This window comes from Camellia sinensis, chromosome 12 (genome assembly GCF_055761805.1).
Source record: "Camellia sinensis isolate YWXY chromosome 12, ASM5576180v1, whole genome shotgun sequence".
In the NCBI taxonomy this organism is placed as follows: Eukaryota; Viridiplantae; Streptophyta; class Magnoliopsida; order Ericales; family Theaceae; genus Camellia; species Camellia sinensis.
In genome coordinates this window covers 97327184-97399272 of record NC_138972.1, presented here as the reverse complement: position 1 = coordinate 97399272, position 72089 = coordinate 97327184, and the positions used below count along the sequence as shown (strand labels likewise).

Below are 72089 nucleotides of genomic sequence, written 5' to 3'. Positions count from 1 at the left end.
GATGAATTATGGAAAAACAAGTCAAGGTGACATGGATTTGTGCAGAAACAATATTCACAATCTCAAAAGGCTGCCAATTAAGGATAACCCACCAAGTTGTGGAAATGTGAGAACATGTGAAGAAGTTGCAGGACAGAGACAGACAAATACATGCTCAATTTATTCATTTTTGTTGAAGAAGAGAGAATGGCATGAATCTCTATCAGATTGTTTTACAATCAGCACAACAGATTTATTAGGTAATTTGTCTATGTTAATAATAAATAATTATTGAAAATAAAAATGCACAAGCTTTTTGGAGATAGCTAATCTCTTTTAAAATCTTACTCAATTACGTGGCTATATCTGTTGATTTGAATTTTAGATAAACAAAAAATACTCATCGGATAACCTCATCGGATAACCTCTTTTAAAATCTCACTCGATTACAACCTTATCAAATCTATTGACTGTTAAAATCTTTTTAAAACTTTTAAAACATCTATTATTGGATAACGTCTTTTAAAATCTTACTCGATTTATCAAATCTATCAGTTGGTAAAACTTTTGTTTTTTTTAAACATCCATATTGGCTAACAACTAAATTTTTAAATTTTGAAATTTATAAAAACAACTATTAAAATACCTTTTGGCTAGCAGTTAAATTTGTAGCCCAAGAAAACTAATTAATTTTTGAGCTTTATAAAATCAAAAAGGTATTAAACTATTTGTGTATTAAACTCTTTATTGTTCATAGTTTCATGTAACTCTTTAACTATTATGAGAAACAAAATGATTAAAAATAATTGTATACTATCATAATTTTTTATAAATAATATATTATTTGATTTCATCCATAGCACAGGTCACATGCTATTTTATTAATTAAAAGGCCGCATCCAGTACACTAAGGCCCTCACTTAGAACAAGGGTCTAGGAGACGTAGTAGGTAGGTGCAACCTTAACCCCACTTTTTTCTCTTTTTTTGCGGAGAAGTTGATTCCCATGACTCAAACCCGTGGCACAAGGCTAGGGACGAACAACACTTTCCATCATGTAAAATCACAACCTCTTGGCTAATTTATTATTTGCTTTCCATGAAACTTTACCCAGGTCTATGAACCTTATATGGAGCAAGATCCATTTTATTGTTGGTTCTATTATTCATTGCTTTATTCATAAGATTAATTGGATCAAAATGATAATAAAAAATTCAAAATACTGAACTATTAAAAAACTATTACCAATTGACACTTATCCCCCCAAAAAAATTAAAAAATAATAATAATCTACCACTAATTTGTAAGTCTGTGTGAAATTTTTCTTAAAAGACCTTACTAATTGAGGAACCTAAACTTGAGATGAGATTTAGGGACTCTCGAAAAAAATATGTAGTAACACTCATAATATATGTTAAAATTCAAAATATTGAACTATTGAAATCAAGGTTTTAAAAAGCAGCCGCAACCATTACGTAACGCCGTTACGTAACGGTTGTGGTACTTACCGCCACCCGTTACGGCCGCTTTTGCGGTATGATTGAGATTTACAGGTGTGTCGGTCGTAGCGGCTGCCATAACGGTCGTAACGGTGTCGTAACGGCTTGTTACGCACCGTTACGTAACGGTTCCAAACTGTTCTTTAAAAAAAAAAAAAAACTAAAAATGGGGGAAGAGGGATAGAGAGAGAAGAGGGAAGATGAAGAGGAAGACGGAGGAGTAAGAGAGAGAGAGAAGAGGAAAGATGAAGAACATGCATTGATTTTTTAAAATGTATAATTTATTTTTTAAAACTATTTAAATTAAAATTTGCATATACTTCCACAAGTATATTAATGAAAAAAATAATTTTATATAGCTAACTCCAATAAAAAAAAAATTGCTACAAGCGCAATATGGATTTATGACATATAAAATCATTAATTATTAAAATAAAATGTAAAAAACTCAGTTTATAGTGATTTAAAAATATGAACTATATTGAATCATACTAAAAATTTACAAAAATTGATCAATATTTATTTATAACCCAATAAATATGATTATGGAAAAAAAATATGCGCGGGTATATTTTTTTTCAAATTGTGTAAAAAATAAAAAAATTCACGGTTTCGGTTACCGCAACCGTTACGCTATAACCATTACACCCCGCAACCGCAACCGCAACCGTAACCGCAACCGCAACCGCAACCGCGCCACCGCCACCGTTACGGCGACCGCAACCGCAACCGCATTTTAGAACCTTGATTGAAATACTATCACCAATTGACACTTATCCCCCCAAAAAAATTAAAAAATAATAATAATCTACTACTAATTTGTAAGTTTGTGTGAAGTTTTTCTTAAAAGACCTTACTAATTGAGGAACCTAAACTTGTGATGAGATTTAGGGACTCCCGAATATATTGGGGAAAAAAATATGTAGTAACACTAATAATATATGTTAGATTTCAGCAAGAACCTATCACGTTTTGTGTGTTCACTACAAATTACCAATTGAAAGAGAGTTAAGATTCAACTTACCAAGCCGTTGCACAAGATAGCGCCCAAGAAACCCAGTAGCTCCAAAAACTGCAGAAATGATGCCACTGCCAAACAGACACTTTCAAATTACATAAGAACGCAATTTCAATTCGTAAGAATCACAATTTAGAACTTTGTAATAGTAGAAACTCAAAAGTCAGCTCATCTATTTAGCAGATACTCTTGAAGTTGTTGATCCAAGAGAATCAAAGGACGATGCAACTTGGGTGGAAGACCTTTAATTCAATGAAGACAAGGGTGTCAAGATACTGATGCGGTTGAAGCCTGGACGACGAGGAAGGTGTTTACAATGATCTCTTTCATTGCGGAGGTATCAAGGTCAGTGGGTCAGTGAGAAGATGAAAAAAGCTTTGCTAAGGACATGTGGGCTGCATTTCCTTGGTAGTCTAAGAAGAAAACAGTTGGCAGAATGCCAATCCCTTATTCATGGTGGTAGTGGTGGTGGTGGGGGGGAATGTCGATACCTGAGTCAGAATTTAGTGATGGTTGGACTGCCTATTCAGGTGCAAAGCAGGCTGGAAACAACTCTGCAAATTCTGACATGGTCCCAAATGGGGATTCCGACATTGAAGTCTTTCCTTCTTGTGAAGAGACGATGGCCTTTATGAATTGTTGTTTGGTGGGTCATTGGGGGTTTCAATTCACAAATACCAAAAGCTAGTTCATTCAAGTTTAATAGGCGGGAGAAGTCTTGAGGAGAGAAAACTGATGGTGGATCCAGACATGTAGTGATAGGGATGACTCAAGGGGAATTGAAGAATCAGAGGTTCTATCACTAGATAGATGTCCTCCTTTGGCATTATGAGCTCAAACGAGATGGAATCAAGTAAGGAAGAAGCTCTTTTATTGGATAACAAAGGTAAAGAATAATCATATCAGGTAAATAGAAAGACGAAAATTTTTCAACTCTTTTTTGGGATGTCTATGATTGTGAAGGGTTTGAGGACAAAGCATTTTAGTTTTTGGAAGCTATTGAGCAAAGGCGGAGGGAACAAAGAAAGTATGTAGTTCGGAAAAAGGGGGGAGGGGGCGCATCTATTGGGAAAGAAAGGGTTTTCATTAAATTAATATGCTCTATGAACTATGATGGAATGAAGGGAGGGTGTTAGGGAGCAGTAGCAATTCAATAACAAGGGGAGAAGAGATATAAGTGGGAAGCTTAAAATTGTCCATTGGAATGTAAAAGCATCAAATGACCCAAACTAGAGGAAGGTAGTGAAGTCAATGTTGCATAAATGGAGGGTGGATTTGGCATGCATGTAGGAATCCAAGATGAAATATGTCTCTTGTACATTTTGAATTGTGTTTTTTAGGTCCCAAGGGTCTCTGGGAGGTGTGCTAGTTCTATGGGACAAAAGGGTTCTAATGGGGCATAATGTGTTTCCAACGGGGCATAATGTGTTGATTGAGACCCATTTGAGGGACGTGGAGTTTCACACATATTTCCACGACTATGAGTGAGTTCTTGGATTTCATAGATGTTCCTAAGTTGATGGATGTACCTTTAGATGGGGCAAGATAAATGTTCAATAATAATAGAGAGATACATACCCTTTCAAGGATTAACCTTTTTCTTTTTCTTTTTTTATCTCTTTGGATTAGGAAGAGTACTTCTCCCCCAGTTCTTCAACGTCTTTATCAACGTCCAATCTTGGACCATATTCCCATTATTTTTGGGCTGTGGAAGCTTTTAATTTAGGTAGCAGGCGTAAGATGTTACCAAAATTGAGTTGCATGTGTCGACGAGTAGAGTAATACATAGATCACCTTCTTATCAATTGTAATGTAGTGTGAGAGTTACAGAGCTCATTATTTTCTATTTTTGTGTTCATTGGGTCATGTTGGCTTCAGTTATTTCGTTGTATGAATCTTGGGTTACGAGCTGTAGGAATGAGAACAGTGAGGAAGGCTTCGATGATAGCTCCCATCTGTGTGTGATGTGGTGGTATATATCGAGGGAGAGGAAGCAACAGACAGTTGGGGATGTTGTATAGTCTGTACATAGATTAAAATCAACTTTGATGTATACTTTTCATTTTTTGCTTTCAGGTCATTTTTTATAGGTCAGCTTAGTTTTAGAGATGGGATTTAGGTTTGTCTTGTTCAGCCTATGTACTGAGGTGGTACCCCTTTTGGCAGTTTCGTGAATAATACTTGTATATATTTAGAACTTTAAAAGTAGCTGGTACTTGAGTTATATACCTAATAACAACTAAATTAGAATACATACAAAATCAGTACGATAAAACCGACTTAAGAGATGTAATTAAAAATAACTCCATTACAAGAGAAAAAATTATCAAATTAAATTAGGGAAAAAGATTTGAGACCCACAATGGTACATGGCAAGTTGTTATATGTTGACATTTGATTTGTCATAAACTCGAAAAATGCAAGACCCAACTCCTTTATCATTAAATTTGAGACAAATGTGGGCTAAATTTCATAACCCAGTTCTTACTAGAGCCACATTAAAATCGAAACAAACCATCAGATTGAATCTAAAAAGGATAAGTCAAGACGGGTTAAAGAAGAGAGTAACCTGACAGAGGATCTTCCACCGGTGCCCTTGCGAACAAGATGTCCCACACCTTTGGTGGTAAGGGTAGATGCGTACCGCGGATGATCAGCACCATAGTCTGCAACCAAGATCACTAATTCATATTTAAAAAAAAAAAAAAAAAAGAGAAGAAAAACAAAAAATTGAAACATGGAAATGAGGAAAAAAATTATATATATGCGTGTTGTGTGCATTTATGTATATGTATGTAAGTGGAAATGTAGAAGGGAGGATGGATTACAATGATGAGAGAGAGGGTAGATGGATTTGAGATAAGAAATCGCAGGTGAGGGCTTCAAAGATTGGTGCCCTAATTGCCTCGTAATGGCCTGCATCCTTCTCAGTCAGAGTAGAGAGAGAGACAGAGAGTTGGGTTTAGATGCGTAGATGGCCAGCGTTATAACTTGCGCCTTACGTGTATGCCTTGGGAGAAATGGTAGAGACCCTCCACACAATTCAACTCACAATGGGGCAGTTTGGTGCAAGCTAATTTATCATAGATTTTTAGAGCCATGTGGGTTGATTTTCAACTTTTTAGTTCTCTTTAGTTTGGGGGTTAAAATAGTCTCATTGATAATGAATTTTTTAATATTTTTTTTTGACTTTTATAAAAAAAAATATTTAAAAATTATAATTTAGATATGACAATTTTTAGTCTGAGATTAAAAAGATTATTTTGTCTGTTTTGTAATTAAAACAACTCTAACCTCACCCAAACTCACGTACCAAATGAGCACTTAAAATTTTAAGATTAATTGATTCGAGTTCTATATTTTTGGAGTTAAAAAAATAATTGAAATATCATTTATCTTTACTTATTTGTTTGTTTGTTTATTATCCACTTATTTGTCTATTTATTCTTTTTTTTTTTATTTATCTATCTATCTATCTATTTGTTCATATGTTATTTATATGCTCAGGTGTCATTCCATAATTTGTTCACTTGATATATCTATCTATTTGTATTATCACCACCACCTTGCCATGGTTGGCCATCACTTGTAGCCACTGATGACTTTTTCAATGGATGGACGACGGTGGTTCAAATTGGAAAAAAATATTCAAAGAAATAATTTATTTTTTTTACCAAATAATTTCATTAAGCATGTCATTGTCACTAAAAAATATTAGACATTTGACCAAATAACATGCCTTTTGAGTGTAGACTTTCCACTAATTATTTAGGCCTAGTTTGGTATGTGTAAAAAAATATAAAAAGTCAAAAAGTTATTTAAAAAGTTAAAAAACTATTACTATTTATCCAAAAAAATATTTTAAAATTAATTTTACACACAAAATTACAAGTCAATCTGACTGGTTCAGATCTGTGGCTTGCGTTTTTTAAGAAAAATTACACAGTTGGGATGCAATTTTAACACACTACTGCTCGGCCTGTGGGGGCCCATCACAGGTCCCGTTTTGATAATATGAACCGTTCAATGTGTAAAACTCGTCGAGTACTATATGTCTGTAAAAAATCGTATTGATCGGATATCGCTAACTATATGATCAAATTAATTTTGTATAAAAAAATAGATGGTGTTATAGTTAACGGTTGAAACAAACTAATCTGATCAGATAGCTATCAATATCCGATCAATGTGATTTTTTACAGACATATAGTCCTTGACGAGTTCTACACATTGACGGTTCAGATTATCAAAACGGGACTCGTGATGGCCCCTACGGGCCGAACAGCACCGTCTAGTGCAATGCCCGAAAAGTAGCCAATCATTTCTTAGCATCAATTCAGCTGCACAGATAGTACGGTCGTACAACTCACACTCCTAATCTTCTCCTACACACTAATTATACAATTTTTTAATATACATTTTTTCATAAAAAAGTCAAAAAGTTAACTCAAATAACCATAATTTTTTCCTCAACTTTTTAGTCCAAAAAGTCAAAAAGTACATTTATTTAAGACACCCCAAACAACCCTTATTTTTTAAATGGGTCTAGCTAATAACAATCCTTCATGTTGTCAATAAAAACCACATAATGTCAACATATTTATAATCTCAACATACATTTTATATATTTCAAAATATCAAAATAGTTTTACATAATTTTTTATCTTTACACATTTCTATGCATTTTGAACGGAAAATACTGGGTTGGTAGCCACATGACATAAAATGGGAAAATTATACTTTGCCCTTTTAAGTTTCACAATTTTCTCACTTCAGCATTAAATGTTTGTAATTTTTCTCATTTTATTGTAGATAAATACCGTTCAATTTTAAATGGAAAAATATCATTTTGATAAACATATTGCATAAAAATAATCATATTAAAATTTGATTGAGTTTCTAAGACTTTTTTTTTTTAATTGATTTTTGGAAAATTAATAACAAGTTTGATAAAAATAAATATCAAATAATATTTTTGAATTTTAAAAAAATAATGTCCCCCAAAAAGAGAGAAACTTATCAAAATATTTACTACTTTTTATTTATTTATTTTCATTTTTTTTACTAAACTAATTTTTAAAAAACAAATTATAAAAACTCAACTAAACATAGGGGTGGTCAGCTGTATATATAAACAATCAAGGACACAGCCAAATCCTTTTATAGGGGGCAAAAGCAACGCACTTTGACATGTCCAAAAGGTTTAGATTAGAACAAGTTTAAACGACTTAAATAATTATTAAAATTAATAAGTCATTACTAAAAATGATAATGCAGTAACTCTAATGGTGGACCGGTCGGACTGATTTACGCTTCCAACGGGTTTGCTGACCTTTATGCCTCTGACATATGCCTGCAAAAAGGTCCAATGGGGAGACAGTCCTCCGATGGACTCTCCGACGACCAAGTTAGGTGGGGGTATATTAATTTGAGAGAGAGAGGCAAAGGGAATGAAAACCTTTAACATATCTCAAGGGCTTCCTTATATCCTTTACTCATCATTTCCTTATCCATTACAAGCTGTCTTGTTGTCCGAAAGTCTATGGCTTAGTTAACACCGTTCATGATAATTCTGCATACTCTGGCATGAGGGGTCTTGTCGCATTTAATGCTGCAGTGGCCTCATTAAATGACTGATGTGTGGGTGCAATGACTTTGTAGGATCTTTATCTGTTTATGTGGCTACGTCCCTACTTTACAAGTGTTTGCATGTCATTGGTTCTGGGCCAGCATTGGCCTCTTAAAGTTGATGAGCTTTAACCGCGATTGCTTGAAGGCTTAGGACAAGGGTGGGTTAAGTTTACTTGGGCTGTGAGTCGTGGGCTAGGCCCTTTTGGGCGCCCATCGGTATCAAAAAATAAACTAATAAATAATGAGAATATTTTAAATATGTTATAAGAACTTGAACTTTAATGATTCAACATTAAAAAAATGCAAATTGTAAATAATATCAAATAATTCATTAAATACATAAATGTATATTATATTGTGTATCTAATTTGTCTCATACTAATGAGAAAAATAATTAAGGGGAGTGAAAATTATAATACATATCTTGAAAGCAACCCTGGTACAAAGCTCGAATATATGGGCTCGAAATTAGGGGGAAGAAGAAGGAGGAGGAGAAGAAGGAGAAGAAGAACTGGGCTGGAAGGGCCAACAAAATAGGGCGGAGGTGGAGGCGGAGGCAGCGGCGAGCGGAGGCAGAGGTAGAGGTAGAGGCGGAGGTGGGGCTGCGATGCCGACGAGCAACGAGCGACGAGCTGCGACGATCGGCCGACAAGCTGCTGCCACGATGACAACTCTGTTTCTCTCTCTCGTCTTTGCTCTTCTCCTGTGTTCAACGAAGAAGAAGAAAAGAAAAGAAAGAAAGAAAAGGAAGGGAAAAAATTTTAAAAAAAAATAAATTGAAACCCAAAACGACCGAGCCCCTAATTTTGGGCCCTCAAACATTATTCATCTTGAAAGGTGTATATTGTATGTCATTTTGTAACTACATAATGATTCGTAATAAAACCATAATGGTTCGTAACTTTTTTTACTAGAATAATTCATACATTTTAATATTTATAATATAATCACGATGATTCATAATTATATCTTTTTTTTATGGTGCATCTTTCGTAATATAATCACAATAGTTTGTCAGCTCGAGGGGCAAAAGCGGAAAAAATTAATTATTTTTATAAAAAAATAAAATTAAAAGTGTTATGTGTATTTAAATATAATATATAAATAAAAATATAAAAAAATTTTGAAGGGGGGGAAGTGCAATCAAACAATATCAACTATATCTATTTTATACATATATTCATACGGAAAAGTTTAAATTTTGGTAGAAATGAGCAGGGACTAGGACCGGGACTCCCGACCCCCTCCCTCTGCCCCTGTAAATGATGGTTGTGATATAGGATAGGGACGATCAAGGAAGGTGACAGAAGGAGCAATGGAGATAGAAATGTGGTGGAAGTTGAGGTAAAGAGGAGACTGAAAGAGCAATGGGAGTTTTGTGATGAATTTGAACATAGAAATAGACGTGGGTTAGAATTTATACTTCTAAAGAAAGAGAGATTATAATGAATTTCGTTTACCTGTCATTATTAGAGAAGATTAAAGTGTGTGTTCATACGCTCGTATGTATGTATTGTTGTCCACTTATATTATTTTTTATTTTTTTAATCGTACGTATATATATATATATATAGATGGGCTTAAGATTTGTTTAGAAATTGATTGGATTAACATTCGTTTAGAAATTGATTATTTTTATTAATTTCTTTAATTCTTATTGAAAAAATGTGTAGAAAAATAAAATAAGTAATATGACAACTTGTAATAATTTTTTTTGCTAAAAACTCACCTTTTCAAACAAGGCTGAAGTTAAAATAATGAATTTACTAACCGCTACTCATCATGTGACACGTCACAAAATTTGGGTTTTATGTCAAAAGAAAAATGTTAGAAATCCTAAAAAATTTATTAAAACTTTTATCGAATGTTTTATATGATATGTGAATTCCATATCCAAATGAACATTTGATAAAAATTTTGATAAATTTTTTAGATTTCTAACATTACTCATGTAAAAAATGTCGTCTTCTCCTCATGTTCTGTTTCTTCCGTGGTCGGTATCATATTTATACAAACTATTATCAAAAGAACATAGATAAGTTTTGAAAATATACGATGATAGTAGATTCTAGAAGGATTGAATAGTAAGAGAGAAATTTTATGATGGGAACCCAAATAGATTTGATAATAAATTAATTGAACAAGCAATGTGTATGTTAAGACTATTAGAGAAAGAGGCTCTCATCAATGGTGGCTTGGCTACTGCCGGTGACAACCAACGTGATGGGGTAGAACCCAACATGGACATGTATATACAAAAAATTTCTCTCATTTTTATATTGTTAAATATAGTAACTATATATTCTATTTATCATACTTACCACATATCTATAAGGTTACTATTAATTATTATTCCTGGAGTATGGATGTAACGATCCCAGTTTTGCCACTTCGCTGAGTATGTCAAGGACCGAGCTGCCCGATCAGCTCGCGGGAGTCCAGGGGGTAGCGCCTCTTGGCGGGTCCAAGGGCAGCGCCCTGTCGGGGATCGAACTGCCCGGTCAGCTCGCGGGGGTCCAGAGGGCAACGCCTCTTGGCGGGTCCTAGGGCAGCGCCCTAGTGGGGTTGAGGGGGCAGCGCCCTCGAAGCAAAAATGCAAAATGCATTAGGAAAGACACTTACCATTGATTAAGTCTGCTTACAACAATAGTTACCAAGCTAGTATTGGGATGGCACCATTTGAGGCCTTGTATGGCCGACCTTGTAGATCACCAGTTTGTTGGGCTAAAGTGGGTGATGCACTGTTATTGGGTTCGAAAATTGTTAGAGAGATAACCGAGAAAGTTATTCTCATTCAGAAGAGGTTAGCTACGGCCCAAAGCCGATAAAAGAGTTATGCCGATAAGAGAAGACGACCTTTATCTTTTGAAATTGGTGACCATGTGTTTCTAAAAATCTCACCAAGGCGGGGTTTGATGAGATTTGGTAAGAATGACAAATTATCTCCAAGGTTTATTGGGCTTTTTGAGATCTTAGAGCGAATTGGGGAAGTGGCATACCGGTTAGCTTTATCGCCACAACTTTCGGGAGTTCATAATGTGTTTCATGTAGCTATGCTTAGGAAGTATGAACCCAACCCTTCTCATGTACTTGATTGGGTTAACTTGGAGATAAATGAGGATGCCGCTTACGAAGAACAACCGGTTCAAATATTAAATACCTGGGAGCAAGTGCTACGGGGCAAAACTATACCGTTGGTAAAGGTGTTATGGAGACACCATCGGGTTAAAGAAGCGACGTGGGAACGGGAGGCAGAAGTCCACTCCAAATATCCAAATTTATTTGAAAATGCTTAAGTTACTTTTCTTTGTAATATTCCTTAGTGTTGAGGGAAACGTGTTTAAAGTTGTTAACCACATATTAATATGTGCGTTGTTGTTTTAAGCATGAGGTTGTTTAGAGTTGGCCATTACTTTTTGAAAAATTTCATGTTTATGCATATTTGGAAGGTTACTGTTAATGAGATAACCATGGTGAAAATGGTGGAATTTGGTTGAAAGTTAGTATTGTGATTTGAAAATGAAATAGCGTGGTTTTGATCGCTAAAAACCCTTTGTTTGGGTAGTTTGATTTGAAATTTTGGGGACGAAATTCTTTAAGGGGAGAAGGTTGTAGCGATCCCAGTTTTGTCACTTCACTGAGTATGTCGGAGATCCAGCTACCCGATTAGCTCATGGAGGTCCAGGGGGCAACGCCTTGGTGGGGATTGAGCTACCCGGTCAGCTCGCGGGGGTCCAAGGGACAACGTCCTGGCGGGGTTGAGGGGCAGCGTCCCCGAAGCAAAAATGCAAAATGCATTAGAAGTTGCTTGTCCGCTCGAGCGGCTGTTTATGCGTTCGAGCGGAGAATGTTTGGTTTCAGAAGTTTGACCTGTCTGCAAAAGTACTGGGAAAGTATATTTGACGCTCGAGCGGGGCTTTCCACGCTCGAGCAGACCATGTTATATCAATTCATGAATCTGATATTTCAGATCACTTTTGTATATCACTCTCTCTCTAAAAACCATTTCCTCTCCTTTCTCTTTACATTTCCCTACGCCAAATTGGATCAAAACCTTGATTTCTCAAGATCTATTAAAGTTCTGCCATAAGTTCTTTATCAAAGTTGGTTAACTTCTTGAGGGCTTCGTTGTGTGCGGTGAAGATTGAGTTTCGACATCATTGATTTTGGGGGTTTCATCTCATTTCTTCTTCAAAACTTGAGGTAGGGATTTTTTTAGAGTTATATATATGTTTTTGCAAGATTTATATGATTTTCGAAATCATCTTTCGATAGCTTTAAAAATTGATTGTTGATTCAAAAAGTTGAGCAATTTTGAAAATGGGTTTGTCTCTTGTTCTTTTAAAATGATCTTATGGGTTTTGATCTTCGTTGATTGAAAAAAATATGATTTTGGAAAATTTTCTTTCAAAAAATTTGAGTTGTATAGTTTTGGTGAGAAAACCTAGAATTTGGAGATTTTTTTTAGAGATTGAAAATTCATGAACGATATTGTTATATTTATTTTATGTGTCAAAGTAAATGGCTATTTGGAAAATTTCTTATTTATATTTATATAAATGATGAATTTTAGGAAATATGAGAATTATTGTTCATTTTGGAAATTATTGTTCAAAACGTTGAAATGGTCTTGAAATGACTAATTGTTGAGGATATTTGAGAAGAGGGAATTGTGTTATTCCTTGGATGATGAATTAGAATAACAGTATTTTATATTCATCTTGTTATTGGCATATCAATTCATTTGATTACATTGAACTTTGAAAGTTGATTCGAAATCTTGCATTGAGAAAAGAATGTTGAGAAACAAGTTTTCATGGAATGGTTTTGGGATAAATACATTGGTAAGTCTTGATAGGTGGTATAGATGATATTGAATAAGTTGGCCTGAGAGTCCAGGGTGAAAGACTGAAAACCTGCGCGGATAGGTGTCAAGCCTTTCGGTTAATACCGGTAAAAATGGCAAATTGGTAGTACTTGTATATTCTACTTGCAGACACCGACCTAGGAATTATCAGAGTCGTATTTACTGCTCTTGAAATGAATTATTAAGTTTTGAAAAATTGAAATTACATGATATCATTGAGCATGATGGTTTTCAAAAGATGAAAATATAATTTATCTTCAAAAAGGGCATAGCATGACATGTGCATTTCATCTCTTGAGACTTGTATAAAATGTATATACTTTGTTAAGAATTTCCTATTAGGCTTTATGCTCACCCTACGGGATTTTTGTGCAGGAAAAGATGTGGTGATCCCATCTAACTAGGGGCGTGGAAGTATGTATGTTGGGAGTACAATGCTCTCATTTTGCTGTGACTTTGTGTGCAAGCCAAGGGCTGTGTTTGTGTGGGTTTGAATAACCGTTTTGTGTAACCAGGCTCCAGCCTTGGAAACTTGTAAACCCTTGGGGTTATTTATTTGTTTATTTACTTGTTGTTGGATTAATGTATTATTACATAAAGAACTATTGTATCATGTAATGTAAGTTTGGAGATTTATATTCGGTTTTCCTTGAAAGGTCCATGATTGTTGTCTTATCATTTGGGCTAGAAATTTGGGCGTTACAATGGACATGTGATGCTCCATAAGGTTTTGATTAGTAGAGAGAGATAGGAGCCCATGATTTATGTTGGGGATGAGAGAACAACATGGGGCTAAGTAATTGGTGATTGGTTTGGAGTATGGTCACGTGGTGTTTCGGGATTATTGACTAATTTCCCATATCTATATTACTATATTATGCATTACCATATTGTGTTATTACCATATTGTGCATTACCATATTAGTTTCTCATTCTCTTATACAAAGGAGTCTTGTATTCATTCATTGAAATATACAGAGTTATATTCTCTCTCTCTCTCTCTCTCACACACACACACTCTCATACAGTTTCTCTCTATTCTTATAACATGGTATCGAGTTATGTTAAGTACCTAGTAATTTCATTTTATCGGCGAGCAACAGTCTTGCCTTGGTTGCCCGCCGGACCTCAACTTATTCCACTGTCATATTTTTCTGTCAATATCGCTTCATGGTGAACATGGTTATACACCATGCAAACTCCCTAAGCTACCTCACGCGGCGCTCTCTAAGCCGCCCCATTGGCACACTACCTAAGTCGCACCCCTGTGATGCACAACCCAAGTTGCCCCATGTGGTGCATTATCTAAGTTGTCCATTGGCGCACCACCCAAGCCGCCTCCTTTGGCGCCCAATCCAAGCCACCCTCTCTGGTGCACAAGTTGCTCATTGGCGCACCACCAAGCCGTCCCTTAGCGTACCATCCAAGGCACCCCTGCTGCACTCAATCATCTGTTGCCATCATCGTTCAGCACCACATCATAAGTCATGTGTGTGCCACACTTGCTGGTTCAACATCCAGTCTCTACAATGGTCAAACACTGTTTCAACATTGATTCTAGCTAGTTCTTACAATGGTCCGACATGACCCCTATGCTCTTATGCTCCCATCTAGACTTTACAATCTATTTGTCTCGATCCATCCATGTTTTATTTTATTTTTAGGTTTATTTCATATTTTAGTTTCTCTCTCCAAACTTAAATTGGTATCCCAACTTGAATTTGAGAGGAGGTGTTAAATATAGTAACTATATATTTTGTTTATCATACTTCCTCTACATTTATATTATCACATTATGCATTACAATATTGTGCATTACCATATTAGCTTATCATTCTCCTATATAAAGAAGTCTTATATTCACTCATGTTCATTTATTGAAATATACAGAGTTATATTTTTTTTTCTCTCTCCCTTCTCATAACATATATTTTAATAAAGCTTGATGGAATAGGAAATGATTTCACAATATTACTGTGACCTCTTACATGGTTAGAATAATTTATTAGGTGGGAAGTATTAAATTTGCCAAAGTGTATTTGGTTCAAATTCAAAGACCAAAGAGTTGAGACTACATCTATCCAAAAAAAATAAAGTTGGGAATATACAAAGATTTGTGATGATTAGGCAATGGTTGTTTTGTATCTATAAATAGAAGCTACTGGCAATGTTGGATAGCACTTGAAAATTAACAACTCTAGCACACTTTCGCATAAATCATCTTGCTCTCCAGAAATTTGTTTTTAATTTGAGTTTTTTATGTAAATTTAAACTTGTAGCAAAATGAATAGGTAATATATTACATGAATGTCTAAGAAAAAAAAAAAAACAGCGTGGCGCGCATGTATACCATCACTAGTGATCAATAAATAATCCAATTAAGGTGTGTTTGTTTGGACGGACTGGATAAAAGGGATTGTAATCCATTGGATTGTTAGTCCTGGAATACATTGTCCCCGAACTATTTTGTTAGATTGGATTTGTATCCTATATTTGTTTAGTCATGGGATTAGATGTATGAATTGGATTATTCTTAGTGAATCCAATGTTTGGTTAAATGGACCGGATAAGGATAAATGTTCAAATGACTATTTTACCCTTGTAATTTATAATTTTTATTTAATATATAATTTTAAATTTGTAATTTGTAATTTATAATTTATAATATGTAATTTAACAACACTAAAAAAATTTAATTTATTATTTTCAATTAAATTAAATTTATAATTTATAATTTATATTTAATATATAATTTTAAATTAACAATAACAAAAAATAATTTTATTTAATATATAAATTAAATTTTCAACAACACTAAAAAAATTTAATTTATAAGGCCATAATTTATAATTTATTATTTTTAAATAAATTTAATTTATAATTTATATTTTTCATTTAATATATAATTTTAGGAAAAATTACCCATAAATCCTATCCTGAAAAAAGTTAAACCATTTAGTCTTTTAAGTTTTTTTGTATACCGTTTAGTCCTAATGTGTTGCCAGATTTTTGAGGGTGTGATTTGATTCCATTTATTTTTACATTAATACCCTTTTGAGGGCGTGATTTCTCTCTCTCCCAACCGAAAACAATCAAAATCTACCTCCATAAAGGATCAAGATCGGGCACATATCGCGAAACAGTAAAGGGCAAAAAAACCAGAGATGAAGAAACAGAGAGTAACAGTGAAGAGAGAAAAATGGGAAAGAATTGTGGGTAAGAGAGAGAAACAAAAATGGTGGAGTCTCACCACCAAGATTTTTCAATTGGAGAGAGACCCTTTTGACGAGACTGCTCGAGAAGATAAAGCAACGACGACAACTACACAAAAATGGACACCCAAAAACATATATATATATATATATATATATGGGTCAGATCTGTCCCGTCGGTATCCCCGGACTCCGCCGATCTTGCCTCCTATGGCTGATTGCTCTCCTCATCCCTCTTCCTCAAACCCTCCGCCACCCCGATCTTGCCCACTCCACCGCAACTGCGATCCGATCTCAAACGCGCCACCGTCGACTCCCTCACGTCCCGCCGCGACCTCCTTCAAAGCCCTCTGCGCTGTCGAGTCCCGGTTCCAAATCTCCAGCGACGAGGACCCCGTCAAAGCCGTGACTTTCACTTGGCACATGATGTTCAATGTTGGTGATGTTGGAGGCTCTCAGTTGATGTCGGTGTAGAGGCTCTCAGTTGATGTCGATGATGTTCAATGTTTGAAATCTGATGTTCATCTGCGACTCGATCTGATGTTTGAAACATATGAACACCAACCCAAAATTATTGAATCTGATGTTTACCATTTTCGGTTGGTGTTACATTAGATTAATGAATCTGATGTTTAAATGAATCTATTTTTTGGTGTTTATGTTTAAATGAATCCGGTGTGTAATTTTTCACGATGTTTGTTCATGATGTTCTGACGTTGATGTTCAATGTTGATTATGTTGATGATGTTGTAATGTTTGATGTTGTTGATGTGTTTGATGATGTTTGATGTTGGTTGATGTTTTAATGTTTGATGCTGTTGATGTTTTTGATTATGTTTTGTTGATGTTTGTTTGGAGGGAAAACAAATATATACAGAGTTTTGGGCATTTCAGTCAATATCATGTTGGGGTTTTCCTCATTTACCCTTACTAAAAAGCGTAAAATATAGTGTAACACTGGTTATTTTGTCATTAACATTAGTTTGGGACTAATTGGATCATAAGATAAAACATAGGACCAAATGGATTATAAGATAAAGATTTGGGATTTATTGGTGCATCGCCCATAATTTTAAATTAACAACACTAAAAAAATAATTTTATTTAATATGTAAATTTAATTTTTTAACAACACTAAAAAAATTTAATTTATAACGCCATAATTTTTAATTTATTATTTTTAATTAAATTTAATTTATAATTTATAATTTAAATTTTTTATTTAATATATAATTTTAAATTAGCAACACTAAAAAAATAATTTATAAATATTCAAAAAACTATTTTATCCTTTTCTAATTGTTTGCTAAGTAATGGCATGGGGGTAAAATAGACATTTCACATATTAATCCCATGGGATACCAATCCCACGGAAATAATCCCACCCCTCCATGGGATAGGATAGTCCCACAAATATGGGACTAATAGTCTGGGGGGACTATTAGTCCGGAGCAAAACTTTTGAAACAAACAATGGCCTATTAGTCTGATGAGACTAATAGTCCAATCCTACACCCTAATCCTTCAAAACAAACACACCTAGTGAAAGGGCTGAATGTGAAACGGGTTGGATCCAAGCCTTGGGCTGGCCCAATCCACTAAAGCCCAAATCCAAGTGGATTAGATGAACATATGGGCAAGCCAATTAAACCAAACTCCATTACTAACAGTTCACCCAAGTCCTCAAGCACTTGGTCCCAACTCGCAGTGGAAAGGCCAGTCCAACTGCGATACTAGGCTAGGGCCAAGCTGCAGGATCCATTCTATGGGCCTAACTGATGGGTTGAACCCATCATCAGAACCAAAGTGGGCCGAATGCGTACACAAATATCTGAACGGGCAAGCTCATCCCAATAGAAGCCTCGCAAAGGGCCGACCTGAGGCACAAAGGTGTCGAGCTGAGGGAGCCTCTTAGAGATGAGCATATGCATGTGCAGGTTGCCACCTCAGCTGGTCCCCAACACCTAGAATCACGAAAGTAGTTAAATTAGAGAAATGTGGTTTGTTATCAGCATGACTACAATGAGTATAAGCACCTCTAGACAACTACCAGATGGTCCCCCACCTGGGGCCATGCTAAAAGAAAACTTGGCAACACCAGAGCGTCATGAAACCATCTTGGGAAACAAGCAAGGAACTCTATATAAACTACATCAACTTCATATTGAAGGTAACTGATCCAAGCTGAATCCCACTTACTTACAAACTCAACTCTCTACATTTCTTCTCCGATCACTGATTCCCACATCGGAGGGGTTATCCGGCCAACCCTGACCGGGCAGCTCTTATGGTGCTTCTTGCTGCAGGGACCTCATTCCATGGATAGTCCAACCGAGTGCGGAGCCCCGATCCACTTTCATCTAGTGCGGTATCCGATACGCACAATTGGTGCGGTGAGCATGGATCACTTTGTTTCTGAGCTCTGCATTCAATTCCAGCGATGGGGATTGAGGACGTCCCGCCTTCGACACATGCTCCACAGACGGAGAAGACAAAGGACAAAGGCTTGGCACTCCCAACAATCCTAGAAGAACAAACTGGAAACAATAACCGGACCCCCGAATTCGTCGAGCATCGATTACCCTTCGCTAGAGGTTCTTCTCATCACTTTCTTCTGGAAAAAGGATTACAGAGATCGAATCATAGACTCCATGGGGATGGAGATACAGGAGCTAAAAGTGCAATTTAAAAGGGTGCTGGGTGATCCAACGGAAAAGAAGACTGAAGCAGAGCTCTCTCGCTTGCGACGGAGGAGCTTATCTAGAGAGCCACCAGTGAAGAAGTTCCCCAGAAAGGAGTCTGGGCAACAAAGCCAGCCAATCCCGGTACAAAGTGAAGCGGCGAGCGGCCACACCCGTGGGTTACGCCGGAGAAGGGCTAAGAGGCAAAAGACGGTTAGCCAACAGACCGAGTACCCTCCTCAAGACCTTCGTACTTAGCTGATTGGCAACAAGCAGAATGAACAATGTCGGGATCATCTAGACCGTACCATTCACCAGAGAGAGCACCGAGCGCTGGATAGGCTTGTCTCCTCCCCATTCTCTCTAGAAATTGAGGCCATGAGACCCCCAAAGAAATTCACCCCGCCAAAGTTCACGTCGTACGATGGGAAGTTAGACCCACTGACGCATATTAGCCATTATAGACAGATGATGTCTCTATGGAGCCAAAATAAGGCACTGATGTGCAAAGTCTTCCTGTCCAGCTTGGGAGAAACCGGACTTCGATGGTTCGATCAACTCTCCGCTGGATCAATTTATGATTGCTAGCAGCTCTCCGAAGAGTTCTTAGCCAGGTTTGTCTCCAACACTAAGATCCCGAAAGAGCCGGATACACTGTTCGGTCTCCAAAAGGAGCAGGAAGAAACGTTGCGCAGTTATGCTAGGAGGTATTGGGAAGAATACAATGACTTAGAGGAAAACGTTTACAGTAAGCAGATGGTTGTTATGTCCTTCAAACATGGTCTGCGCCCGGAAAGTAAGTTGAGACAGTCACTTACCAAGCGCCCGGCCACAGCATTGAAAGATTTACGTGCCAGGATTGAGCAGTACGCTCGCCTCGAGAATGACCAGATCCTCATCGAGGCGGCATCAGTAGAGCAAGTAGCACGGCAGAAGAAGAGAACGGATCGAGGGGAACACCGAGGGCTCACGGTGAATGAGGTGGATAAGTCCAAGTCCCACGAAGCAGTCGTGACGTTATTCAAAGAACCCATCTATCGTATCCTGGAAAAGATCAAAAGGGAGCCCTTCTTTATTTGGTCGCCGAAAATGTTGAGAGATCCCGTTCGGCGTAATCAGAAGCTCAGATGCACCTATCACTAAGACAGGGGGCATATGACTCAGAATTACAGAGCACTAAAGCAACACTTGGAAGACCTAGTAGGAGATGGGCACCTCCGAGACTACATTGATCAGGATAAAGCAGTGGTCGAACCAGGGAACCCACCACCAGAACCGAACATTGAGCACCCACCTCGGTTGGTAATAAATATCATCCATGGAACAACGACCCAGGAACACAAAGAGGCGCTAAAAGAAGAAATTGCTAAGGCTGTGCAAATTCAGCAGGTCATGTCGGTAGAGCCCGCATCGAAAAAGGTACGCACAGTATGCACTGTTGCATTTACTAGAAGGATTTAGAAGGCATACAACACCCACATACTGATGCACTGATTATAACTGTGGGAATTGGGAAACAGTTTGATGTAAAACGAGTCTTGGTAGATCAAGGTAGCGTAATAGATATATTGTATTATGACCTGTTCAGAAAGCTCTGTCTCTCCGAGCCGCACCTCACCCCAACGGCAGCTCCATTAGTTGGTTTCAATTCACAACCAGAATGGCCACTAGTCAAAATAGTGTTGCCGGTAGTGGCAGGAACGAAGACCCTCCAGATAGAGTTTTTAGTCATTAACACACCTTCTCCTTACAACGCCATACTCGGCCGTCCATGGATTCACTAAATGGAGGTGGTCCCTTCAACCTACCACCAGCTCATCTGTTTCCCAACGGAACACAGAGTAGAGCAGATCTCAGGGGATCAAGTTGCATCTAAACATTGTTTTATGGCGGCAATGAAGGCTAAACAACTTTGTAACAGGGTATAGACAATGGAGGTGGCCGAACAGCCAGTCTTGGAAGATGTGGAGGGAGCCCCAGAGGAAAAGATAGTAGAAGATTTGAAGAAAGTCCTAGTAAAAAAGGGTGATCCAGAAAAGTACTTCCTTATCGGTACCTTACTAAGCGCTGATGAGAAACTTCAGCTGCTGGAATTGCTGAGGGAAAATATGGAGCTATTCACATGATCAGCATATGATACTCCAGGATTAAACCCAGAATTTGCTTGCCACAAGCTCAACATCAATCACATCGCTCGGCCTGTCATATAGAAAAGTCAGAGATCCTCAGTTGAGCACACTGAAGAGGTAATTGCCGAAGTCAAAAAGCTCCTAGCATCAGGAGCGATCAGAGAAGTTTAGTACCCACAATGGTTGTCTAACACAGTTGTAATAAAAAAGAAGAATGGAAAATGGAGAGTCTGTGTTGACTTCACCTACTTGAACAAAGCCTGTCCCAAGGATAGTTTTCCTCTACCTCGCATCGATCAACTAGTGGATTCAACAGCAAGGCATGAGCATATGAGTTTTCTAGACGCTTATAGCGGTTATCACCAGATACCACTGTTCGGCCCAAATCAAGAGAAGACAACGTTTATCATTCCAAGGGGCAGTTATTGTTACATGGTAATGTCGTTCGGCCTCAAGAACACCGGGGCAACCTACTAGCGAATAATCACTCGAATGTTCAAGGACCAACTTGGAAAAACCATGGAAGCCTATATAGATTATATGGTAGTAAAAAGCAAGCTCGCCACAGACCACCCTGCAGACTTAAGAGAAGTTTTTGGCATCCTGAAAAACCATCAGCTTCGTCTCAATGCCTCGAAATGTGCTTTCGGGGTAGGAACAGGGAAATTCTTGGGGTACATGGTCACTCACAGAGGAATCGAGGCAAATCTAGATCAAATCAAAGCAACATAAGAGCTTGAAGTACCAACAAAGGCTAAAAAACTACAGAAACTGGCCGAAATGGCGGCCACCCTGAATCGGTTCATCAGCAAATCTTCAGATCGAATGAAGCCCTTCTTCCAGCTACTGAGGAAAATGGCAACGTTTGAATAGAGTCTTGAGTGTACTGAAGCATTGCAAAGTCTCAAAAGATACCTCAGTACACCACATCTTCTTACCACTCCAGAACCAGGGGAAGAGTTATACCTATATCTAGCAATTTCAGATCACGCCGTAAACGCGGTATTGATTCGAGAAGTTAACAAGGAACAGAGGCCGGTATACTATGTTAGTAAGACTTTACTAGATGCCGAGACACGGTATCTACCCTTGGAAAAGTTAGCTTATGCATTGCTTATCGCCTCAAGAAAGTTGCAACATTACTTCCAGGGACATACCATCAATGTCCTCACCGAATTCCCCCTCAGATCTGTATTCAGCCGAGTTGATTTCTCTGGCCGAACAGCAAAATAGGCGGTAGAACTTGGTGAGTTTGACATTCGATATCAACCCAGGACAGCAATCAAGGCCCAGATCTTGGCAGATTTCATCGCAGAATTCGCTCTTACCCAGAATACCGAGCCCGAGAACTCCAGTTCGGCACAAACACCACGCACCACCGAGCTGGGAGAGCAATGTGCTTCGGAAGCTTGGAAACTTTTTATTGGAGACATTTGTAGCTCTATGTTGATAGATCATCGAATAACCGAGGCTCGGGAGCAGGAGTAGTACTCATGTCACCGGAATGATTTATTTGGGAGCAAACCCTTAGGCTTGACTGGAAGGCTTCTAATAATGAGACGGAATGCGAGGCACTACTGACCGGTTTACGCAGTGCAGAACACTTTAGTGTTGAGCAACTTCTTGTTTTTAGTGATTCTCAATTGGTGGTAAACCAGCTGTCTGGAGTCTATGAAGCACGGGATGAGAGAATGGATATGTATGCAGGTAAGGCCAAGGATTTACTCAAGAAATTTCGATCCATACGGGTAGAACGAATCAGTCGAGACAAAAACAGCCATGCTGATGCTCTGGCCTGCCTTGGCTCCTTAGTAGATACCAAAGATGGTAGAATAATTTGGGTTGAGTTCGTGCCAGAACCAAACATTGCATCTTCAGTCCTTTGCAGCAACTTAGAGCCAAGCTGGATGGATCCAATACTTGATTTTCTGAAGTCTGGCACCCTTCCCGAAGATAAAAAGGAAGCCAACAAAATCTGATATAGGTCAGCTCGGTTCTGGGTCTCACCATCCGGCAAGCTGTACAGACGTTCTTATCTTGGACCTTATGTCACGACCCAAACCCCCCTATAGGTTTAGCACCGTAACCGGCCAGTAATTCGAGATTACCGAAGGCCTACTTAACAGTAAAACAGTAATACAGAGTATAGGGGCTGGCGGAAGCCAAAACAGTAATTAAAAGATGTCCAATAAGCTGCGACAGTCTGTATGCAAAAAGACTTTTCATAACATATTCACATTCAGAACAAAAACAGTATATACACATATCATATACAATCATTCAGGTTAAGGACCAAGTCCCTACCATAACAGTACAATAACAGTCTATACAGTCGATACAAGACAGAGACAGAAAAGGAGGATCTAAAACACCCCGAAGCAGCCTTAGTTTAGTAGCACTTGGAACCTCAAGGTGAGGCACGATGGTTGGCTTGACAAAACAAGAGCTAATCCGACGCTCCTAACTCCGGTCCGGTGCCTGAACACCTACATATGTATATAAACAGTAAGCTAAAGCCCAGTTAATAACATATGCGTAAAGAGATTAATAATGAATGTCCTTTCAGTATTGAAAACAGTCATTTATCAGTATAACAGTCATTCAGTCTGTGGCTCATAATTCATGCCATAATAGTCATTCAGAAACTATAATAGTCATATGTGGTACATCCAATAGCAAAACAGTATAGTAGGTCTTAATAGACCGAGCAGTCAATGATGGTCATCATATCAGTAAACAATAGTGGTTCCATACATAGGAACTGATAGAGATCTCTGTAACAGTAGCAGTAACAGTTCAGTAACAGTAAATTGCTATGGATGCCACGAATACAGTTCACAAATAGGACAAGCATTCATTCAGTAAACAGTGTCATTTCATAAAGCAGTACAGTCATTTGGTCAGAAAATAATCTCAATTGAACATATCTTTACAATATTGTTACTCACAGAGCACTGGGCTATAAGCAGCTAAAGCGTCCTCGGATGCCAACCTTATAGTTACAGAATGAACATATACTAAGCTACACAGTTGGGAAAATAATAACTTAATCCCTAAATTGCCTCGGTGTGGTTCTATATCAATATCCTCATTAAGATGCCTTAAACTAGTCCTAGGAATACCAGGGATGGAATAAGGATGCAAAGATGCACTTTAAAACATTTTTCAGAATTTTCAGAAAACTGGGGTCTCACTCGAGCGTGGGTTTCTACGCTCGAGCGGACATGTAGACAAAGGATCCCCGCTCGAGCGTCACTTTCCACGCTCGAGTGGACTGCAAAACATGACAAAAGTACTGGATGCACGAAATTTATGCTCGATGGGCGCTCGATACCCGCTCGAGCGTGAGACACAAGTCCTCGCTCAAGCGTGCATTCCCCCGCTCGAGCGGACTGTAAACGCATACAAAGTACTGGAGACACGCATTTCCCGCTCGAGCGTCACGTTACCTGCTCGAGCGGACTGCATGAACACAGGTTGTATGCTTGAGCATGAGTCCAAATTGTGGAAATCCCAGATTTGAACCTCAAGCTAAAAACTCAACTCTAATGCATCAAAACTCAACCTCTTGGGCCCATTTTCTGGAAAAACACTTTAAACCCATAATATGACATGTTTCAAAGATCAATTTGAGAAATCAAAGCCCAAAGGTAGTTCAATTAAACACAATTTCCAAATAAACATCAAGAACAAGACTCAAATGTAACATGCAAGTACTCAACCAAATTCAAAGCTTCAATGCAAGCTCAATTGAGTCTAAACTTCCAAAAACATGATGAATTCATGGATTATAACAATAATATGGACATGCATGCAATAATTTCCATGAAAACAACTCTAAATTTCAAGATATGCACATGCATGCATGATCTAGCTCTCAATTCAACAATTTAAGCCATAACTTGGCTCTAAACTTCAACAATCCTCTAAACCATGCAAGAACCAACCCAAAATATGAACAATGAGGTAAATTCCCTACCTTAAGTCTCCAATTTCAAGTGTGGGAGTCTAATTTTGCAATCTCCTCTTCAAGTCTTCTAAATTCAAGCAAGGTTTCTAGTTGAACCCAATTTCTCCAACACTCTAACTCTCTCACGTTTTGGTCTCAAATGGCGGAGGAAAAGTGGTAAAGCTAACATAAAGAAATCAAATAATGGCTCATGGAATAGTCCACTAAGTGGCATTTTGGTGAATAAGTCTAACTTATGTGATTTAACACTATTTAATCCAATTTAATCATACCGAATCAATTTTTAATTAAATATACCATAAAATCACATAAATTCTAATTAGCACAAAACACTAATCAATTTCAGATTCGGCCGCCGATAAGGCCTTCAATTTGCAGTTTAAAACATAAAACACGAACATATAATTTAACAGTCAAACGGATAGACATGCATTTAAACTAACACACTCAATCAATTAACTCAGAATTTCAATCAATTCAATTACTTATCATGATCAATCTCAGCTTAGCAGTAATTAGTGGTGTTATCAGTAAACAGTAGTGAGGGTTGTCACACCTTATCTTTTATGTGTGCATCCAAATTTCGTCGAGAATGTTCTCTACGAAATTCATGATGGAATTTGTGGATGCCACGTTAGAGGAAGGTCGTTGGCACGCCGAGCCTTCACTCATGGGTATTGGTGGCCACGAATGCAACAAGATACACAACAGTATGTTCAGAAGTGCGATAAATGCCAGAGGTTTGCTCCACTAATTCATCAGCCAGCCAAAACTCTCACTCCACTCACTAGCCCATGGCCCTTTGCCCAATGGGGTCTGGATATTGTCGGACCATTGGCACGAGGCACTGGGAACAGGCGATTCTTCATTGCTGCAACTGACTATTTCACTAAGTGGGTTGAAGTCGAAGCCCTGACAAGTATCAAAGAAGCAGGCACAAAATGGTTTGTCATGAGGAATGTTGTGGTCCGTTTCGGTATCCCGCGGGTACTGATTGCAGATAATGGAACACAGTTCGATGGAAAGATCTTCAGAAAGTTCTGTGCCGATCTCAAAATCGAGTATCGGAACTCTTCTCCAGGCTACCCACAAAGTAACGGACAGGCAAAAGCATCGAACAAAACCATCATCAACGGAGTAAAGAAACGACTTGAACATGCAAAAGGCAAATGGGTTGAAGAGTTACCCCACGTGCTATGGGCTTACCGAACCACAGCACGACGCTCAACGGGGGAAACACCTTACTCCCTAACTTATGGAATGGAGGCTGTTATACCACTCGAAGTAGGTCTCCTAACCCTTCGGTCCGAACTGTTTGAAAACACAAGTAATGAGGAAGCTATTGCACAAGCAATGGATATGGCAGAGGGTCGAAGAGAAGCAGCACTGATCAGACTTGTAGCGTATCAGTAGCAGCTCATCAAAAGTTTCAATCAAAAAGTCTTCCCAAGGCAATTCATACCTAGAGAACTGGTTTTGAGAAAAGTTATGGATCACAAAAGGGTGCCTGGCGAAGGCAAACTTGGGCCTAACTGGGAGGGTCCGTACAAAGTCACAGTTGTTGCTGGAAATGGAGCTTACTACCTAAAGGATCTCAAAGGCTATACCTCGGCCTTAGAATGTAGCAAATCTCAAGAAATACTATCAATAGAATTATCCCCTAACTTCTCTATCAGAATGTAAAGGCATTTATCTTTTGACCAATACAAATGCTTTCCCACTTCTCTCAAATTCATCAAATTTTTGTAATTAGCTTTGATGTTTATCAAACGGAATTAGCTTTGGTACTCACCAAATAGAAACAACTTTGATGTTTATCAAACGGAATTAGCTTTGATGTTTATCAAACGAACTTAGCTTTGGTTTCAACCTAAACGGACTTAGTTTCAGAACGACTGAACGAAATTTAAATTTAGTTAGCACTCAAAAATGCCAAATGGTATTGCTCTGTGGAATTATGTTTGGCAACTAAATTGGACTTTAGCCAAGTGGAATTGCTTGGTGAAAACCACACTAATATATCTTAAGTAAACATCTCTAAATCCACAGAATTTCTTAAGTATCGTCACGTCAACGCTTCAGTACTGATACGAACAAACAGAGTTGGAACAAACTTGGCTAAGCTTTGTTAGGACCAAACTTCCAGCATTAGTCTTACTCAACTCCAGGCGGGGGCAAACAATTGTTTTTTCAAACCAACCTGGACTTGAGTAAGACATCCCTTTATATCTTTATCTCATTCAAGCGCACTTATGTTACCAAAGTTGCAACAGACTTAAGTAATTCTACCTAAAAGCACAATCTTCAGTACTAATCGTACTTAGCTCTAGGTGGGGGCAAACAATTGTTTTTTTTAGAACCAACCTGGACCTAAGTAAGACCCTATTCCTTTCATTACAAAACCAAGCATAGCCATGCATCATATTCGTTAACCAAACCGAGCATCCGTTCGGCCCTGAGGTCCTAACAGTGCTCGACCGGGGGCAAGCAATACAAAATCAGACGGAGCATCTATTCCAAGCAACACAGAACCAGACCGAGCATCTGTTCGGCCCCAAGGTCCCAACAGTGCTCGGCCGGGGGCAAACAGTGCAGAAGACATTCAGATGTAAAAGCCAGAAAGCATTAGATTGCAAAATAGGAAAATTTCATCATCCAACAAAGGCACTGATGGCCCCATAGCCAGCAACAAAGAAAAGAATAAAAATTGTCTTGGCAAGCATAATGAGAAAACTCGTCAAGGGGACCGAGCCACAGTAAATCAGAAACATGAAAACAAAAGAAAGTCCAAAAAACAAAAACTTCAAATCTTTCCAAAGAAAACTTCAGCTTTCATCAACAGAGGGAACCTCAGGATTAGTGTCTACGATCTTGTCCAGGTCGTCTTGGGGAGGAAAAGTAGAGGCAGCTTCAACTTCCTGAGAAGTAAAAGCTTCCTTAACCACATCTCCCGCGGCTTCAGTCTCTAGGGTTCCACCCCCTTCAACATTCACCGTTTCAATGGCAACATCACTCTCCTGAGTCTTGTTTACAGAGTCAATTTCTAGGGAAACCTCAGCCGGAAGAACTGCAGGGACAGAGATAGAGATGACCTTCGAATCCAAGGACTTTGAGGGAACTGGGACATCCTGAAACAGGGGAGAACCTTCAGGAACTAAAGCAGCAGCTAAAGCACTCGTCCAACCCTTCAGAAAGAGCTTGTCTCGTAGCACCAGCACCTCCTCTTTATAGGCAGCCCCAGCCTCATCCCAACCTTGTTGTCAATACTTGGCCTCTAACGCAGAACGCTCAGCAGCCATCATCGCGATAACGGCCTCCAACTTTGCCACTTTTCCTTCAAGCTGGGCCTGCGCTCCAATGGCAACCTCCTTTGACTTTTCAGCCGAAGCAACAACCTTGTTTAGACGGAATGCCTCTCTCTCGGTAGTTCTGCGTCCTTCTTTCTCGGCCTCCAGGCTTACTGTCAGTCTCTCAGCATTCATAGCGGCCTCAAGTACGGCCTTCTCCAATTCTTCTGCTCGAGTAATTGACAAATGCATCCTCTGAATACACTACAATGGATTCCACAGTATTAAAGAGAAAGAAAACAGTAGTATAACACCACAAGCAAGCAAAACAAGAATGCACTTACAACAGCCATCATCTGAAGGGTCCCCTTCAGAACAGGAATATCACGGGGCCCATTATGATTAGCCATGTCCACCGGTATCAGCAGGGTCTTGGTCAAGTCAAAAGCAAAATCTTTAGAAACAATAACCGAATCAGAAGTAGAAATGGGCCTGCCTAGGTGCAGCATTGGCGGTTCCCACTTCTCAAATGCCTCATCCTCAATAGGATCCTCAGAAACTTCTTCAACTACTACCTTGCTAGTCTTTCTCCTCCTCTTTTTCGCTCTCGCAGTAACCGAAGTAGAGGGCTCGACAGTAGTAGCATGAGTTCCAGAAGCTCCCACCTCCAATTTCACATCCATGAGGCTCTTTGCCTCGACCTTCACCAAAGGAGTCTCTAAAGCATCAGAGGAGCCAAAAGCCTCAGCCTCCAAGTCTACTAGCACTCTTCTCTTCGACAAAGACCCACCTCCTGCGAAATCGGGGACAGGAGAGGGCGTCCTTTCAGATGGTGCACCCTGGCTTCGGCGATGATTTGTAATCAGAGGAGTGATCAATGTGTCAGTCTCCGTATCAGAATCTAGAAGGGATACAACAAGCCTCACCTTCTTCGGAATGGTAGAGCAGTAAGTCACTTGGTAATCCAACAGCTCAGGCGCGGATCTCTTCTTGTACTTCAGAATGGCTTTGATGGCCTCAGTGTTTTCCCGGTTCGGCCTGCGCTGGAAACGGGAAGCCTCTACAAAAAAGAAAAGCAACATTAGAGCAACATTCAAAACAAGGCAAGAAATACAAATGGCACTAGAAGGAAAGACTCGAACCTGGGTAGCTATCCTTCTGGGGTATCCCTTCGGACTGGAACTCGGTTCCAGCAGGGAACTCCTAGTTGCCACCAACTTGCAGAAAATCATCATTATGCTTGTCTGAGTCAGGCAAGCCAGTCACCAGATGACAATCGATTGAACGAACACGCAGGTAGTACGTGCTATGATCCTTGTTGTGCGAAAGAGTATAGCAGCCTAAGATGTCCTAGATATCAAGATTCAAGCCCAATCGCTTGTTGAGAACGGACACGCCATATACGACACGGAACAGGTTTACGGACACTTGCATCGGAGTTAGTTGAACTTGGTGCAGAAATCGGCACACCAAAGGGTCGAGGGGAAATCGAACCCCTCCCTCGACGATGGCCGCAATCGGAAGGGCGATGGTATTCCTAGTGCCCATACGCTTCGCATCAACCTTTACCAGCGTAAGGGCCACATTATCGCGGATATTATAGTTAGGGTGAAACGTGGCCATGGCCTCGGGAGTATTAACTAATGAGCGGAACTTCCCATTAAACAAACCTAATGGAACAGGGGTAGAACTCAGATAATAAGGTGCTGAAGATAGTGGTGCAAGGGCCAAACGAGACGATTAAAACGGAAAAAGATAAGAGAAGAAGAATCACAGAAGAACTTATAGAGATCAGAGCAGCGGTGGCGTACAGGCAGCGCTGAAGCAAGAACAGCAGCGGAACGTCTAAATAGAGCACCAACGAGACTGGCTCAGAGGAACGAAAAGGGTTTTTTGAATCTTTCTAGAAGAATAAAAAGCAGGTAAAGGGATTTGGATTGACAGCCCAAAGCATTTATTGCACCAGCCGGCATGAAGGTACACGAACCACGACCAACAGCATAGAATCGGCGCACTATATATGTGCACTTATCCCACGCCGCCACGTGTCACCACGAAAGGATGCATGCAGGGTTTATGTGTCAGGATTGAACCGTCACCAAAGCCGAACTGGGGCAGAATCGAAGCAACACGATGCTTGGGATATAGAACAATAGCTCCCCCTAAGGGGAACCTTAGTGCGAGCTAGGGGGCAAATGAAGGGACTAAATGTGAAACGGGTTGGATCCAAGCCTTGGGCCGACCCAATCCACTAAAGCCCAAATCCAAGTGGATTAGATGAATATATGGGCAATCCAATTAAACCAAACTCCATTACTAATAGTCCACCCAAGTCCTCAAGCACTTGGGCCCAACTCACAGTGGAAAGGCCAGTTCAACTGCGATACTGGGCTAGGGTTGAGCTGCAAGATCCATTCTATGGGCCGAACTGATGGGTTGAACCCATCATCAAAACCAAAGTGGGTCGAATGCGTACACAAATATCTGAACGGGCAAGCCCATCCCAATAGAAGCCACGCAAAGGGCCAAGCAGACGGAGCCTCTCAGAGAAACGTGGAAATTATGAGCATATGCATGTGCAAGTTACCACCTTAGCTGGTCTCCAACACCTAGAATCACGAAAGCAGTTAAACCAGAGGAATGTGATTTGTTATCAGCATGACTACAATGAGTATAAGCACTTCTAGACAACTACCAGATGGTCCTCCACTTGGGGCCATGCTAAAAGGAAACTTGGCAACACCAGAGCTCCATGAAACCATCTGGGGAAACAAGCAAAGAACTCTATATAAACTACATCAACTTCATATTGAAGGTAACTGATCCAAGCTGAACCCCACTTACTTACAAACTCAACTCTTTACACTTCTTCTCCGATCACTGATTCCCACATCGGAGGGGTTATCCGGCCAACCCCGGCCGGACAGCTTTTACGGTGCTTCTGTAACAACCCTCACCATTGTTTACCGATAAACTACCGATTACTGCTAAACTGAGACTGATTATGAAAAGTAATTGAACTGATTGAAATACTGAACTGACTGACTGAAATCTGAAACTGATTGATTGACTGTATCTGTTTTAATGCATTATCTATCTGTTTGATTGTTTGATTATCTGTTCATGTTTTATGTTTAAATTGCGAATTGAAGGTCTTGTCGGCAGCCGAATCCAAAATTGATCGATGTTTTACGATCATTAGAATTTATGTGATTTTATGGTGTAATTATCTGAAAACTGATTAGGTATGATTAAATTAGATTAATTAAGGTTGAATAGCATTGTTAGGCTTATTTACAATAGTGCCATTGTTAGTGGGCCATGTAGGCTAAACATATTTGAGCCTTTATACACTCAAACAAACATTTCATCAGCTCATTTCCTCACCACCACCGAACTAGAGAGAGAAAGTGAGAGAGTTGAATTGTCCTTGTTGATTTGCTTAGAAACTTGAAGGAATTGAAGTGTAGATTGCAAATTGAGCTTGTGTATCTTGCATTGAAGACCTAAGGTAGATCATTGACCTTCTTCATTGTGTATTTGAGTTTATTCTTGCATGATTAATGGGTCTTTAGTGATCTAAGGCTTGAATTGGCTCAATAGTGTTGAATTAGAGCTCAATTGTTGCATGTATGCTTATATCCTAGCATTTTGAGGTTCACTACATGGAATTTGGTACATGCATGTTCATATTGTTGGTATAGTCCATGATTTCATCATGTTTTGGAAAGAATTGGCTCAATTGAGCTAGCTTTTGAAGCTTTGAAGTTGTTGAATTCATGCATGTTACACATTCAGCATGTTCTTGAAATGTTGGTTGAAATTGGATTTAATTCCCTCACCTTTGGGCCTTGATTTTACAAATTGAGCTTTGAATCATGTTAAACTATGAGTTTTGAAGTGTTTTCTAGGAAATGGGCCCAAAGGAATTGAATTTGATACGTTTGAAGTTGAATTTGAGCTTGAGGTTCAAATCTGAGAATTCCATATTTTGAACTCACGCTCGAGTGGGGTGACTGGCGCTCGAGCGTGAAATTCGTGCTCCCAGTATTTTGCACTGCTTTGGTGTCCGCTCGAGCGGGGTAATTGACGCTCGAGTGTGACCTTGTGTCTTACGCTTGAGCGGATGTCGAGCACCCAATCGAGCGTGATTTTCACCTATCCAGCACTTTTGACTGTTTTGCAGTACGCTCGAGCGTTTAAGTCTACGCTCGAGCGGAAACCTTTGTCTGCATTTCCGCTCGAGCGCTCGAGCTGGAACCCTGTTTTCTGAAAATTCTGAAAATGCTTTTAAAGTGCATCTTTGCATCCTCATTTCATCCTAGGCATTTTTAGACCTAGTTTAAGGCATCTTAATGAGGATATAGATGTAGAACCACACCGAGTCAAGATAGGGATTAAATTATTATCTTTCCCAACTGTGTAGCTTAGTGTGTGTTCAATCTGTAAACTGTGTAGGGTTGGCGACTGGGGACGCACTCTAGCCTAACTGTAGCCCAGAACTCTATGAGTAACAACTGTGTAAAGATATGTTCAAAAATGATTATCTTCTGAACAATTGAACTGTACTGTTTCTGAATTGATATTGTTAATAGAATGAATGTATGTCCTCTATTCTGAACTGTATTGTGGCATCCTTAGCAACTACTGTTATTGACTGTTACTGTTACAGAGATCTCTGTTCGGTTCCTTTGTTGGAACCATTACTGTTTACTGATTGATGGCCATCATTGATTGTTCGGTCTTTCAAGACCTACTGTTTACTGTACTGTTATGCTAATGAATGTACCACATATGACTGTATTGACTGAACGACTGAAATACTGATTTAATGAATTGTTTTCATTGTTGTAAAGACATTCATTCTAAACCTCTTTACGCATTGTGTTATTCACTGGGCTTTAGCTCACTGCTCATATATATATGTAGGTGTACATGCACCAGACCGCGGCTAGTAACGTCGGGGTAAGCTCCAGTTTTGTCAAGCCAACCACTGTGCCTCATTGCGAGGTTCCGAGCCTGTCAAGCTATGGCTTAGGGGTGCTTTAATTTCCCCCGTCTGTCTTTGTAACTGTTTTATTAACTGTATAGACTGTATAGACTGTTACTGTACTGTTTAATAGGGATTAGGTCCCTGATCTGAATGATTATAAATGTTGTACATACTGTTCTGCACTGTGTGTATATATATATGTATGCATGAAAAGTCTTTTTGGCATACAGACTGTCATAGCTCATTGGACATTGTTTATTTACTGTATTGGCTTCCGCCAGGCCCCTATACTCTGTTCTACTGTATTACTGTTAAGCAGGCCTTCGGTAATCTCGGATTACTGGCTGTTTACGGTGCTAAACCCATAGGGGCGGGTTTGGGTCGTGACAGAGTGGTATCAGAGCAATACTTACCACGAGTTATACCGCACACACATGTCCAAATGAGTTAGAGGATGTCCTAGAAAAGCGATTAGGGCATTGCATGAACTTGTTAAAGTATGTGTGACTATGACATGACTGAATATATGCTAATGGGATAAACTGTTTAAGTATGCAACTGCTTATGTTTATAATTGCTATAACTGCTTATAGTGAAATGGATAATACAAGAACTGCAAATGAATCCTCATCCTCATCCTCTGAGGCAAGAATGACAAGACTGGAGAGAATGATGGAACTCATAACTGAGAGATTAGGGCAATAACAGAACCAATAGCCTCCACCTCCTCCAATATAGCCAGAGCCACCTGTTAATGATGACATAATTGCACTGACACATAAGTTCAGCAAGATGAAACCGCCATCCTTTTAGGGAGGCCTGGAACCGTTAAAAGCTAAAGCATGGGTCCTTGAGACAGAAAAGTTTTTTGAAGTGTTTCCGTGCTCTGAAGCACATAAAGTACTGTTAGCTACCTTTACCTTGCAAGAAGAGGCCAGAAGGTGGTGGATGCTTATCCGCGATGACAACACTGTAATGACTTGGGCTCAATTCAAAGGAGCCTTCTTTGAAAAGTACTTCCCTCAGTGTGTCAGGGATAGAAAAGTAACTGAATTTGAACAGCTGAAACAGGGCACAATGTCCGTTGCTGAATATGAAACAAAATTCACCGAGCTTGCTAGATATGCACCACACATGGTGGACACTGATTATAAGAAGGCCAGAAAGTTTGAAGGTGGCCTTAATGTTGCAATACTGGACAGAATTAATGTTTTGAAGCTACCGAATTATGTAAATGTTCTTGATCGAGCCTTGATGGCTGAATCGAACATCGAGGCACTAAAAACTGAAACACCGGCGTCTGAATGGTGTGGTAAAAGACAGGATTTTAAATTCAAGAAAGGCAAGCATAACTCATTGAACAAGAAACAGAATGCGGGGACAACAACTAGCCCAGCCAAGGGAGTGGTTTCATACCACCCTGTTCTGAGTGTGGCAGGAAGCATAAAGGGTCTGTTACAAAATATCTGGAGCCTGTTACAGGTGTGGCAAGGTGGGCCACATGGTTAAAGACTGCCCCTCTGCTCCACAAGCCAATAGTGAAGCTGCACCAAGCGTGGCAGCATCAACTGTTGCACCAAAACCGAACCCCAAAGCTACTGGAAAAGAGCCCATAAGACAGGGCCGAGTGTTCGCCCTAGTACCGGGAGATGTGTAGAATACCGAGATCGTTGTGCCAGGTATTCTCTCTATTTGTACTCAGAATGCTTATGTACTGATTGATTCGGGGTCTACGCATTCATATGTGTCGCATGCTTTTTCGCGAAAACTGAATAGACCATTAGAACCCATGAATTATCTGTTAGCTGTATCATCACCCGTTGGGGGATCCATGACTTGTGCATATATGTACCCTGCTTGTGAAATTATTGTTGGAGATGCACATCTGTATATTGATTTACTGCCACTGAACATTAACCATTTTGATGTAATATTGGGCATGGACTGGTTACAAAAATATCATGCTACTATTGACTGTGTAACTAAACAAGTGATTTTCCGTCCACCTGGTTTACCCGAATTTGTGTTTAATGGGATTGGAGTAGTACCTCCCCCGTATCTGATTTCATCCATGAAAGCTTGTAAATTGATTAAGAAGGGGTGTAAAGGGTATCTGTGTTCTGTATTGACTGTATCTACTGATGATAATGCTAATGTGAACAGTATTCCCATAGTCAGAGAATTCCCAGATGTTTTTCCAGATAATCTGCCAGGGGATTTGATTGACAGGGAGATTGAATTCACCATTGATGTGATTCCGGGTACCCAGCTAGTATCTAAAGCTCCTTACTGAATGGCTCCGACTGAATTGAAAGAATTGAAAGTGCAACTGCAGGAACTATTAGACAAGGAGTTCATCAGGCCCAGTACTTCACCGTGGGGCGCACCTGTTTTGTTTGTGAAAAAGAAAGACGGCTCACTGAGACTGTGTATTGATTACCGTGAACTGAACAAGGTAACTGTGAAAAATAAATACCCATTGCCACGTATTGATGACTTATTTGATCAGTTACAGGGTGCTCAAGTGTTCTCTAAGATCGACCTCAGATCAGGATACCATCAATTGAAAGTTAAACCAAAAGACATTGACAAAACTGCTTTTCGAACGAGATATGGACAATACAAATTTTTAGTTATGCCTTTCGGAGTTACCAATGCACCTGCTGCATTTATGGACCTCATGAACATAATCTTTAAACCGTACCTTGATGACTTTATTGTTGTATTCATTGATGACATACTGATTTACTCCAAAAGTATAGAAGAACATGAATATCATCTGAGACTTGCCTTACAGACCCTAAGAGAATAGAAACTTTATGCTAAACTGTCTAAATGTGAATTTTGGCTTGATCATGTTATGTTTTTGGGGCATGTCGTTAGCAAAGATGGAATTTCAGTTGATCCACAGAAAGTTGAAGCGGTAGTAAACTGGCCTAGACCAACAAATGTGACAGAAGTCCGAAGCTTTTTGGGTTTGGCTGGATATTACAGAAGATTTGTCAAAGATTTCTCCAAAATTGCCTTACCGTTGACTCAGTTAACTCAGAAGGGGATATCATTTGACTGGACTGACCAAAGGGAATCAACATTCCAAGAGTTGAAAACTCGACTTGTAACTGCACCGATTCTTACCCTACCTTCAGGTACGGATGGTTTTACTATATTTAGTGATGCTTCTCATAAGGGTTTGGGATGTGTTTTAATGTAGAATGGGAGAGTTATTGCTTATGCTTCCCGACAACTGAGACCGCACGAAAAGAATTACCCAACCTATGACTTGGAACTTGCCACAGTGGTATTTGCATTGAAAATCTGGCGTCACTATCTGTATGGGGCGACATGTGAGGTGTATACAGATCACAAGAGTCTGAAATACTTCTTCACACAGAAAGAACTAAACATGAGACAGCGGAGATGGCTAGAACTGATTAAAGACTATGACCTACAGATTTTGTACCATCCGGGAAAAGCCAACACCGTTGTCGATGCACTGAGCCGGAAATCGATTGGAAATTTAGCCTGTTTGCTCACCGGGCAGAAAGAATTGCTTTGTGACCTTGAAAAATCTGAAATTAAAATTGTTTTGCGAGAACAAGGTGGAACAATAGCTGCTATTTCTGCTCAATCGGCATTGATTGAAGAAATTAAAGAGAAACAACAATCAGATGACTTCTTGAAGAAGATCATTGAAAAAAGAGAAACTAAACCAAGACCAGGTTTCAAATTTGAAAATAATGTATTGAAATTTCAAGAAAGATTGTGTGTACCGAATGATACTGAACTGAAAAGAAGAGTTCTGCAAGAAGGCCACAATTCAAAACTGTCTATCCATCCAGGGAACACGAAAATATACCAAGATTTGAAATTGAATTTCTGGTGGCCGAGAATGAAGAAAGAAATTGCTAATTTTGTATTGAAATGTCTTTATTGCCAACAAGTTAAACCCGAACACCAATGACCCGCAGGCTTATTGCAGCCCTTACCCATACCGGAGTGGAAATAGGAACATATCACCATGGATTTTATTATGGGATTGCCTCGCTCCAGTAAAGGTATGGACTCAATTTAGGTTATTGTTGATAGACTGACTAAATCTGCTCACTTCTTACCTGTTAAGACAATTTATAATGCGGACAAATTGGCTATACTCTATATTGATGAAATTGTTAGACTGCATGGAGTGCCTGTGTCCATTGTTTCTGACAGGGATTCGAAGTTTACATCGAGATTTTGGCAAAGCTTACAGATTGCATTGGGTACTGAATTGAGACTGAGTAGTGCTTACCACCCTCAGACAGATGGCCAGTCAGAAAGGACTATCCAGACTCTAGAGGATTTACTGAGAATGTGTGCCCTTGATTTTCAGGAAAACTGGGAAAGCCATTTGCCTTAGCCGAATTCGCCTACAACAACAGTTATCATTCAAGTATTGGTATGGCGCCTTTCGAGGCATTGTATGGCAGAAAATGTAGGTCTCCGATTTACTAGACAGAAGTTGGAGATGGACCTTTGCTTGGGCCCGAGATTGTATATGAAACGACTGAGAAAGTGAAACTGATACAACAGAAACTGAAAACCGCACAGAGCAGGCAGAAAAGTTATGCTGATGTCAGAAGACGAGACAAAGAATATGAAGTAGGTAATCACGTGTTTGTGAAAGTGACACCGATGAAAGGCCAGACTCGTTTTGGAGTCAAAGGCAAGTTAGCGCCAAGATATGTCGGACCGTATGAGATTATTGAGAAAATCAATCCGGTGGCGTATCAAGTTGCGCTTCCTCTTGAAATGGAGAGGATATGCACAACGTCTTCCACATTTCTATGTTGAGGGATTACCTCCGAGATCCTTTCCATGTGATAGAGCCTACTCGTGTAGTGCTGAGTGATGACTACACTTACGAGGAACGACTTATTTAAATTGTAAACAGACGGATCAAGAAGTTGAGAAACAAAGAGATCCCGTTAGTGAAAGTCGACTAGCAAAACCATGGTGGCGTGTGTGCCACTTGGGAAAGGGAAGATGACATGGCTAAAAGATATCCTGAACTGTTTCCACTGAATCCTGTTTTCTTCTAAAACGAAGGTAACTCGAGTTTAGAGGACTAAACTCTTTTTAAGGAGGGGAGACTGTAACAACCCTCACCACTGTTTACCGATAAACTACCGATTACTGCTAAACTGAGACTGATTATGAAAAGTAATTGAACTGATTGAAATACTGAACTGACTGACTGAAATCTGAAACTGATTGATTGACTGTATCTGTTTAAATGCATTATCTATCTGTTTGACTGTTTCATTATCTGTTCATGTTTTATGTTTAAATTGTGAATTGAAGGCCTTGTCGGCGGCCGAATCCGAAATTGATCGATGTTTTACAATCATTAGAATTTATGTGATTTTATGGTGTAATTATCTGAAAACTGATTAGGTATGATTAAATTAGATTAATTAAGGTTGAATAGCATTGTTAGGCTTATTTACAATAGTGCCATTGTTAGTGGGCCATGTAGGCTAAACATATTTGAGCCTTTATACACTCAAACAAACATTTCATTAGCTCATTTCCTCACCACCACCGAACTAGAGAGAGAGAAAGTGAGAGAGTTGAATTGTCCTTGTTGATTTGCTTAGAAACTTGAAGGAATTGAAGTGTAGATTGCAAATTGAGCTTGTGTATCTTGCATTGAAGACCTAAGGTAGATCATTGACCTTCTTCATTGTGTATTTGAGTTTATTCTTGCATGATTAATGGGTCTTTAGTGATCTAAGGCTTGAATTGGCTCAATAGTGTTGAACTAGAGCTTAATTGTTGCATGCATGCTTATATCCTAGCATCTTGAGGTTCACTACATGGAATTTGGTACATGCATGTTCATATTGTTGGTATAGTCCATGATTTCATCATGTTTTGGAAAGAATTGGCTCAATTGAGCTAGCTTTTGAAGCTTTGAAGTTGTTGAATTCATGCATGTTACACATTCAACATGTTCTTGAAATGTTAGTTGAAATTGGGTTTAATTCCCTCACCTTTGGGCCTTGATTTTACAAATTGAGCTTTGAATCATGTTAAACTATGAGTTTTGAAGTGTTTGCCAGGAAATGGGCCCAAAGGAATCGAATTTGATATGTTTGAAGTTGAATTTGAGCTTGAGGTTCAAATTTGGGAATTCCAGATTTTGAACTCACGCTTGAGCGGGGTGACTGGCGCTCGAGCGTGAAATTCGTGCTCCTAGTATTTTGCACTGCTTTGGTGTCCGCTCGAGCGGGGTAATTGACGCTTGAGCGTGACCTTGTGTCTTACGCTCGAGCGGATGTCGAGCACCCAATCGAGCGTGATTTTCACCTATCCAGCATTTTTGACTGTTTTGCAGTACACTCGAGCGTTTAAGTCTACGCTCGAGCGGAAACCTTTGTCTGCATTTCCGCTCGAGCGGACTAATCGACGCTCGAGCTGGAACCCTGTTTTCTGAAAATTCTGAAAATGCTTTTAAAGTGCATCTTTGCATCCTCATTTCATCCTAAGCATTCTTAGGCCTAGTTTAAGGCATCTTAATGAGGATATAGATTTAGAACCACACCGAGTCAAGATAGGGATTAAATTATTATCTTTCCTAACTGTGTAGCTTAGTGTGTATTCAATCTGTAAACTATGTAGGGTTGGCGACTGGGGATGCGCTCTAGCCTAACTGTAGCCCAGAACTCTGTGAGTAACAACTGTGTAAAGATATGTTCAAAAATGATTATCTTCTAAACAATTGAACTGTACTGTTTTTGAATTGATACTGTTAATAGAATGAATGTATGTCCTCTATTCTGAACTGTATTGTGGCATCCTTAGCAACTACTGTTACTGACTGTTACTGTTACAGAGATCTCTGTTCGGTTCCCTTGTTGGAACCACTACTGTTTACTGATTGATGGCCATCATTGACTGTTCGATCTTTCAAGACCTACTGTTTACTGTACTGTTATGCTAATGGATGTACCACATATGACTGTACTAACTGAACAACTGAAATACTGATTTAATGAACTATTTTCATTACTGTAAGGACATTCATTCTAAACCTCTTTACGCATTGTGTTATTCACTGGGCTTTAGCTCACTGCTCATATATATATTTAGGTGTACAGGCACCAGACCGCAGCTAGTAGCGTCGGGGTAAGCTCCAGTTTTGTCAAGCCAACCACTGTGCCTCACTGCGAGATTCCGAGCCTGTCAAGCTATGGCTTAGGGGTGCTTTAATTTCCCCCGTCTGTCTCTGTAACTGTTTTGTTAACTGTATAGACTGTATAGACTGTTACTGTACTGTTTAATAGGGATTAGGTCCCTGATCTGAATGATTATAAATGTTGTACATGCTGTTCTGCACTGTGTGTATATATATATGTATGCATGAAAAGTCTTTTTGGCATACAGACTGTCACAACTCATTGGACATTGTTTATTTACTGTATTGGCTTCCGCTAGGCCCCTGTACTCTGTTCTACTGTATTACTGTTAAGCAGTCCTTCGGTAATCTCGGATTACTGGCCGGTTACGGTGCTAAACCCATAGGGACGGGTTTGGGTCGTGACAGCTTCTTGCTGCAGGGACCTCATTCCCTGGATAGTCCAACTGAGTGCGGAACCCCGATCCACTTTCATCTAGTGCGATATCCGATACGCACACCCAGTTTGTACAAATTTAAGAAAGAAGATACGTACCAATATAAATAAAAACTACTTGAGAAAGAAAAGATGTATACTTAAACCCGATATACACACTCACTTAGACTTATTCCTCATTAAAACACCATCTAACTTAATTATTGACGTGTCTTCCAACTGATAATTGCCGATCAAATGGCACTAACAGTTTGTTTTTTTTTGCATATCCAAAATCGCGTAGCTCGCTCATCTCTCTAAAAATCTCTCCATCTATCTATCTGGGTGTTTGAAAAGTGAGTTTTTTTAAGATTTTTTAATTGTAGGATATTATTGGAGAATTTTTTTTTTGTGTTTGGGAAGATAGTTGAGTTTTTTTGTGGTTGGATGTGATGTTTGTGAGGGAAAAAGTGAAATAATTATGGGTTTGATGTGATATTTTATTTGGATTTTTTTTTTTAATTTTGTAATCAATTTGTCTTTTAGTAAAAAAACAAAAAAAAATCCAAAAAATTTGTTCCCAAACAACGCCATATAATTTTTTTTCCAACCAACACATACTCTTATAAATAATAGATAATCATTTTAAATTTATTAACAAATACCCTTAATACACTTATCAATAAAATCTTTTATATATATATATATATATATATAATAAATAAGAGGGAAAAAAACATATCAAGGAGCTGCTCATACGCCCACTTTTGGGAAATTTTATTTCCACGCACTTAATTATTTCAGTATACACCTTCTCTCAGTATACACATTTATTAATTTGATTATTAATTAATTTTTTTAATCCACACATTAAAAGTTATAATTATACATTTCACTTATAATCATTGTACACACACCATTCAATTCTCTTTTCCACATACTTGTTGAGTGACCCTGCTTCCAAATTTATAGATCCATGTGAAGACCATTCAAGACCATACTGTAAAGTGAAGACAAAGTCTTCCATTGAAGACCTTATTGAACCTCCATTAAAAACACCATTGAAAATCTTCCAAAATATTATTGAAGATGAAACATCTTCCTATTTTGTTATTACATGTACCATTTCCAGATCTATGTGCACTCTATTGTCATAAAACCCTTGTTTTTTTGTTTTGTTATTTTTTATTTTATGTTTTTCGCTTTGGGGATTTTGGCACTGGTTTTTCGAAATTATACATTTAATTTGAAATTTAACTTCCGAATAAAAATGATTAGTTCGACAAATTTGTTCTCAAAAAAAAAAAATTTAAAAAAAAAACTTTTGATAGTTGATGTCCGAATATAATGAAATAATTCTGCACTGGTTGTCCGACTAAAAACTACAGAAGGTATAAAATAAAATAAAAAATTATGCACAAAAAAACTAACCTTTTCATCACTAATAGAGTATAAATCTAGAGATTAAAGCAATATGAGAGTTATTATGAGAATATTACTTTGAAAACAATAGAAGAGTATAGAGTGTGTAAACAATGGAAAAACTAGGGTTTTTTTTTTTTTTTTTTACTCAAAAGGTGTACATTAAGATTTTTTTGTTTTTAAAAAATGTGTACAGAGAATATTTTCATATAATATTATAGGTGCTAGTGGATATCCATTATAATCATTTTATTTAGGGTATAATTGCCATTTAAATAATATTTCATTAAATGTGTACACTGAGATAATTAAATGTGTAGAAATAAAATTTTCCTCCACCTTTTATCTTACAACCTCCACATATTCTATTTATTTTTTATTACAAATTTACCCTAACATGAACTACCAATTTTATCGCCGTCCATAAATCTCCAAACCCTAATCGTACCCCACCCACCACCACCACCACCACCACTAGCATCATCACTACCACTTGTGGCCACCTCTGCTCCACCAACCGTTGGCAACACCAACCCCCTCTTTCGATGCCCCCTCAACAGGAAAATATACCTTCGACTACTAAAAAATTAATCACCAAAGCCTCATTTTTAGTTGTCAAAAGTCAATGGTAACTAAAAATTTTAGTCGGCTTGTTAGTCGCAGATCAATTGTCTACCAAAGTATTTGGCCTCTCTACCAATGGTGATGAGTTTATATTTTGCTTATAATTTTCTTCTTGTTCTTCATTTTTTTTTTTTTTTAAAAGTTTGAGTTTAAGCTTGAGCTCAGCTCGTTTATGTAATCGAATTGACTTGAGCTAAGCTCAAACTACTCAAATACTTGACGAGTGAGGCTCAAATTTAATTTTTATGTTCAACTTGAGCTTGGTTCAAGTTCGAATAATTTTGAGGGAGATTTATGTATAGGTCCTAATAGGTGAACTTATAGACTAATAGGTCATATGATAATTAATGATATTTTTCATCAAACGCTATTAAAAAACGTTATAAATTATTAATTTTCAGCGACAATTTAAAATTTTCGTCACAAAAATGTCACTAATTATAAGTTTTGGTAACAGTTTAAAAAAATTATTATAAAAGACACTAATTTTTAACTTTTAGCGACAATTTGAAAACTTCGTTACAAAAAAACATTACTAATTGTAAGTTTTAGTGACAATTTATAAAAATCGTGACAAAAAGAAGTCACTAATTGTCAATTTTTAGTTACATGCAAAAAATCATCACAAAAAATTATTTTTAACGACGATTTTATTAAGACTTATTTTCAATAAGACTAATAGAAATTAAATCCAACTATTAAGACATTGATAGTTTATCCTAATTTTTGAGCCAACCAAACGCAAACACTCAAAATTCGACTCGATTCGTCTACAGCTCCTACCACATGATTCTAGTAGGAAATTTTGTATAAAAATTCTACACAAATAGAATTATCAAAATGGAAAATATTTTTTATTAGATTGTGAAAATAAATGGGGAATAAACGACAATGAAAGTTATTTATTTATTTTTGAAATAATGGAGAATTGGGAAGAGTATCAATTCCACTAGTGGAAACAAATGAAATAAACATCAACTGTCTAAAAGGCTCTACAAGAAGCTAACAACATTATAACTTGCTTCAATGCAAAAAAACCTACTTTATTGTCAAATACAAATTGCTGCCCCCCCCCCCTTATGCTTTGAGTGATTATTTTCCCTCTCCTCTGCTGGCCCATCTTTATGTTTGTTACAGAGTGTATTGCCAGCACAATCGTGCTTAAAAGGGGGAAATTAGAAAATTATCTTATAATCACTTGATCTTGAAAACTAGTTTGCCCTAAATTTTTTTTTATAATTTTTTTATCTGACAGCATGCCGCATACCTCTTTTTGTCTTTTTCCATGAGCCGAATGAAGCAGCAGGAGCCGGTTCATTTTCTGCTCCACTCTTCTTGCTTGTGTGTAAGCTTTTTAAGGTTTTGGGGGCATGCCATCTAATTCAAAATCGGGTATGCTAGTTGATCTAGATGAGTACTCTGACACCAACTTAAGAAACATGGAAGACTTGCCATCTAATAACCGTGCTGGACTATCAAACTCTGTCACTCGACCTGCAAAACCAAGTTTCATGAGCTTTCTGTTGGTGTGTGCAGCAGAAACACAACATAGACTAAAATGTCACTGGGAATTAAATGATAAAAAACTGAGAAATTGTTCTAAAACAAATTCCAAAATATGAGACTCAAGTTTTGATGTTCTATAAGAAAGATAACCAGTTAAAACTTGGTATCAATGGATTCCAAATCTAATAAATTCTGGATATTTCAAATGGATAAATTCATAGAAGGGAAAAGCGAAAAGAAAAATGAAAACAGAACTGTAATGGAATATGACCAATAAGTGACTTTGATACTCAGACACTTCAAAGAGAGATGAACATAAAGATAAAGATCGACTGTACAAGCAACCTTGGAGTTGTAGAAACATTATGTTAATAAATTTGATGGGACAAGTCACAAGAGGATCAAGAAGCAACAGCCTTCATTCAGCTTCCAGCAATTACCGTGAGCCAAAGAGAGAGAATCATTTTTACATAATACTTGCCGTACCATCATACTCAAATTGAGAAATGAGAAGCAAAACTCTCTAATATTTTTACAGTGTAAAATATCAAACCTAAGACTTTGACTTCGAAGACCAACAACTCTCTCAAACCCTTATTTACATTCTAAAGGTTAACTATTAATCAACATACATATTCACGTGCATATCATGAGGATCAAGATTAGATATATATACTCTAGTATACCATAATCTCCTTGAGTTTCCATCATTTCAAGAACATCAAAAAATTTTGATGAATCTTGGAAAATTTGATTCGATGCAAACACATTGTGCTTAGTTGGTGTTACTAGTGAAAAAGAAGATGCAGAGTCAGGGAATTACTTATTCATCGTAAGATATCTAAAGAGTTGTGGGTGCTGATATTGTTCCTACAGATCTACATGGACGGCTTTCTCTTATAGAGCCTTTTACTAATTTAATTTATCTTGTCAAAAGTTTAAAAGAAAAAGAAATGACAAATTTTTGGATACTCCTGAAAATTAATAACATTACCAAATGCATATTATACTAAAATTCTTAGGAAAAAGTTCTATAGATTGCAGCAACACCTATGTCCACTAAATGGAAGAAGAAATGGGTAGTATTAGTGTACGCACCATCACTGAGGACCAGAACCAGATCGCTGTCAATAACAGTTGGGATACGATGAGCAATAGTGCACACAGTGCAGTCCCTAAACTCTGTTCGGATGATCTTCTGGATAAGATTATCTGTAGCTGAATCAACTGAAGCAGTGGCTTCATCAAGAACCAAAATTCTTGTCTGTTTTAGTAAAGCCCGGCCAAGGGAAACAAGTTGCCGCTGCCCAACACTCCAATTATCTCCATTCTCTAGAACTATGAATTTCAGACAAATACAATTTATTGACTAGTCTTAGACAAATGCCAAAAGGAAAGCTTCCAGATGTAATATTAATAATAGAGCTTAAATTTAATGCTCAAATATTTAGTGCAAATACCTGGTGTATCTAGCTTTTTCTCTTTCTGGCGAACAATATCCCCTAGCTGAGACTTCTCAAGTGCCTGTTGCAAATCAAAATACAATCATTAAGAAGGTAAGTCTTTCTGGTAATCATAACACGCCCATACATTAAACTGGGAAAAAAGTTTGGGAATTAACACTGGAAAGCAAAACTTTAACAACAAATTTTTGGCAAGAATTTATAGAAGGAACTAAGGAATTCTTATTACAAAAAATGGAATTACTTGTGATTTCAGAACAATTTAAAATAGCTGTGGCTATCCACAATATCTGGGATATTTCTACTAACAGTCTATTTTAGGGACTTCACTTGGTCGAACTGTTATAGTTTAAGATTTTCTTTTTCAAAACTGAGAAAAATGAAGACAAAAAACGTAAGCCAGTTGAGTTTGACCTGCCAAATTTCTTGATCTGAGTGCTCATGGAGGGGATCAAGGTTGCCCCTAATGGTCCCTTCAAATAAGTTTGGATCTTGGGGTATAATACTTAGACGGCTACGGAGGTCATGAAGACCAATTGTTGAAATATCAATATTATCTATAATAATTCTGCCGTCTACGGGCTCAATCAATCTGAACAACGCCTGGATCAATGTAGATTTACCACTTCCAGTACGCCCAACAATTCCAATCTTCTTCCCACCAGGAAATGTGCAGGTTATGCCATGAAGCACCATAGGAAGATTCTCATTGTAACGAACCTTTAAAAAACACGATATTCATCAGATTAGTTTTTTTCTTTACAGTAGATAGTCATCATAATAATTTGTTTAAAAAAGAAAAAAAAAAAGGGTAAATTATTTGAGAGCTGGACGTTATTTATTTTCTTATATTTGTTACTGAAGAAATAAATCTAGTAACCAGAATCCAAACTATTTTTCTAGGAAAGGTGAGCTTCTAGGGAGAGAACTCAAGAGAGACTTTTTAAACTGTAGACACAAGAATGTTGAGATGAAGCCATGCACCAAAAAACCCTACCATGGCAACCTTAAAAAGAAAAACTTGCACACACTTTATTATAGAAAGTTTGTTGATAATGTCTTTATCTATCTAATAACAAAAAATGTTAAAATTAGAAGTCATATCAGGCTTTGTCTCAATTGTAATTCTTTTAAAATTTTAAAAAATAATTACTTAATTCTTTTAAAATTTTAAAAAATAATTACTTTAAAATTTAGATGAGTGTATATATAACAGCAAACATAATTTTCTCGGTGTGATATGTATCCGAATTGCCAAATTACTGTATTTATCCATGTTTGTTGTGTAAGCTATAGACGACTTCTAGCAGATCCCTGATTTTTTTTGCCAATTTTGAGACTAAGACCAGAGAAGGTGCAAGAACTACAAAACACAAATATAGCACCCACCCAAAGTACAAGATTCCCATGACCCTATACCAACAATGTGGCCCAAAAGTTTTACCAGCAGCTGTCTGCATATATTAAAAATATGCAACTATTGCTCAAGCCCAAGCCTGTCTGGTTTAGCTTTTGAAAACTGTTCTTGAGTTTTTTGTGTTTTGTGTTGTGGTTTTTTTTTTTTTTTTCGGTCTCTTGCATACTATCCAGTCTTTCCCCATTCTTTGAACACTTCCATTAGTTAACGTCAATCCACTAAATCAAATGACTGCATGTTTCTTCATTTTAAACAGGGAACTTTCAAGCACTTTACTCAAGTAATTCAAGCCCATTCATTTTATAACAATAACTTGCTGAATCTTCATTGAATTATTCTTGTATTAGGTCCACATCCTATATCCTACAGCCCTTTCAGCTTCAACATCCTTCATAATTTTATTTATTTATAAGTTTAAATTAAATTAGAGTTTTACTAGAGCAGTATCCTATTTTTGGTAACTTAATTAGGGTTTCCTATGTTGGCTATTTATATGGCTTTATGTAATAGTTTTAGGTTAGCTTTGATATAATAAATATTGAGTTAAAGCTGTGGCTGTTTTTGTGTCAGGGTTGTGATACTTATTCTTTCTCTATTCTTATTCTTCTTGATGTTTTTTTCTTTTCTTTTGGATGAATTCTCCATATAGTCTGGTTTTGAGATCAATCGAATAGTTGAACGGATTTCCTAATAGCCGTTCGGCATCAATCGGTGGTAAAAATTTAATGTGGTCACAGAATGATAGAAGCCTTATGCACAGGAAGCCATCAGAGCAGGGGAGCACACAGCTGACATGGCATGATCCTCTAGTAGAAGAAACGATATCCCTTTCCAATAAGAACCAACAAATCAAGCTCTTAAAAAGCGGCTACAACCGTTACGTAACGGTTGTGGTGGTTACTACCACCCGTTACGGCCATTACAGCGGTGTGACGGAAATTCACATATGTAACGGCTGTTTCGGTGTTACATAACGGCCGTAGCGGTATCGTAATAGCTGTAATAGTCCGTTAGACACTGTTACACCCTTTTATAATATTTTGACTTCTTTACCCCCCAAAAAAATAAAAAATTACAAAAAAGAACAAATACTCAAGTTATTCAAGCCCAACGAAAATCTTATATGAATTTTTTTTCTTTATAATTTTTTTTTTTAATTTATGGCACAATTTCTATTTTATAATCATTTCATTTAATAATTGTGAATATTTTTTATTCAGTTAGCTCAGGTATTGGTAAAAAATAATTTGTAGACATTTAAGATCAATTATTCTTAAAATCATGAACTATTAAAATAAAATGTAAAAAGCTCCTTTTATAGTGATTTGAAAATATAAAATATATTAGATCATACTTAAAAATTAATCAAAATTTATTTTAAATCCCAATAAATGTGATTCTGAAGAAAAAAAAATATGCGTATCGGCAAGTTTTCTTCAAATGCGAAAAAATAAAATAAAAAAATCACGGTTCCGGTTAATGCAACTGTTATGCTACGGCCTTTACACCCCGCTACCGCTACCGCGTCACCGCAACCCTTACAGAGACCGCAACCGCTTTTCAAAACCTTGCAACAGACCATTCCAATTAATGCACAGCTCATTCATGAAAATTCTACACGGACTTCAAGATGCAGGCGGTCAATATTTCTATTACTTAAAATGAACTAATGATTTCAGGATTAGCGTAGATGATAGTGTTATGCCTATGTACAGACCATTTCAATTAATGCAGACCATTCTTGGAATTTCTATACAGAGTTCAAGATGCAGTAAGTTAATAGTTATATTACTTGATATGAACTCATGGTTTCAGGATTAGAATAGATGATAATATCATACTTCACCTAGCAGTAAAGTGAACCTCGTTGCAGAATAAAAGTGTAATCCAACAAACAAATAGAAACAATAAATAAATAAAAAATGTGTCAAGCAAGCATCCACAAAAAATTAACATCAGGTAAGTTCCTGTTCTAACACTTGACACTTTGTTCTAGAAGCTGAATGAAGACATAAGGAAAAGGTGGAAGTGAACTGCATACCTTTAAATCAATCAATTCAATCTTTCCATTCTCTGGCCACGACAATGGTGGACGAGAATCCTCAATAATTGATGGAGCTTCACTAGGGATTTTGCAGTATTGATGAATCCTTTCTATAGAAATAATTTTGTTTTCAAGCTTGCAAAAGCTAAGTATCCACCGTGATAGTCGTGCATTCAAGTTAAGTCCATATGTCACAGCCAGGCCTGCCATGCCTTTATAGCAGAAACACCTTTGATCAGAAACATCACAGAACTGAGATTTTGTAACAATTCACAAGTCTTGGTTTTACATATATATATCTATATATATATTTTTTTTCTTTTTAAGTACAGTTCAAACTTCATACACAACTTGATTTTCAATATCATTTAAGCCTGGTCTCAAAATGAGTTCTGGAGCTTATGTCTACAGTGGGTCCCAATCCTGCTGACTTAAGATTCTCAAACTCGTTGGAAAGAACAAGCTTGTGGTTTATTTGTGGGTCGCATAAAACCATCTCACAATCCACAGGGAAAAATAAACCATGTAAATCTTTTTTCTTCTTCTTCTTCTTTTAAGTATTATTTTGTTTCTAATGCCTAGAAGCAGGGTCAATTTAAATGGTGAGCACGCAATACCAATTCGCCTGACAATGACACAAGACATGCTTAATCTTGTAAACCACACAACACAAAGATCATGTGAAATTCCTTGTCAAAATAAGTAGCAATGTTCTGTAGTGGAATAATTTGTTTACTTACTTGGATCTATATGTCCCTGAGGGAAGCTGACAAGTAAAACCATGCAGAAAGCAAATACAAAGGTCGCGAGTAACTCCATGCGTAAGCATAGCCACTCAATGGCTGCAAGACTGTAGAAGAATGGGCGACCAAAACAATCAAGAAGATAGGTGTTCCTCTTCATGAACCGCTTTTCTTGCCCAAATCCTCTAATTGTGGTTGCTCCAGCAATCGACTCCCCAAAAAGATGGATGATTGGAGATTTCTGGATGCTAACAATGCGGACCAGTTCCCTTGATGAAGCCATGTAGTATTTCTGCAATCAGGTACTATAATTCAATAAGGTAAAATATTCACTGTACACCTCTTAGCAGTTAAATTTAAATTTTTGAACCCTCAAAATTAGCATTAGAAGTCAAAGCGGTCAAGTAAAATAATTAGAACAAGTACAAGATCACACTTGCTCCTCTGTAACAATCAACTGAAATGAAACCTGCACACTATTAATGGTTCAAGACAGGTGGACATGAATAATGTGGGTTTTAGTGTTTTGCATGTTGTAACCTTTGCTCCAAAGTGGTTTTTAGAAGGGCAGGAACAGAGGACAATTGTCAATAAAATTTTAGTAGAATTAGCTCCGAAATTGAGAGAGGATCTCATGGTTTTGGAAAAACCTTCGTGACATATATACTAATTTATTAGGGTGAGGCAATAAAATATTGACAATGGAGGTGTTAAAATGAATTGTGGTCATTATTATGAAGAGTTCAAGCAGAAAAAGAGGTCAAATTAGGGTTGAGGTAACATGGTTTTGAAAACCAAGGCACTAACATCCATTATTTATGGTAAACATTTTGAAGATTTCAATTAGGAAATGCGGTTAAAACATGGTATGGTATTTATTATGAAGATTTCATAAAGATAATTCTTACAAAAAAATAACCGGTATGTAGATAAATGAGGCATTTCTTGAAACAAATTGCTATGGTTTATATAATACAATTCTCTATTTCTCTTTACATTATATTTCTACATGGTATCAGAGCAGGTTTAGAACCTAGTATTTTCGCTTCCCCGGCGGGCGGCAACCTCACCTTAGCCGCCCGCCGGACCTCAACCTAGTCCACTTCTGCTGCTACTGTCATGGATATGGCTGTGGCATTGAGCCTTTTTGCCTGGTTCTCCCTCAGCACCCATATCTCCTTCTGGAAATGCTATTTCGCACCCGTCTGTTGCTTGGCCACAGCCAAACATCCCTACTTTACATCTTCCTGGAAGCAATCTCCAGCCAAGTCGTCTGAAATCATCTTTTATTGCCAGGGACATTCCCACCGAGGAGCTCAATATGCTGCTAGATTTTGAAGTTCAGCAACAGCAGCTCCTAAATGACATGTCGTGCTTCTCGCCGACACATCTCAGAAAGTTTCCACAGAGGTCTCATCTCCTCGATTTTCCGATCAGATAGCACCTCCAGCAGTTTTCTCTCCATCACATAAAGCTGTGGTTCGAAATCAGTTCCAACAACAACAACAACAACAACAACAACCCTGCAAAGCAAAACCTCCAAAAGCAATCCAACCTGTGGATCCATTAGCTACTCTGCATCGTTTTTTCCTTTTCCTGGAATAAGCACAGCAATTTCTTGAGTAGTAATCATGGACCTGGTCAGCTCCCTACAATGTCGCAGCAGAACACAGTCTCAGGTTGGCGACCAGCTCCTCTTGGAAAACTCAAGATCAATTCAATTGTGATGCCTCTTTTTGCAACCAGCACTCCTCTGCTTCCATAGCAGCAGTTATGAGGGACTCACCTGGGCACTTGGTTGATGGAATAGCAAGGGCAATTGATGCTTCTTCGGTAGTATCAGCAGAAGCCCAGGCAGTTCGTATAGCTTGTGTTGTGGCACTCTTACAGTCTTTCATATGTTGAGATTGAGAGTGATAGTCAGATGGCTATTAATCTTTGCGTTTCTGAGACCGTTCCTCCTTGGGAAAGTAGTGCAGTGCTTTTGGATATTCGTGAATTTGTAGTGCAGCATGCTCCTCTTTCAAATTGTCTTTGTGCACACCTATCTCACCTCCTCGTTTTCTGAAGGGAGGTGGACCTGTCATTTTCTTTATGGCATTTGTTTATTGTTCAATGGCTTAAAGGTGTTCAAGATGCTCGCAGCTGTTGTACTGATGTTGGCGGTGGACCTCGCAGGTTCCAAACACAACTTTCTCAGATAAACACATTGTTTTTAATCACTTTACAGGACACTCACCTTTAATCTTTTTTTAATACCCCACTCACAGATCTTGATCTTGCTTTCACCAACACCAATCCCACTCAACTTTCTTTTCTTTTAATATATATATATGTTTATTATAATATATTACCTCAAGCTTTCACCATGTCCACTTTTGCACAATCAATCTTCACCTTTTGCACCTCACCCACGTTGCTCCACTTTCTTTCTTTTATTTTATTTTATTTATTTATTTATTTTTTCATTAAAAAAAAAAAAAAAAAAAGAGGAAGAAGACGAACTGCACACCAAACTCATTTTATTCATATCGGGGCTCACCCCGATCCCCATTTTACACCACACAAAAAAAAAAAAAAAAAAAAAAAACCAAACCAACACAAATCGGAATAGTGGGATTTTTCTTCTCTACTCTGCCGCCGGTCTCTTCTTCTTGCCTCCGTCCTGGGTGGCCCTTGACGGTGTTGTCTCCGTGTTTCCCACGCCGCCGAGCACGTTCACTCCACCCTGCTCCTCCACTGCAGCATATGGCGGCCCTCCAAATCGGAACATAACGGTGGCCTTCCGCTTCAGCTCCTTATTTTCCGCCTTTAGCACACTAATCTCTGCTCGCGCATCCTTATACATGCGTTGGAGCAGAGCCAGCTGGGAGTTTAACTGTTGCACCTCATTTGTCCTGCTCTGCAGCCGGTGCGACAAATTTGTGACCGCAGTCATGGTTTCCACGCATGACTTCAGAGTATACTGATTGGCCTCAATATCAGTTTGCACCGCCATTTTTTGCTCCACCGACCGCATCGGAAAGTTCAACGGAGCAAAACCAGAGGTGTTTGGTTGAGGTTCACTGGCCACCACACCAGTTATTTCTCTTGTGGACTCATTCAGTTCTGGAAAGAGCGTAAGCAGCCCACGGGAAGAGGAGGCCATGTTCTGGTTAGCTGGACGGGAAGAAGAGGCCATGTTATGGGTTGCTGAGTTTTTCAGAGAAGGATTGGTTACAGAGTGTTTCCAGATTTGCAGCTCTTAGAAACAATCTCTCAGAAAACGAATATCTCTCTCAGAAAATGAAGAGTTTTTTTCAGAAGTTTTTTCACAAAGTTTTTTTTGTCTTCGCTTCTGCCTCAAGCATAGCCTCCGCCTCAGTTTATAAAGACCCTGACGAAGAGGCAGACACGCGCATCATGCGCCGCTCGGCGCTCGAAGACAAAATGGGCGCGCCTTTTGATGGCACGCCTTTTGATGGCACGTCTTTTTATGGATTGGGCACGCCTTTTGATGGCATGCCTTTTTGAAAGATTGGGCACACCTTTTGAGAGTGCGACTTTTTAAGGGTCCGACAAGACTCTGTAAACTGTCCCGACATTGATTCCGGTTAGCTCCTTTATGGGTCCGACAAGACTCTGTAAACTGTTCCAACATTAATTCCGGTTAGCTCCTTCATGGGTCCGACAAGACTCTGTAAACTGTCCCGACATTGATTCCGGTTAGCTCCTTTATGGGTCCGACAAGACTCTGTAAACTGTCCCGACATTGATTCCGGTTAGTTTCTATAAGGGTCCAGCAAGACTCCGTAAACTGTCACAACAACTGTCACAGCATTGTCTGCTACAACGGTCCGACATGACCCCATAAACTGTCTTCTACATCGGTCTGACACCGCCATCCAGTGTCCTCTACACCGTTATGACACCACCATACAGTGTCCTCTACAACGTTATGACACCCCCATACAGTGTCCTCTACAACGTTATGACACCACCATCCAGTGTCTTCACCAATGGTCTGACACGACCATACAGTGTCACCTATCCTCTTTTATTTTTATGTATTTTCTTGTTTTGTTACTCTCTCCAAACTCAAGTTGGTTAGTTCCTATCCCCCTTGAGTTTGCGGGGGGCTGTTAAAATCCACCCACTCTCCACCTACTTCACCCACTTAAACCTACTCCACTAAACCTAACCCACTACACCACTACCACCTCACCTACTCCACTAAACCTAACCCACTACACCACTACCACCTCCACTTCACCTACTCCTTACCTACTACACACTCACCCTCTTCTATATATAGGAATCATGAATCATTGTAATAGATATCAATATATAATCAATCAATAATACAATTCTCTATTTCTCTTTACATTATATTTCTACAGTTTAACTTCTCAGATGACCATAAAGCAGCATCAAATGTAGCGGTCCTTTTTATCAATACATAAACTTCAGTTTATAGAAATCACGACTTTTCAATCAATAGAACATACATTTTGTGCTGAAAGTTTCTTTAATACAATTTCAAGGCAAAAGATTATTAATCACCTGCATCCACAAGCAAGCAATGGCCATTGGGATAACAAGGAGCAAGATTTGCCAGGTAACTTTTGTCATTACACCAACTATACCAAGCAGCTGGATTGTTGTTGCAGCAAACCCACCAAGTCTAAAAGCAATATCAAGATCGACAACACTTTGATCAATTGACACCTGGCAAGTTAAAAAAAAAACACAATTTATTACATTAAATTACATGAAAATAATGTAAAGGAGGTAAGAGAGAGAGAGAAAAGCACACAAAAATTTTTTTTTAAAAAAAATTTGTTGATATAAAGTGCCAGCAGTGGTTGAAGTAGATACATCTTTCAGCGAGAACATATAACTTACACGATTCAAGATCCTTCCAGCTGGAGTGGAGTCAAAGAAGGACATCGGTGCTTGAAACACACTTACAAGCATTTTTAAAAACAATTTTTGTGCAGCTGCAAGACCAAATGTAGCTACAAGTAGAGCCCGCACAAATATAAACCATGAGCTCCCAAAAGCAAGAGCCATATAAACAACAAGAAGGACCATACTACTTGTCCTAGGTTGGTCCCCCTGTGTTTGTGGATTTGCCCAAGCCATCCACCAATTACTAGCTATTTGAAGCACCTGAAATAGTGTTTGTGCAAGAATGATGAGCGGGATCAATAAGCCTTTATATGCTGCGGTCATATATGATAAGTACACTTTCGTGCTGACTTTTCCTCTCTCCCTCTCCTCCTCCTGAACAAGCTGCTTTTTCCTTGAATGTTTTGTTTTCTTTTTCTCTTTAATTGCTTTCTGGTCTGGAATTGATACACCCTCTTGTACTTCCTTCGCCAAACTGTTAATACGATTTCCAATTGTAACACATTTTTTACTCAATAGAACAGACCCATCACAAGGATTGCTTTCAAGTGAATCTTCAAGTGAGTGATTGGGAATATCCATAGAGTCAATTGCTTCATGGTGAGCTGACACCAAAGTTTCAAAATCAGTTCCTGCCTGTAAAAGTTCATCATATTTGCCAGCCTGAATAATGCAGCCGTCCTTAAGAACCTGCAAAATGGAAAAATGAATGTTGAGATGAGAGAGGAATCAATTTAAAACTACATCTCTAACACTCTTCAAGGTACAAAACCCAAAAATTGAGTGCTTTATGTTGAGTTCCATAAGTGGCTACATTGAGGTAAGAGTCTAGATTTGGAAGAAAATAAAATTGTTCAAATTATAGTAAAGTATACCACTAATTAAGCCAAGTTCAGAGGATTGCACATAAAGCTAAACAGGAAACCATGTTGACCATTCTTTGTATCGGGGCATGTTAGAATTTACCACTCACCTACTACCTCCACTATCTTTCTCCACACCTACCACCTCCACTATACCACTCACCTACTACCTCCACTATTTTTCTCCACACCTACCACCTCCACTATCACACACTCCACTACCATCTTCTCCTCTATATATAGGAATTGTAATATACAGAAATTATCAATCTTGTAATATATCAATCAATAATACATCTATTTTTACATGGTATCAGAGCAATAGGTTAAAGATCTTGGTGTTCTTCGCCTTCCGGCGGGCGGCAACCTTGCCTTGACCGCCCGCCGGATCTCAACCAATTCAAACCTTCCTCTCCCTCTCGGCACCTCACTGTTGCCATCACTCGATACATACACACAAACACATGCATGGGGGATACAGAGCATTTACCACACACACAGAGGCAGCAGCTGTTCAAAGCTGTCTCTGATCTCTCTCTCTCTCGCTCTCTCTCAACGCTACCCTACCAGCAGAGCCTTCTCCTCCTAGTCTGAATTCATAAACTACCGACCCATTTCAACTTCATCAAAATTCCAGTCTCTGACAATGTCTCTTCTAACAGCACGGCTCCGGACTAGCCGTGGGCCCCCTGCAACTCCATTATTAGGAATACCTGGTTGTGGGGTCACCTTAGCCGATGCAATAGAAGAGTTGTTTGCTGTCAGGTGTGGAAGAGAGACCTTCCTGGTGTGGAAGAGAGACCTTCCTGGTAAGGCAGTTTGTGATTGCAGAACATCTTCCCTCATTGTCTGAACTTGAAACAGAGTAACTCCTATATGAGTGTGAAGGACTTTCTACGCTGTGGCACATCAGACATGCCAGACTCATATTTAGAGTCTTTAATCAGTCTCAAGCCCTTCCGCTTCGATGCCGTCTCAGAACTCGTTGTCTAGCAATCTGAGCCCTGGGAGCTCTCCGGTCATTCAAGGCTGAAGAGTCGAGACCTAGAGTGGTACTTCTTTAGCCCCGTAGACAGAAAGTATGGGAATGGATCTCGGTTGAATCGTGCCCCTGGCAAAGGGTATTGGAAGGCAACTGGAAAGGATCCACCGGGCAACACACACACCACCCACCCAACTTCATCTCTCTCTCTCCACTCAAGACACCCACTCTTTTGTCAACTTTCCAGACCACTCACGGTTTATCTCTCTCTAAAGACCCACACCACTCACTTTCTTTATTTGTTCTTTTATTTCCTTTACACCAAGATACCCATGTGCCTTGTCCCCTCTCTCCTCCGTTTTTGATTCCCAATTTATTATTTTTATTTATTTTTTTTTATTTCTTTAAAAAAAAAAAAAAAAAAAAAAAAAAAACAAACAGACGAAGAAGACGAACTGCAAACTCATTTTATTCATATCGGGCCTCACCCCGATCATCATTTTACACAAAAAAAAAAAAAAAAAAAAAAAAAAAAAATACAAACAAAACATCCACACCCACAGTGGAATTTTTCTTTTCCCTTCTCTATTCTACTGCAGGTCTCTTCTTCTTACTTTTATCTTGGGTGTCCCGTGCCAGTCCGGTCTCCGTGTTTCCTTGTCCACTGAGCACGTTCACTCCCCCATACTCCTCCACTGCAGCATATGGAGGACCTCCAAATCGGAACATCACGGTGGCCTTCCGCTTCAGCTCCTTGTTTTCTGCCCTTAGCACGCTTATCTCTACTCGCGCATCCTTATACATGCGTTGGAGCAGAGCCAGCTGGGAGTTTAAATGCTGCACCTCATTTGTCCTACTCTGCAGCCGGTTCGACAAGTTTGTGACCGCCGTCATGCTTTCCACACATGCCTTCAGAGTATACTGATTGGCCTCCACATCCGACTGCACTGCCATTCTTTGCTCCACCGACCGCATCGGAAAGTTCAATGGAGCAAACTCCGGGGCGCTTGGTTGAGTTTCCAGTGCCACCGCACCAGTTCTCTCTCTCGTTGACTCGTTGAGGTCGGGAAAGAGGGTGAGCAGTCCACGGGAAGATGAGGACGAAGCCATTTTTCTGGGCAACAGAGTGTTACAGAATATCTCTCGCAACAGAGTGTTACAGACTCTCTCTCTCAGCACAACGAAGAGTTTTCAGACTCTCTCTCTCAGCACAACGAAGTTTTACGAAGTTTTTTTCAGAGGTTTTTCGCAGCTTTTCTCTGCCTCAGCCTCAGCATCAACCTTGGTTAAATAGCCAAGGCAGCCACGCGCATCGCGCGCCTCTTGCCACCAGCCGACAAACGGGCACGCAAGCCAAGGCGCCCACGTGCCTCGCCATCATGTCCGGCACACCTTTTGATGAATTGGGCACGCCTTTTGATGGCACGCCTTTTTATGGATTGGGCACGCCTTTTGATGCACGCCTTTTGAAAAATTGGGCGCACCTTTTGAGGATGCGATTTTTTTTAAGGGGTCCGACAAGACTCTGTAAACTGTCCCGACATTGATTCCGGTTAGCTCCTTTATGGGTCCGACAAGACTCTGTAAACTGTCCCGACATTGATTCCGGTTAGCTCCTTTATGGGTCCGACAAGACTCTGTAAACTGTCCCGACATTGATTCCGGTTAGTTTCTACAAGGGTCCAGCAAGACTCCGTAAACTGTCACAACATTGTCTTCTACAACGGTCCGACATGACCCCATAAACTGTCTTCTACAACGGTCCGACACGACCCCATAAACTGTCTTCTACAAACGGTCCGACATGACCCCATAAACTGTCTTCTACAACGGTCCGACATGACCCCATAACTGTCTTCTACATCGGTCTGACACCACCATACAGTGTCCTCTACAACGTTATGACACCCCATACAGTGTCTTCACCAACGGTCTGACACGACCATACAGTGTCTCCTATCTTTTTTTATTTTTATGTATTTTCTTGTTTTGCTCCTCTCTCCAAACTCAAGTTGGTTAGTTTCTATCCTCCTTGAGTTTGCGGGGGGCTGTTAGAATTTACCACTCACCTACTACCTCCACTATCTTTCTCCACACCTACCACCTCCACTATACCACTCACCTACTACCTCCACTATTTTTCTCCACACCTACCACCTCCACTATCACACACTCCACTACCATCTTCTCCTCTATATATAGGAATTGTAATATACAGAAATTATCAATCTTGTAATATATCAATCAATAATACATCTATTTTTACAGGGCACCTATCTCAAGCATAACAATTTTGATAGACTATCTTATTTAGACAAGATAAAAGAACAACAATAAAAAATGAATGTTAAAAGGCTTAAATGAAGGTCGAAACTTAATGTAGTTTCCATAACTAGCAACATGTATCTTTGTGCTGTTACATTTCCTTTACATTTTGGTTTGTTTTGTTTTTAGTTCAGAAATTAATAATGCCTCCCTGAGCAATTCTAGAAAGAAGTCTGCTGATTTTTTTTCTCTTTGCTATTATAGAACTTGCTAAAATTTGACTAAAATCAAATTTTCCCTTATATAACAATGCCCTTTTATATTACATAAAATCAAGATCTCCATAACAGAAAAAATTAAAACATCGAGTTCAAGAATCTCCAGCCTTGTGTGCGTGTGTTTATGCGTGCGCGCACGCATGGAAATTCCATATTTTGTAATGTAAGCCTGATTTTAAAACCGATATCACTATATACCTTTTTGGAACTGATTGCCTTCCCATTTGAAAATTAATAGCAGATAATTAAACTAAGGCCCCGTGAGCGATTAATAAAACAAACTCAGAATGGAGCAAAGATCAATAAAAGAAATTTAGATATGCAGCTTCAATTTAATGAACTTAAACAACCTACGCAAACACGAAATCCTTGAAAATGAAATTTAAAAGAAGCAACCCTACTAATTCAGAGTTCAGACACATCACAAAAAGCACATATCAGTGTAAATCTTCTACGACATACCGTATAAAGACGTATAATGAAAAGTTAATTCCATACCAGTATCATATCAGCAGCAGGCAAAAATTCAACTTGATGGGTTACAAAAACCACAGTCTTAGAGGCTAGCGCTGTCAATATGTATTCCTGCAGTTCCATTTTATATGTTTAGTCAAACTCCATTGATTTCAACTGCAAAGTGGATGATACAATAAGTAATACTAACCTTAAATAATTCTGAGCCAGTGTGTGCATCAACAGCACTGAAGGGATCATCAAGTAAATAAATGTCTGCATTTTGATAAAGTGCCCTAGCAAGCTGCACACGTTGCTTCTGGCCACCACTCAGATTTATGCCTCTATCACCAATGATGGTCTGATCTCCATGTGGGAAAAGCTCAAGATCTTTTTTCAGTGAACAAGCATGGATCACATTCTTGTACTTTGCGTTATCCATTGGGCTACCAAAAAGTATATTTTCTTCTATATTTCCCGATTGTATCCAAGCTGATTGAGAGACATAAGCAGCAGAACCACATACCCTAACCTAAACAGACATACATATATAAATTATATTCCCAAATTAAGAGGACCCAATAAAGCCAACAAAAAATGGAACTAGAGACAGAAAAATTAATACTACTACGAGACTTACTTCGCCGGAGATTTTTGGAATCTCACCAAGGATGCAAGAAAGAAAGCTTGATTTCCCAGAACCAACCATGCCACAGACAGCCACGCGCATCCCCTTCTCCACCTTCATTTGGATGCCCGCTAACGTTGGCTTTGGAGAAGAAGGATCCCAGCAGAACTTGCCATCCGTAATTTCAATTGCCACATTCGTGAAGCCTCGAGGTATAAGGATGGTTGCATCCTCCTGCAACTCTTCCTCCAGCAGGAATCCAGAAATTCGATCAAGAGACACTTTTGTCTGAGCCATCATAGACACGAGATCAGGGAAATTCCTGAGCGGTTCTTGGAGGATCCTGAAAGTGGCCAGAGCAGAAAGAACCCCACCTGCTGTAAGCTGACCCCCCAACAATATGCAAGTACCAAAAGTCACAGCCGAAACAAATATAGGGGAGCTCCAAAAAATGAATGTAATAAAAGCCTGAGAGTAAAGAGCTTTCCGAAGATACTTAAATTCCACGTTCCTCATCTCCTCCAGCTTCACTCGGTACCTATCCTCCCAAGCTTGAAGCTTGAGAATTCTCATGTTCCTAAGACACTCAGAAGTCTTCCTCATCCTATCATCCTTGGCAGCCATTAACTTGTCTTGATAATCTTCCTGAAGCCTCGCCAATGGAACAGTTACAATGATGGAAATAATGGTCGCAATCAAGGTTGCAACAGAGGCAATCCCAACATTCTTATACAGAATGGCAAGGGCAAGAATGATTTGCATAGGAAGCATCCAAATGTCATGGAGATACCAAGAGTAGTCCCCCACTCTCTGAACATCAACTGCCATGTAGTTAACAATCTCCCCACTGGTGTGACTTTGCTTTGCCAAGCTCGAGAGCCTGAGTCCCTTACGATACACCATTGCCGTTAGAGCTGACCTCACGTGCATTCCCAAAATGTCAACCCCAAGATACCACTGTCGAGTCAATAAGGTCTCCGCCAACTTTGACGTGAAGAATATTCCAGCAAGAATATAACCCTCATGAGGGAAAGTATTATTTCCCTCTAAGTAGTCCACAAAGTAGCTAATCATGCATGGACCCACATAAGAAACCAGAGTATTCAAGCCTGCAAAAATGGCATTACCAGCTGCCTCCTTCCAGAAAGACTTGAGAATAACCCAAGCTAAAGATGGCTGTTTCAGAGGACTTTCAGTCTTCAACTTCTCCCAATTCACGTTCAAAATCTTGTAATTGGTCTTGGAACGATCTTTCGTTGCAAGAAGTGGAATGTCCTTGAGCTCAAGTGGTCTCTTTGCACCTAATGAAAGAAGTGGGTTCAACCAGGAAAGAGTGGCCAAACTAAAGAACCCTGCTTCACTATAAGGGGTAACCTTAAGACACCCTGCTTCTTCTTCTACTTCTTCTACTTCTACTTCTACTTCTTCAGGCAGCAATGGCTCTTGAAGATCAGAGTTTTGGCATACTTGTTGTATACCAGTGACACCCCTAGTTGCAACAAAACAGAGGAAAGCAAGGGCCGGGGCTGCTGCCAAGTTTGCCAAAACATGACGACTCCTCAAGTGTTTTGAACCTTGTGCTAGAAATTCTTTCCCATCAGTATACAAAGTAGACAAACAAATGACAAAAGACACAACCCACCACACTCTCAACAAACATGGGTATTTCTCAGAGACCTTGAATTTACAATGAAGGGCTGAAAAGCTCAGCACAAACCAAGCTAAACCCTGAGATGCAGGCAAAATCACAAGAGTCCAATTTGTACCCTCCCCATGTGAAGCATTTCTTATCAAACCAGCACAATCAAACCCTAAAACCAGTGCTTGCAAAAACAACACATAAAAGCAACAAAACAGTGAAGCTTTGTATCCACTACCAATTTCAATACTCCGAATTTCACCATCAGCACTGTGGCCTGAATTAGCATTTGAATCTTCCTTGAAGATTCGAATTCGACCTACACAAATGCATATTTGTCGAGCCAATACAATCAAGAGAAACACGAGGAACAATGTCAAGTTTATGCAAATTGAAGCTAGTTCCAATGTGGGTATATCCTGGAACCCCCCCAAAAGATTGTTTCTGGGCCAATGCACAGTGGTGGGTGACCATAATAATAAAGCAGAGAATTCAGTGACCAAGTGGCTCATTCCCATAATAGATATGATCAATAATGCTTTAGGGGAAGTGCCAAAGAGTGTGATTGAAATTGGGAGAGTTGGGTGAAGAAGTGTATGAATATGAATGTGTTTAGAAAAGTGAGATCGAATTGCAATAAGGGCATTTCAACATCTGGGTTTTGTGTTGAATGCGCTAAAATGATGACAAGTCGCAAAGACAAAACGAATAGGTGTTCGTCGAGAGAGAATCTGCAGACACATTGCACATGAAAACAAATTAATTTCCATCATCAAAAACACGCAATACGAAAGAGAGAGAGAGAGACACACACAACTCTCTCTCTCTCTCTTTCTACGTTATCTATCTATGTAGAGAGAAGAAGAGAAGGGGACAAAGAAGGGAAACCCATTAAAGAGAATCCGAAAAACAAAAACAAAAACAAACCCATCTGGGGTGGGGTGTTTGGGTATTGGGTGTTGTGTATTTTACAGGAAAATCGTTTGTAGAGATTGCCAAGCCAATCCTAAGACATGTACATACACAGTAGCAGCAGCAGCATAAGCATAAGGTAGTTTTAAAGGTAGAAAATCTGATCAACAACACACCCACCACCCACTCTACAACCCCCATTTGATTTATATAAGATATGCACCAGAATTCAGATGGTGGTGATGATGACTGAGTTGCATGCAACATTTTAGAGAGAGAGAGAGAGAGAGAGAGCGATCAACCACGTTCTCTTATTGCATACATTGCACAAAACACAACACATACAAAGACTATATATATATGTTTACCTTGTATGTAAAGTAAATATTGGGCTGGTGACACTGCCTTGTAATGGGTTACTTATTACTGGACTGGAATGGAAGGTGAGCTTGAAGTGTATGTAAATTGGTAAAATGGTGGGTGAGTAGTGAGATTGCACAAAAATTGAGTTCATGAGATCAATTAATCTATTCATGGATATATATAGAGACAAATGTCATCACAGAGAGAGAGAGAGAGAGAGAGAGAGAGACTGTAGTAGAGTGATGAAAAGGAGAGAATAAGGAAACAAGAATATTACATAGCCAATCGAAAGAATATTATGTACCTGATATGTTGGCTCAAAAGAAATACTAACCTGATATGTTGGCTCAGAGGAAATACTAATATATGATGGAGTTGGTTGTTGCATATTTTATTTTTATTAGAAAATTTGTACTAGATTGTTTAGTATAGTTTTTGTTTGTAGTTTAGTATAAATAATTTAAATAGCCGTGATTTGGACCCCCAGTTGGGGGCACTCCAGTGACCCCCAGTGTTACATGGCGCTCTGCCAAGGCTGAAACCCAAAAAAAAAAAAAAAAAAAATCATTTTTTTTGGCCAATCAGGAGTGACCCCAGTACCCACGGGGTCTTAAGTTTTATTTTAATTTAAATAAGTTAAAAAAATTTGATGATTTGTAAATTGGAAAATGAATTTTTTCATTTTTATTTTTTTAATTTATAATAAGTTGCATTAAACAATTTTAGGGAGGGGGAAAATTATTTTTTGCTTTATGATGTGACACCCTAATTTGATTTTTATTGGTTAAATCAAAGGCTTTTAATTGATGCTCCGTCAGCAGAGGCTTTTATCCATGTCGTTGAGTCGTAGTAGACAAATGTTGTGGAATTGTGACACAAGGTATGAGTGTGATGCCATTGTTGTTTGGGAGAATTATAAGTGGTATGATAGTTAACTATTTTAGTTAATATTTTAATTTTTTATAAATAATTTATAATAATTTTTTAACTACAAATTTTAAGTCTCTAAATGTGGTCTCAATAAAATTTTAAAAAATATTCATAAATATATGAAAAATTTTAAAGTTTTAATTATAAATATTTATAAAATTGATCATCACCATTTATGGTATTTTTCCCTTCTTGTTATACTCCTCTCAACGTATGTCACACAACTACCTTGAGTTTTGTCCGACTCTCAATTATAAAGATTCTCGATTCTTTTAACAATTCCACTATTTTATTTAAGAGTACATTGCAAATCCCTCCTTTAAAATTTGAAAAAAAAAAAATATAATAAATTATATATTTTTGACGTAATTATATAAACTTTTGTTTTAATAAAGTTAAATAGACCAAAATTATTGTAAATTATGTGAATACACAATAATAAATAAGATAATATATATATTTTAATCTAAAAGAGATGACAATATCCTTTTTTTCATCTATATGACTAATAAATTACTAATGAAAATGGGAAAAATTCTATGGGTGTGTACCGTATGCACCTTGTTATACATTTTTGTTGTGTGTTACGTATTTTTGTGATAAATGTTATATATTTTTTTTACAAGTTACGATAATTTGTGATTGAGAAATATAGTTACGCGTTTTTGTGATAATGTTACATATTTTGTGGTATTATTACATATTTTGTGGTTAGAAATTATTTAAATAAAAAAAATGTGTAACATACCTGTTAGCACCATAAATCTGTAATTTTATTATTATTATTATTTATATAATTGCAGGACATGTGGCATCCTCTTACTCATTTGGAAGTTATGAGAAGTTATGAAATATGAAAAGATGATGGAGAATTAAATGGAGAACATGGAGAATGAATTGGAGGTTCAAGGAAGTTATGAAGACATGGAGGGATATGTGGCATTGTGGGAATGAAGATGGAAAAGTGGGTAGTTTTAGGTGGTTATTGGGTAGTTATTTCCTACAAATATTTGCTTATAAATAGTTATTCATGGCTACATTGTAAATGATCCAGAATTTAAATCAAAGACAATTGATTTCAATATTTCTTGTCATTTTCCTTATCTTAGAAGTAGTTTAATATAGATTTATAGTTTGAAGCATTTATTTTCAACACTTTCTTTTCAAAGCATAGAAGTAGAGGTAAGTAATTATTACTTTGATTGTTCACTCAATCGTCTTTCTTCGTCTCCCTCTTTCTTCTTTTAATTTTTTTTTTCTACACTTGGCAATTTTGAAGTCCTCTTTGTTGAGGCAAAAGAACCGTCAACGCAATCACTTGATAATTGACTTGAATTTAATCTGTAAGAATTTTTCAATCCTTGCTGACACGCTTGCATTTATGATATTTTCATTCGTAGGAAAAATAAGCCAACAATTTTTGGCACGCCCAGTGGGACTGCCAAGTGTAAGAAATGACAAACGATTTAGAAAAAAGTCCCAGACTCAAATCCAAAAAATCAGTTTTATTCTACTTTATTTCCTTTCCAGTTTTACATTTCATGTTCTTTACATTTCTATACTTTAAAATTCCTACACTGCACTTCATTCATAGGAGTAGTTTCAAGTAGATTGTTGCTGTAAACCTCTACGAGGCTGAATTGGATCATTGTAAGTTTGTTTTAGTTCTTTCAGCCTCAATGAAGAGGACTTTTACTGGTGGCTTGATTTAGGAGAATTAAGCAAACAACAATCAAATGAAGAACAATTGAAGCATTTCATTAAAATGAAAAACTTACAATGATCCAACTCAGCTTCATAGAGGTTTACAGCAACAATCTAATTGAAACTACTCCTATGAACGAAGTGCAATGCAGGAATTTTAAAGTACAGAAATGTAAAGAACATGAAATGTCAAACTGGAAAGGAAATAAAGTAGAATAAAACTAGTTTTTTGGATATGAGTCTGGGGCTTTTTTCTAGGGCATTCTCTGCTATTTATACTTCTCAAGGATGACCATCGAACTGCACTTCTAATCGTCGAATCACTCCTCCATGATCGCTGATCATGTTGCCTTATAGTTAGCTCCACTATGCCATCACTTGCAGTTAGGCTTCCCTCCTGATTTTGAATTTGAATGTGAGTAACCGTTGAAACCACATCACTTTGCATCCCTTTGCTGATCCAGTGCTACGCAGATCTCATAAGAACCAATACTAACTGCCACGTGTACGATCACGATTGAAAACTTGAATAGTCTTTCCGTATTGCCCTTATTTTGCCAAGCGTTGAATTGTCATTGGCTTATACAAAATATGTAGCCAACATTACCCCCCGCACTAATATACCCATCACTTGGTGATATTAGTGGATCAAGGTCTTTTATCTACGTTTTTAGAACATTCATGGGCTTTGCATTTTTAGAAACACAACCGTCATTCATTGATGAACCTTTGCATTAACTCCTCTTTGATCCCTTAAACAAACTCACTATCTCAGTATTCGAAGAGTTCAATTCAATGGATAAACAGACTCTTTCTTATCTCGATCAAGCATATGAAGAGTTGTTTGATAATACCGTTCGCCCTCGAAAGAATCTTCATGCATTGATTACCCACCTTTACCCACCTTTCTATATTCAAGTCATGGAGGCTTTTGCAAATTATCAACCCTTGGACTATGAACACACTGTCCACAATCCTTTGATTCAGAAATTTGCAAATATGGATATGGGAAGTTCTTCTTCTAATTCACAATCTTCTGCATGGGATGAGGCTGTGGCTTCGTCTTCCTCTGAGGCTTCTGGTTGGAGAAGTTGGTCAGAACTTGAGGCATGTAAGTTAAAGGAGCGAGTTAATCATCACTTTGTCGAGTTCACTGATCCTCTAGAATTTCCTTATGATGCTCAAAGTTCGGTGGTTTATCCTTACGTGCCCATCGACCGTTGATGCAGTTTAGAGGACAATCTGCTTGTAGCATGGTACACATCCTCCATGCCTACAAAGACAGTACAAGCTACCCGACGCCCAGAAGAGGCACAAGGGTATAACCCATCGTTCTTAGCCCAGAAGGCGAGGCTTTGCTCTTTTGACTGGTTTGATTGTGTTAATGCCCCTCAGTTTCCTCCTTCTTTCGAAATGGAAGCCTCTATACCTCCTCCTCCACAAAATTCCTGCTGGACAGAAAGACTGAAGCTTACCCTCTCTGAGGACAAGGTTTTTCCTCCTTATAAGCCCCCACCTACTCCTACTCCAGCTCAGCGAAAGCAAGCCTAACTTCTGCTTATGGCTTTTTCTCACTTGCCTTTCAATGTTCTTGAAGACGATATCCCTCTCAAGAACCTTCGATGGACTTGTGATATTATGACTCGGGGTCACGTCCTCAACCCCATCGACCAAGCAGAACTCCAAATGTTTTTGGACCAACTCCTGTTGCTTCTCCATTGGCACCGGATTTCTGTGGCCACCACCCAATCTTTGAACCAACTTTCATCCCTTCGAATTCATATCCAGTATGAAGCAGAGAACCTCATCGAAGAATACGATGATTTCAAGAATAAAGATTCTGCGTACTGGGATGACTTGGATATGGACGAGCTGGAACAAGGGTTAAAAGAAATAGCGTTCGAAATAAAGGCTGAAGAACTCTTTTATCAAGTAAGAGCACATCAACTTCAGCAGCCAAACTTGGAGAAAATAGAGGATAGAATAAAAAAGGAACATAAATTTATTGACCATAGCTGGACTAAATTCCATGATCTTGTTATTTATTATATTCCTTACTTTTATGAACTCAAATTTGTATCAAAGGAGGGCCTTTTGATGTAATTGCTTTTGTTTCAATATAGCTAAAACTTTTCTCCTTGTTTGGCATGGTTTGACTTTATCTCTGTTTGTCTTTATAAGCAAATTTAGGGCTTCGAACTCCACAATCTTATCCTTCGAATCTGGATTCAATCATCTCAAATGAAATACTGAAAAATCAACCTGAATTTTTCCAATTCATGGAATATAGTTGACAATGTTTTGCTGATTTCTATTTAGAATCAATGCTTCGAATTTAACAACCTTGCCCCTTAAAGCTTGTTTTAATCATATCCAACATATGGTCATGGTTAGTACGATCAATCAGTTTTAAATTGACCATTTTTGCTTCGAACAACAGCCCATACTTTCAAAAATATGGAAGCCCCTCTCGAGGGCTGCACTGTTTTAGTCCGAAAAAGTAATCTTTTACGTATATTATCAAACCAACTATTGGTTTTGATACTTCGAACAACAATTCCCATCCTTAAGGGATCTCAAGTTTTGCTCCGAAGGATATTACTCTCATTAAGAAACCTAAAACAGATCTTTAATCCCTTTGAAGTAAACAAATACTTGAACATTCTTACATCCTTAGGTGTGGAATATGCTTCGAAGTCGGCTCCTTGCCTTCGAAGCTATTTGTTATTAGATCTCGGCTTTAAAATTTGGTTTCGAAGTCAAATACTGTATTTCGAAGCTGATATCAGTATTTGAGATATGTTTCCCCCTAAAACTACCAACATTGAGGGAAACCTTTCGCATCCGTATTTTTAGTACTTTTTGTGAATTCCGTCCGTGTCACACGACCGGGTATATTTTCAGACACAAAAGTTTAAAAACCCTTTTATTTCGTGCTCGGAATTCACCTATTTGTCTACTGCTCTACTGACCTTCCACTTCTCTCTACTCTCTTTTCCAACTTTGTCATCTGAGAAAGCTTTCTATCAATGGCTTCTTCTTCGTTAAAAATACCGGTTATGGAGCGTGTGAGTCCGTCTGTGACCTTGAAAATGATTATTGCCAAAGAGTGTGAGAAGTATAAGGCAGGTGAGAAAAGCGCCATTGACGGACGCATCTTCATTCCCCGCCGTCATGAGCAGCAAGAGTATGTGCTTGGGCCCATCTTCAAAGAGATTTCTATTGAACTTCCAGCTCTATATCTACGTCTAGAAGACCATTGTCTCCTTTACAAAGGTGGTCTTGACTGGGGACATTGGAGAATGAACCGCCCCCATCACTGCTGGCCCACGGTGAGACTACAGTGGCAAGAATGGTATGATCGGGTTGTCCCTGATAGGACTCTGGACCTTCAAGAGCTCTACCTTTTTGATGCCCTCCGATTATCCAGGTTCACTATCTCAGAGGACCCTTTCTTAATACCTGCTGCCCTTTGCTTTTGGAATTCTGCCTTTAATTTCTTTCAATTCAGATGTGGGATGATGGTCCCTACTGTTCTTGATATCTGCCATCTATTAGGATTATCCCCCATTGGAACCCCCTTTGGACCAGATTACCCTGACCTACCAACCCATTTTTCCCTCCCCTCTCTTAACTCATCCTATAGTGACTTTGTCAAGGTTGAAAATAAAAGGAAAGGCCCTGTGACTGATAGGGAATTCTTCTCTTTCATACTATATTGGCTTTGCAAATTCCTTTTTTGCACCTCTTCTCAAAGAATCATGCCTGAATTCGCCCCTCTTGCCAAAGCCCTTGTTTTACAGAAAAAGGTGGCCTTAGCTCCATACGTTCTAGGTCACGTATATAGAACCTGTTCTCTTTTTTGTGAGAAACCCTTGGATGCCAATCAAAGGGGTCCATTTTGGATACTTCAGGTTTGGCTTTTTGCTTATTTTTCTGAGTTACAATCTAAATGCCTTAAATTTTTTGAGCCAAACCCTACTACTCATGGCATGAGACTAGCCAACGTTTCACTCTATCGTTCTACCTTTGCTTTTTACTTCTCCTTCTTCCACCAACTTCCAGCTTCCCTTCCTTCTTACAGCTTTCGTCTTTTCAAACCTACTACCATTGGCCCATCTTGGTTGAAAAACTTTCTAAGTGATAGGTTCTGTTCTTCACCTCATCACAAGAACATATAAGCCTCTATTCTGATCCCCAAAGAGTTATTCATTGGGACTATGAACCCCAGAGCTTACAAGTGCATTGCTGAGCCCTATTGTCCTGCTCAATTTTCTAGGCAATTTGGTCTCTCACAAGGGGTCCCAATACCTCTCTGCAACCAGACCAATTTAAGTCTTACCAGCAGGGATTTAAAGGTTCAAAGATCCAGACTAGAAGAAGCCACTTCTAAATTTATACAAGACTTGATTGAGTTTGAGTATATCCCCTTTATTTCTCAAGATAACCTATTGAAAAGGTGCCAAAACTGGTGGGTGACCAATATGGAGGTATACTTGGCCATTCCTCCTCAAGACCTATTAATGGTGCTGGATGTGCCCCAAGCCAAGCCCAAAGGAGCTGGAGTTGTCACCTCTTTCACTGCTCCTACCACTTTAGTTCCTGTGCCTGCCACCACACAGTCTATTCCTACTGCCTCAACTCCTCTTAGAGTTACTCGAGCTATTTCGAAGAAAGGTATATACTCTTGTTTCTTCTCTCTTCTTCTTATTTATAATGCTTTTAGCCTTACCTCTAGTTTTTCTTTTTGAAGGTGGTACGGGTGCCTCACAGGGAGATTCTCCCCAGAAGATCCAAGCTTTAAATCTTCTCAGGAGTAAACAGCAACAAAAGAAAAGAAAGCTTTTACTTGATCCTGAAGAGGAAGCACCTGGGGTTCAGGCAGCAGAAGAAGAAGAGGCAGATCAAGAGCAAGAGACACCCTTAAAAAGAAGAAATAAGATGACTATCTCTCTTGCTGATTTCACTGGAGATCCTATCCATGAAGCATCTGCTAAAGCAGTGCAAGCAGAGCATTCCAAAGAGCTTATTGTATTCCAAAGGGCTGAGAAGAGAAAGCAACAGCAAATGCTTAGGGATGAAATTGCCGCCGCTGATGCACTCCAGAAAGAGGTTGTAAGGAAATAGCAAGCTGCTGGACACTATACTCTTCGCAGCTTTCCAATCATAGCCATTACTTCTGAAACCAGTAAGCTCCTTTGTACTTTTATTCATCTTTCTTAAATTCTCAATGCTGAGGCTTGACATTGTTTTGTATTTCTTCTTTTGCAGTCACAAATAGTTTGCCTATTCTTCCAATAAGGACTCCATCAGCTTCAGTCGAAGTTGAACAACCTCAAGATGTGGTGCCCATTCAAATAATTCTCTCACTTCCTGGCCCTATATTCTCCATACCCTTCTTGAGGCCAAGTATTCATGCTCCTTTTCCCTTTGGCTTAACTCCATACCTCCCTCATTTGTCTTTTGATTTTTCTCAATTTGATTTTCCCTCGAGTACTATTTCTCCTCCTCTTCCTAAGGAAATTCCAGCTGCCACTTCATCTTTGATGGTAGCTGACTCTCACATTGAGGGTACTGGTAGCTCTCCAATCCATCATCCATTACCTTTGCTTAGCTCCAGTCCTTTTTCTCTTGACCAACTGGTAGCAAAAACCATAGAGACTGCTAAGGATACTCTATCTTCTTCTCTGATTCCTATGCAGTCATTTCTTGCTTCTACCAGAGCTTTTTCTGCACCTTCCATATCAATGGATGAGGTAGACATTTTTTAAGCTAGACTAGCTAGTCTTTTTGACATACCTTCCACCTCTCCACTAACTAGCAACGAGACTGAGCCATTAGTTCTAGCTGATTCTCTGCTAGAAATTTTTGAGAGCTCTTCCTCCAGTGGTAAGACTTCCTTACCTTCGATAGACTTGGACAGTTGTCTAGAGCTGCTGGCATCTTTTTCGAGGATTCCTTTCGAAGCCTTACAAAGGCCTATAATTAAAGATGGCTTCCTCCAGTGTTGTAAGGTCATTGAGCAATCCAGCATGGCTGTCTCAAGATATTTATCTCAGGCAGCAGCCACTATTGATTTTTACATCAACATTTGCCATGCTGCCAAG

The 72089-nt window shown here is 38.6% G+C and overlaps 3 protein-coding genes across 6 annotated transcripts in view; 1 reads left to right on the top strand and 2 right to left on the bottom strand.

The window, feature by feature from the left end:
- Positions 1–5612, bottom strand: part of LOC114317514 (NADH dehydrogenase [ubiquinone] 1 alpha subcomplex subunit 9, mitochondrial) — a 16397-nt gene extending 10785 nt beyond the window's left edge. The window contains exons 1-3 of one of the 2 annotated variants that reach the window (XM_028264264.2): positions 5324–5612; positions 5065–5161; positions 2502–2566 (exon numbers count right to left, since the gene is read on the bottom strand). In XM_028264264.2, the coding sequence (XP_028120065.2) occupies positions 2502–2566; positions 5065–5161; positions 5324–5417 (256 nt within the window). In that variant the 5' untranslated portion in view covers positions 5418–5612. Of the gene's footprint in view, positions 1–2501; positions 2567–5064; positions 5177–5323 lie in introns of both variants that reach the window. The other variant, XM_028264257.2, reaches the window with a different exon arrangement.
- Positions 5613–20040: 14428 nt separating this feature from the next.
- Positions 20041–20669, top strand: LOC145803757 (uncharacterized). The gene is made up of 2 exons (XM_082897091.1): positions 20041–20304; positions 20406–20669. The coding sequence occupies exons 1-2, from the start codon at positions 20041–20043 to the stop codon at positions 20667–20669; spliced, it is 528 nt and encodes a 175-aa protein (XP_082753217.1).
- A 23212-nt stretch (positions 20670–43881) lies between these two features.
- On the bottom strand, positions 43882–63557 carry LOC114317507 (ABC transporter C family member 5-like). Of its 3 annotated transcripts, XM_028264249.2 has the most exons (12): positions 63354–63553; positions 60447–62804; positions 60018–60338; positions 59852–59938; positions 54960–55655; positions 54618–54782; positions 50073–50367; positions 49330–49544; positions 46286–46591; positions 45869–45932; positions 45507–45746; positions 43882–44396 (listed from the first exon to the last, which is right to left on the bottom strand). In XM_028264249.2, the coding sequence occupies exons 2-12, from the start codon at positions 62589–62591 to the stop codon at positions 44257–44259; spliced, it is 4674 nt and encodes a 1557-aa protein (XP_028120050.2). In that variant the 5' UTR covers positions 62592–62804; positions 63354–63553; the 3' UTR covers positions 43882–44256. The 3 variants fall into 3 exon arrangements, with proteins under 3 accessions (XP_028120050.2, XP_082755461.1, XP_082755460.1); XM_082899335.1 differs by lacking the exon at positions 46286–46591 and having other exon boundaries at positions 63354–63557; XM_082899334.1 differs by lacking the exon at positions 63354–63553 and having other exon boundaries at positions 60447–63316.
- Between the last annotated feature and the right edge of the window lie 8532 nt (positions 63558–72089).

Bases quoted from the DNA above. Each gene is read 5' to 3' on its own strand.
- LOC145803757 (XM_082897091.1), top strand. From the start codon at position 20,041: ATGACTCAGAATTACAGAGCACTAAAGCAACACTTGGAAGACCTAGTA. The intron at 20,305-20,405 runs GTACGCACAGTA...ATTGGGAAACAG, and splicing joins TAGAGCCCGCATCGAAAAAG to TTTGATGTAAAACGAGTCTT.
- LOC114317507 (XM_028264249.2), bottom strand. From the start codon at position 62,591: ATGGGAATGAGCCACTTGGTCACTGAATTCTCTGCTTTATTATTATGG. The intron at 54,783-54,959 runs GTAAGTTATATG...TTAACTTGCCAG, and splicing joins CTGGAAGGATCTTGAATCGT to GTGTCAATTGATCAAAGTGT. The intron at 44,397-45,506 runs GTGCGTACACTA...TTGGTTTTGCAG, and splicing joins GGTTCTGGTCCTCAGTGATG to GTCGAGTGACAGAGTTTGAT.